Source organism: Quercus lobata, chromosome 8, assembly GCF_001633185.2.
Source record: "Quercus lobata isolate SW786 chromosome 8, ValleyOak3.0 Primary Assembly, whole genome shotgun sequence".
Lineage (NCBI taxonomy): Eukaryota > Viridiplantae > Streptophyta > Magnoliopsida > Fagales > Fagaceae > Quercus > Quercus lobata.
This window is the reverse complement of record NC_044911.1, coordinates 64,130,155-64,201,639: the sequence shown is the minus strand read 5'-3', so window position 1 is coordinate 64,201,639 and position 71,485 is coordinate 64,130,155. Positions and strand designations below refer to the sequence as shown.

The following is a 71,485-nucleotide window of genomic DNA, read 5'->3' as shown; positions in this document are numbered from 1 at the left end:
CTTAATCTAACATTTTCGAAGTTACAAGAAATTTGCTAATAAAAATAAGCCTTTACGTAAGATTTGGGTTAAAACGAACTAATTGTCATCTTATTAAGTCTTATTACAAAGAAAGAAGATGGTAGTTGCAAAGCAAAGACTCGTGACAAATGAGTCATAATTTGGATTAGAAATAAGGAACGACGAAAAGTAAAACAATTAACACACAAACTTGACTACTCTGAACTCTCCGACCAGGCAGAAAGGGAACAACATCAAGTCCGAGTATACCATCGCGTATTTTTAGTGTAATGATCACTCCACAAATATTTATATTTGTAGGGTGTACCCGTATAAAAGATAAAGACTGATATTCAAGTTTGCAAGGAAGAAATTTACATACATATATTTAAATTAGATTAAAATAAAATTTTATCTATTTGAATAAATCAGAATCCAAGTGTCATTGTATTAAATTTTACTTAAAAAAAAGGCTAACATAGAGTCCACTAATGTAAAGTGAGAAAATCAAGAGCCACGTATGCAAAGGGACACCATCTTTAAAACAAACAAAAGGGAAACCATCAAACACTTTTGTCTTCTATTTACCACCCTAATATCCGCCAAGTGTTTGGTATTTCCAACTCTAATGCTCAGGTTGTAACTATCCCAGATTTATTTTTATGATTCTAATTAATCAACTTTAATCCTAGTAGTAATAGGTATCACATCCTTTCCTTTTATAAAGGCCAAAGTTTGTCGATTTCTAATAATTGGAAACAGAAAACCGAAGCCACATGGACGGTGGATATGAACTTATTATAGCTAATTTTTGGGACTATAGAGACTGATAAAGCAGTAAAGCCTCTTGGTGGAAAAGGACTGATAAAGAGGGAACTCAATCTAACGTCCGATATCCAACCTGACCTGAGCACAGCGAGTTTTTAATTTCTAATTATTGGGTATTACTATTCGAAAATACTGTTTATCAAACTGTTATATTTATAATATTTTCACAACAAATCTTATATAGTAACAAATTATTATAAATTACCATCTTTTAATTTGAATCCACTATTAAAATTATTTTTTACTCAACCTGAGCTGAGCACAGTAAGTTTCTAATTTCTACTTATTGGGGCATTTGAAGAGAAAGGTCGCACGTATGGCGTATATGTTGTGATAATTGTGTGCTTTTAATGTGGGGACCATAGTGTCGTGCGGGGCAGGGGGCATACTGATTCATTGGTCAACAATCAAAACTCAACACTTGACCGTCAGATTGAAGATCTGTTTTTTTTTTTTTTTTCTTTTCTTTTTAATCTGATTGTGTCGTGCTCGCATGTCACAGAATTCATTACAGGCGCATGACATTTGATAATAGGTGAGAAGGATGACTACAATCACTCTGATTGATTAATTTTTTAATTTTTTTTTAAAATTTTCATTTATTTAATGAGTTTTTACTAACTTATGCCTTAGAGAGCACTTAATCAATAAATTATTTTAAGAAACTTTTTATTAAAAAAAGGTGACTAACTTTTTGGATAAGTTTTCAATTTTTTATTAAAAAAAAAAAAGAATGGTTAATGTAATTTTTTAAGAGCATACATTAATAAAACACATTAATAAATAAATAAATGAAACTATAAAAAAAAAAAAAAAAAAAAAAAAAAAAAAAAAAAACCAATCAATCATTGTAATCATAACTCTTTGAGTTTCAAAATTATTATATTAATTAATGACTCTGGTACAGAGTATAAACATTTAGTTTTCACTGTTCATTTTAAAATATTATTAAATATTTTTGGAATACAACTTTTTTTTTTTTTTTTTTTTTTTTTTTTTTTTTTTTTTATGAATAAGAATATACTAAAAAGTAACAAGAGAAGGCCATAGGCCCATAAGTCATAACCCATTTTCAACTTCTGGAACAAAAACTCGTGAAGGAAGAGAAGAGAAGAGATAAAGATGGAATACAATTAGTAGTTTACACAAATAAAAGCAAGCAACCTTAAAAAAAAAAAAAAAAAAAAAAAAAAAAATTAAGGTTTTCTCTTCTTTTTTTTGAAATCATTATTATTTTATGGGTCATGCTAACGAGTGCCCTTAGGGCACTGGTTAAGAATCTAGTTAAAAAAAATTTTTATAGGAAAAGAAAAAGAAGTAATTAATGTTTTGACAGCTTTTTTCATTTCCCATAAAAGTGATGTCAAAACTTTCTTTAATTAGATTCTTAACCAGTGTCCTAAGGGCACTTGTTAGTATTTCCCTTATTTTATTACGTAATTTGTTTTCAATGGTGTGAGTATGAAGTTCCATATTAGTTATGTACTCTTAAAAATATTCAAAAATTACTTGTTTACTTGATGTAATACAAACCTATACATTATTGTTTGTTGTCAATTGGAGTCTTTGTTTCACTTTTTCATTTTAGCTTTTAATATCAATCATTTTTATAATAGATCTCACTTCTTAGAAAGATAGTAGATATGTTAATAGTTTTTTTTTTTTTTTTAAATGTTCATAACGAAGTATCCCAATTCCGGAGTAAGTATGTTATTTTTATTTTTTATATCAGTTTGATTAGTGACTTGACCTACCAAGGGATGAAGTCACTGTAATCTACTCCCACATAAAAGGCAATTAAAATTATTAATGACTAGCTATTTAATTCTACCCTAAAGAGAGGTCAGGTCACCCTAAATTTTGATTAATTTACTTGTAAAAAAAGGGATAAGAATTAAAGTACGTATTTATTTTATAATTCTGAGTTTCTAACCTATTTCTTAATGTTTCGAGTGTCCTTTTCTCTCTTTTTTGGTTGTTGTTTTCCAACAATGGCGAGATTATGATCGGAAAGAATAAAAATATGCTCTGCTAGAGGAATATTCTTGAGTAAGATTATGACTTAAGAGAGAGGAATGTTGCCCTTAGTTCCTGCACAAGAATATTACTTGGCATCCTACATTTAGTAGGACCTCAACGAAATACTCTTCCATCCTCTTTAAATATTCCTCGAACAGTATCTAAAGCTTTTTATTTTTATTATTATTATTTGATAATTTGATAGATGTAATTGTTGTTAGATTTGAAACATGAATGTCTCTATTGAAAACATCATAAGGTATTAATCAATTAAACTAAAAGACTCGTAGACGGAAGTTTTTTAATCAAACAAAACAAAAAAAATTAAAAAACTGAGAGGAAAACAAAAAAAAAAAGATTGAAACTGCGAAAACAAAGAGTCCACGGGAACAATTTAGCATATAGGCTACTGTATATACCACATACAGTTCAGTAAAATTCCCTGACTAGTGAGCTCGAATATGATATGACTTGTCAATTTACTTTAAATCTGTCGTTTGTGATAAGAAGACCTAATTGCAAAAGAGCTGAGGATCAGTAGAAATACAATGAACAAAGGCTATGCTTATGCTGTTATGCATGCCCTATCTATAAACATGTGTTGAAACGTCATTTGAGATGGGCAGAGGGCCACTTGTTTTTATTCTGGAATCCACCAAGTTTTGTTTCCAAAGTTGGTATTTGGAGGGTCATGTTGTTGATAATCAAAAATCACCTATTCAGGAAAACCCACTTCAATAATTCATTTATTGCTGTTAAATCAACCATGTTTAAGTATGTATCTAATTGGCCTTAGTCCAATGATCCAATACACTGAATTTGTTGTAATGGTGTCACGTGTCCACTTTTTGTCACATATCATCATTTTAATGAATCCAGTACATTAGAAACACTAGACCCAAACTTTACGCCGAAACGATACAAAATCTCATGCTTTAATATTGCACATGATACAAGATTAATACTTGTCAATTTTAGAGATGTGTTATGTTTGTATTACATCCAGATCATTAGAGTATCAGACGTAAACCAAACCCAAAATTTATGATAAAAAATACTGTAATTGGGGAAAAGCTTTCAAATTATAACAAAAAATTTGAGGATAATGTGCTGTCTTCCATCCAAATTCATGCTAATCTTGTCATCACGTCATTGTCTATTTTATTTTCTTTCATTTTACATTTCTCTATCTTTTCAATTACGAAGAATAAGAGAGTATAATTTGAAGTGGTCAACACACAAGTTGTAGTTTAATACGCATCTTTGTACATATCTGAATCAACTTACTTACATCCTTACGTTTACATTATGTCCATTAATACATTGTTATGCACTTCTGCTAATATTTATGTTTGAAATTGGTGTCCTTATTCAGCAAAAAAATTGGTGTCCTTATCGTAAAAGCTTCCAAATTAGAGAAGCTATCAAATATGATATAGGTTAGGTAGCTTAACAACCAAAATACAAATTTCGGGGAAAGGTGGTAACCGTGAGGAAGATTGACCCGAACACCACGTCATTGGTCTTAACCTTGGTTTTAAAAGTTGGGTCAAACCGATAGATTTGATCAGTTCAACCATGACCTATTCAGTATATATAGACCAGATCGACCCGGTCTTTAAAAAACCCTCAAGACCAGTTAGCCTATTCATTAAACAAATAGATATTAGACCCATACAAAAGCTAGCAAATTCGTACATTTATGGTTGAAATTCTTGAAGAAAAATGATATTTGTAGAGGGGAAATATAGCTTTCTCTTTCATTTTTTGAATTTGAAACTTAAAAAGTCCTTTTCACAAGACGAGTTTCACATTGAAAAAAATATAATAACAATATATTTAAGGATTTCTTTACTCACAAATGAGTCAATTTTTTCCTATTTTTCTTTCATTCTTATAATTAGGACTTACAAGCATATGTCTCTTTCTGAAAATTTACATAATAATTACCAAGAAATTCTCAGTTCAAAATCAAGAAGTATCTCAAAATAATATTTTTTGAGCATCCCTACTTGAGTAGAAACCAGTGCTATGCTACCTAATAAATTTATTTGGCCCAACAATCCCAAAATAAAATATCAAACCTTAAAATTTTATATTATATATTTGTAATATTAAACAATTATAAATTAAATGGTAGTTAACAGAACCCCAATTAGTCTATGCAATTGGAGCTTATTGTCAAAAAAAAGAATCAATTTAGATAGTATTTTATGGCACCAGTGGCAACAAGACTAACACGAATACATGATACACCATGATTTTGAATCAAAAAAGAGATTTCAAGAAATAAAGAATCAAGAATCACTTCATTTTCCAATTTGTTTAGCGTGATTTTTAAAATCATGTTCTTATTGTCTTCAGTGAGTTATATTTAATAAAAACGATCGTTCAATTAATTTAACTCTAAAATGGCAATTTTTTCTACTGTACTAAGAAACCTTAAGTGCGAAGACTAAAACTTACGTAGGGAATATTGATGAGAAACTAGATCATATTAAATTTTTAATTTTTCTTTCTTTTTGGAGGAATAACTTCTTCTTCTTTTTTATTCTTGGGGACAAAATCACGTTCGTTTTCGTTAACTTTCATCACAATTGGCAATAAACTCCCCCACCCTCTTCTTCTTCTTCTTTTTTATTTTTTATTTTTTAAATTTCTTCTAGTATTGGATTCAGAAGCTTACGTTAATTCGATTCCCGGAAGCTTATTGATTAATAGGAATCTTTTAGATGCACAAGCTGAGGTAATATGTTAGCAGCACTTGAGAGATATTAGAATTTATTCTTTGACTTGTATACATTCTATGTTGTCATAAGATCTTGAATAGTGACTATACATTGTGTCTAGACTCTATAAGTGCTCAATGAATTGTCAAATAGGCATCAATCTAACACTAGTTAAGCATTGCCAGGGAAAAAATAATATCATATTAGTCTCTATGGCCGATACTGTTTTCCAATAATGATCACAATACAGCCATAGAATACTTTCAATTAAGATAGAACCATGTAAAATGCACTCATTGTTTAATTACGTCATGAACATGGAAATAATATTTGTGTGCTAGTGGAGACCGACAGATGATAGTTATGCACTTATTTATTTTTTGGTTTGTTTTTCGTTTTCAGATTTTGGGTATGGTTTTTACTTTTTTACCAATTAACTCTCAAAAAAATCTGTAAAAATGAAAGTTTTGCGCATTAAAAACAAACGTATTTTTGGGTATTTTTTTCAAACCCCTCACTTCACAGTTAAACCAAAAAAAAAAAAATATCAAAGATTGTGCTCCATATATCATATACCTTCATCTAGTGTACCTATCACTTGTGAAAGTTCCCTGATTCGTGACCCCCTATTTATTTTATATTGTTATTAAGATAAGAAGACCAACATGCAGTAGAATATCAGAGTATATAATAAGAGCTGAGGATTGGTATATGCCAATTTAGTTGAACCGACAAAATGTGACATATATATTATATACTCCTCTGCTATATGTGTTAAAATTAGACTTTGGTTGGAACTGTTGGAGGAATCCCTTTTTTGCTAAAAACGACTTCGAAATAGAATCCATCATATTTATAATAAAAAAAAAGTGGATTACTTTTTTTATTCGTCCAAAAAAAGGAAAAAGAAAAAAGAAAAAAGAAAAGCAGATTACTTTTTGCAATGGTCACGTTGATGGTTTGAAGTGCCAATCCAAAAACGATCTTTTTCAATTTTCATTGTGCGGTAAAATCAGCAATATCATGTCTACTATCTAAAACGACATGCGTGAAATTGATTGATAAATTGATAATTACATTCACATGCTCGAGTTAGGTATTTGTTGGGGGGAAAGATGGTAGATTATATTCATAATCTGTGCCAATTTGTATTTATCTAAATGTTTGTTTATCTACCTGACTGATTTTTTGTAGCATCTCCAATTAATTTCACCAACTGATTTTTTGTATAATTAGTTCTCACAATCTACATGTTGTATTTTGGAATTTATATGATTTCTTCTTTAATTGCTTTAAGAGCATTCGCATTAGCTCATTTAAAAATTACTTTATATTTTAGTATAAGAATCTATTTTTTTCTATTTTATATATTCACTTTTCAAATCACTCCACATTAAATTATCTATTTTACACTACATTTCATTAAAATATCATTTTTTTATTTTTTTAATTAATTCTCTTTCTTCACACATAACAACTACCATTCACTCTCTTCCTTCATTATCGAGATACATAAAAAAAGAATAAAAAACTAAATGCAAGATGAATAATGTCAATATAAATTTACACGGTTATTATTACAAACTTGTAAATCTATGCAATTATATACTGATTGATGTGGGTCATTTTTAAGTAAAATTATGTAAATTTTACATTTTTTTTCTATTATTCACCGCGACATAGTGATCTAAAAGTTAAGGATAAGACCATTTATTAACCATTCTATTCAGAATCAGTAAAAGCAGGAATTTTATGCGTGAGATATTACATTTCTAAGCATGACTTTCGCTCTACCCAGCCTTTCTCAAGGCTACTAATGATGCCAAAAATCACCAGTGAATTACACGATCCTTGCACGTTTGAAATAGCGACCCGCAAGAATATCTAACAGAGGGCACCGGTGTGGTGCCGGCCAAATACCCTCCGAATGTCAAGTTAGAACTATTCTTAACTCTAGAGTGCTAAAGAAGGGTAAATTATGCATACCTTGATTTGTGAGGGTATTGGGGTTTTTATAATAGTAGAATGTTGGTCTTTCTTCCTTGATGTAGAAGTCTTTTTCTTATAGGAATCCTCTTGAATAATCCCAAACGTGATGGGCAAAACATTTCCTTATAGAGAAGGTCTTTCGTTAACGCGCGTATTTTCCGGAATTCTTCTTGTACTAGGATTCCCATTTCCTTTGAGATTCTATCAGGATTCAAGCGTGTGTAACAAGTATTTTAAGTCAGGGTTCCTGCTACACCCTGGACTTATCCATTGTCGGCCCACGGGCAAGGATCCGTCAGGCCCAACATAATGAAGGTCCGTCTTGCCAATTTTTACCCCTTCAGCTACCTTTCTCATTATACTTTGAAGATAGTCATAACCCTCGCACCAGTCTTGACAAGTTAATAAAGCTTTTTTAGACTTTAAGGTGTCAATTGAGTATTGCTATGACTGATGCAGCAGGAGTGAATCACCAATGGATCGGAGTGACAACTTTCTATTTTACTGTTATAGATTTTTTTTTTTACTTTACAGAAACAAAATCTTGCTGAGTTTTGTAGGGCAGAGCTAGCCCACCACATCGGACAGAAACAAATTTCATTGAACACGTGTGCAATATAATGACCATTATTGAGAATTGAAATTAGGTGAATGCTATCAACAATGAACAATCTCTTTTACTTTAAGCTCTAAGAAATTAGGCATCATTTCTTTGTAGAATGGCAAAATTGTCCCATTTCACTTTATCAGTTCTATCCAACTTTGTTTCATAAAAATAAAAAATTAAAATTTAAAAAAAAAAAAAAAAAAAAAAAAAAAACCCCTTGAAGAGGAGGTAGGGTGGGAGAAGAGAACGCGTTTCACCTATTCCTCCTCATCCTAAAAGTGTGTGTATATCACATTTATAATTTACATTATACTATCCACTCTCAAAACACTTGTCTCTCTCAAACCTTTCAATATAGTTCCTCTAATTATTTTTTGTCATCTTTATGTCATTAATGTTGGAGTCATCTCATTAGAGATAGAAAAATTCCCCTTCACCCCGCATCAATTTATCTTACTCATGTCCTACAGAACTTTTTGCTGTCCTAAACAAATATTTTGTTGTGATTGTACTAAGAAAACCTGGAAAGGATTGGTTTAGATATTGGAATTATGAAGTTAATTGTTGTGACCACATCCTCCACTCAAAGACAAATATTTTGGCTAAAACAAGCTAGAAAAGGACAGTAGCTGGATTGAGCTCCTTCCTTCACGTTTTTCCCGTCTCTTAATAGGCTTCCTAGACCTATACAAAAATTGGCCCATAGGCTTGGTTCCGAATTGGGTCAATCAACCTTGTTGTGCAATCTGGATTATGGGCCTCCGAAGATCTTAATCGCTCTTGTTTTTCGCTCGGCCTTGTACCAGGTAAAATGTCACTGTCCCATACACTAGGCCCATATCCGGCCTAATTTAATTTAAACTAGATTGTTTCTGTACTCATGTACTATTATACTGTACTATCTATAAAACCAAACCCAAAAAACAAATGCAAACAAACAATAGAAGTAGGAGCTGATGACATCATTTTTTTTTTTAATGTGTTGCAAATATTATTTAGAGTTTGATGGTATTATCTTTTAATTTGTTAAAAATATCCTCATTAAATAATTATAATTGAAATGAACAAATTTTAAATATTAAATTAAGGAGTTAATGACTTTAAAATTCTCAAAATAAAACATAAACAAATCAGAAAAAGAAAAAAATAGAGGTATAGAAATAAGTATTTTTTCAATTAAACATGCAATGACAAGTGAATCAATTAGAGTTATAATCTATGTTTTTAATTTCATGTTGTACCTCGATATTTACCAAACATTTGTATAAAAATCGGTACACAACAACCCCTCCTCATTCATATCAACCTAAATACCATGCCACACTAGGGTGTTATGAATATTTCAACCTCTTTCACCACTGGCAACCACGGATTAGAGCAAATCACTGACTATAGAAGGGGCATGGATGAGAGAAAGAAACGAAAAAAAAAATTATAAGAAAAAAAAAAAAGAAGAAGGTGAAAGTACTATTTTGATCCTTATATTTTGTGATCACGATCAATTTGGTCCTTACTGTTAAGTATTAATGGAAAATCTCTAGGTGGCAAACGGAGTGAGTTGTTGGCACATTTAAAGTTGATATAGCTGTTAAAATAATATTAATAAATTGCCAAATTAGCATCTGCATTAAAAAAAAAAAATTAATTTATCAATTCTAAAGAAATTAAATAAAAACTAAAAACCCAAAAAAAAAAAAAAAGGTTCATATCTAGAAAATCCTAAACATGAACCTAGAAAAATCAAAACCCAAATCAACCTTTGAAACTCATATACCAAAATTTATTGGAATCATTGTAAACTTGTTTGAATCACTCGAACCAAGAGCCTTGGAAAATTTATCCAATGGACTTTGTGTCCCAAATGATCCCACCCCACCAATCTTTAGTGATGTACCGTTGATTGCTTCAAATGATTGACATGGTGGAATGTTTAAAATGGCTGGACATACAATCGAATAGAAGCATTGTATTTTTGTGCTTTGGAAGCTTACGATTGTTCTCAAAGGAGTAGTTGAAGTATTTAGCCGTAAGGTTAGAGAGAAGTGAGAAAAGGTTCTTGTGGGTAGTTTGGAGTCCACCTACATGGACCAAAGCAAAGAGTCTTCGCCACCACCTGACCCGGATTTAGATTCATTACTTCCTAATAGGTTCTTGGATCAAACCAAAGAGAAGGGACTCGTGTTTTTATTTATTTATTTATTTTTTTATGAAATGGATAAAGAGAGGGGACTTGTGGTTGACTATATGTTGATTTGAGTTTTAATTTTTCTGGCTTCATCATCATCTTTGTTCAAGATTTTCCATATTTGAACTCTAATTTATTTTTAGTTTTTAATTAATTAATTTATTTAAAATTAATAAATTAATTTTCTTAAATTCAGATGTTGATGTGGTAATTTATTATTATTATTTTAGCAGCCACATCAGTTTTAAGTGTGCCAACCATACACACCATTTGCCATCTAGACAATTTTCCATTAATAGTTAACAATGGGGACCAAATTAATTACAATTTGAAAATAACAAAGACAAAATTAACTGTTATCAAAATGTTGGAACCAAATTGACTATGACTTCAAAATATAAGGATCAAAAAAGTATTTTTGCCCAAAAAAATGAATAGAATAAAATTTTAAATGAAATAGTTATAGGAAATTGACTATGATATAGGTCTATTTGCAAATGAATAGTTTTTTTTTTTTTTTTTTAAGAGAAAATAAAAATGAGTAGTTACAAAAACAAAAGTGAGTTTTTTACACCAAATTTGATTAAAATTGCATTGAGCTTGATTCTATTGATCTTAGTTTACCCTTACCTTTAACTAAATGACAACTCATCGCTTAACTTCAAAAAACCACGTATTATGTTCTTTAAAAAATAAAAAATAAAAATACCATGTGGTAATGGTAAAAATTTTAAATATAAGGGTAGAAATTTCTCAAAAAAAATATAAGGGTAAAAATTCAGATTGAAAACAAATGCAAGGGGTCAACTAAAAAAGTAAAAAACAAAACAATCTAAAGAACTCAAAGAAAGTGCCAGACAGTATGCAAAAAATGTCTTTTTTGTTTTGCTTAAGAATTAAGATCTCAGAAACTCATACCTCAAACCCACACCCCGCCACCATGAAAACCAGATAACAGAGATAAGAATGTCAACTCAAAAGCCCCTAAAACAAAACTGATCTCAATTCTCACACATACTCCCTTAATATTTTTATATACTCTCTCACTCTTTTCTCTGTTTGTTTTTTATGGGAAAATCAATTCCTTCAACCACCAAGTTCCAGGAGTTCGCCAAAATTATCGCTTCGGATAAGCTCCCAAGGCCGAAACGCGCGAAACCCATATCGAGAATCCGAGTCTCGTCCCCGGAAACAGCGAAACCCGGGGCTGTCCGAGTCGACTCGGAGAGGAAGAAGATAATGGAGAGCTCTGAGACTCAGCAGAATCGGTTGCCACTGGCTCTGGTGGTATCGGACTGTGTAAAGCGGTGGTTCCAGGACACGCTCAAGGAGGCCAAGGCTGGTGATAGCGCCATGCAAGTCCTTGTGGGCCAGATGTACTCCAGTGGCTATGGTGTCCCCAAAGACCCTCATAAGGTCTTTACTTTTTTTTTTGGTTGGAATTTGCTTGGTTTTGATTATGGTAGCTGTTATTCAATGCAATTTGAATCCTATTCACCACATTGTTTTGGTTTGTGACATGGAAATTAGGAAGGTTATATAGAGAGTATTATGACTTGGGTTAGAATAGGAGGAAAATAATACATTTGACTGACACTGACTACTTTGTTGAGGATCTATAACTTATCCCAAATTTTGGTACTAAGTTTGGTTGTTGTTGTTGTTTGAAGTCAATGTAGTTACATTCCCTTTGTTGGTATTATAGAATGCTAGTAGTCAGAATAATTTCATGTTTGACTTCTTTTTATGTGGTTGTTGCTAAGGAAACTGAGGTAATGAAAATAGTTTTGAGATTTTGAATACTATCTACCGTATTGTGTTGGTTCTGGAAAAGGATGTTTTATTTGACTCATATAATGTTTACTTTTTTTTGTTGATGCTTGGGGTTCTTGTTATACAAAATTTTTGAACTACTAGTGGCCGATAATGAGCACTATCTTGATTCTATGAAGCTTTTTAGAATCATGGTGGATTGTTAGGGTTCTTTTGGTTTTATAATTTGTAATTGGAGCAGTGAAATATGGCTAATTTTACCTGTGATTATAAATTTTGCTTATAATATTATACTATTACTTTCATTGGTTGTCAAGTTGTGATTATTGAATGAGCCTGTGAACTCTAGCTCAAATGGTAGCTCCCCCTGCCCTTGTAAGAACAAGGTGGATGGTGAGGTTGTGCTTCAAGACCTATCAGGCGTGTATGTGTAATTACCAATAAAAAATTCTGATTAGTGAATAAATAAATTATGTATTTGTTGTTAAGGGACGCGGTTGGATTAGTAAAGCTTCAAAAAGCCGAGTTTCAGTTTGGAATGTAAGTGATAAACATCCAGGTACTCTCTCTCTCTCTCTTGTGCTTGGTCATTGTTGTGGTCTTGCTTCTTCTAATTGATGTGTATTTGGTTTCCTTTAGGTTACAATGCAAGTGACTCAGATTCGGATGAATCAAAGGGTAAAGCAAAATAAGGTCAACTGCAATTTGCTGTTAAATTTACTAATAAAAAAGTGAGTTCTATGCCTGGCATTCCTATTTGTTCATTGAAAATAGCTTCTTACTTAACTCTAGTTTCATTCTGTTTAATGCTTACTTTTAACCCAACTTCCAGCTGATTATACAACTGTGATTATCTATTGCACAAGAGAGCTGCATTCTTTTTTCTCACCTCTCTAATTGACGTCCTTAAATATTTTTCCTTCTTCATGTATCACTGGATATTTTGTTCTTGTATATCTACCTTTCTTATTATGCAAGGCCAACTTCAAGCTGTTAAAACCCAGTTTTATTTGCATTATCAAACAATATTATTGTTACTTTATAATTTTGTTAAATTCCTGTGTTAGGACCACGATGCTAACCACTACTCCTAAAACCAATTAGTATTAGGAGGAGACACTTTAGTCTTTAAAGGACACAAAGCCTTGCGTCTATACATGCTTTGGGTGGGCATAGAGGGCTTTGCAATGCTGGGCTGTCAATCACCAATGCCATGCTTGCACGTAACAGCAAATACAGGGTGCTGACCCCCATAAGGTGAACACCCCATAGGGTGATCGCTGACCCCCCATAAGGCCAACAATCACCCCCCAGCAACAACCGGGGGATTTGAACCTGCAACCTCACTTTGACACCACTTTTCAGGACTGCAATGCTAACCACTGTTCCCAAAACAAATTAGTGTTAGGAAGAGGCAAAGTTTTGTCTCTAAAGGGCACAAAGCCATGTCTGTACGTGTTGCGGGCAGGCACGAGGGGCTTAGTGTGTTGCACCAGAAGGCTGGGCTGTCAAGCACCTATGCCACACTTGCACGTGACAACAAATACAAGGTGCTGACCCTCCATAAGGTTAACAACCCTATAGGGTGATTGCGGACCCCTCATAAGGCCAACATCCTGCATGGTCATTGAAGTAACTTTTCTAAAAAGCATATTGTTATACTGAGCTAATTACAATTTTTATTTTCACAAAACTATCATTTGAGCAACGAAAAAAAATTTGTGTTAGGAACATAAATGCTGTTGACTTTTTCCTTTCTCATAATAATGATGAGAGAAATGAACAAAATTGCAGAGCATGCTACATTTCAGATAAAAGCCACTTATATCTAAAGGAAAACATTTCCAGCAACACATTACATTACTAATAGAGGGACAATTTTGGGATTTGGGAGGACAATTGAGGGTTCTAGGCACTGAAGGTTGGCTTATCAATTTTACATCCATTTTGCTTAGTTTCAGGTAAATGAAAAGGAAGGAATTATAAAAGATCAATTGTTCATAAAAAAATTAAAAAAAAGTACTAATATTATATACCTCATCTTTTGCAGTGAATTTGTGGGCTGTGATGAGTTCCAATTCTAACCATCTTTCAATGTCAATCAACTGGCTGGATTTGTTCTCTCTCTCTCTCTCTCTCTCTCTCTCTCTCTCTCTCTCTCTCTCTATTTTTTCCCTGTATTTACTTTCTCTAGGTACGTTCCTTCCATGTGTTGTTGTATTTATACCAAGAATTAAAGCCTTAAAGGTTGTGTAGATTTGTCTTTTCTTTTTCTTTTTACAAAAAAATTATGTTCTCATCACTCGTGGCATATTTTGTTGCGATGTTACAATTGATGAGGCTGAAACTGCTAGGATTAAGATGAAATTCTTGTCCTTTCTTCTGTTGATTCTAAATGTATCACTTGGTTTGTTGAGTGGTAATTTTGAATGGTCTTGCATTGTATAAATTTGTGTTTGATTCAACAAGAATTCGCTTAAATAACAGGCCTCTAATACTGTACAGTATACTAGCATACATATTCTCTTTTGCACAATAGTCATTTGATTTGTTTTGTTCAGGTAACACAACTTAGAACTTACAACCCACCTCTTACTTGGGTTTTTGATTCAAACATAACTTACAACAGCCTTTACTAAGATTAAATACATAATGGTTCATATGACTGGTACATAAAAATGAGGAGAGATGCTTTTGACATTTGGTGTCAAGTTGCTACGAACTCCTGGTCTTGGAAGTATGTCCTAATATATTGCATCGGTTTTGCCTTCTAGCCTCATATGGTTAAAAGCAGTCACCCATAACAAGTACCTCATACATTGGAGATAAATATTCATCCTTCCTTTCACAATGTGTGAATCTTATAGGATTGCAAGGTTCATACAATGATAGAGGAAGGAATCCGTTGCATGAGATAATTAGTCACAAGGAGGTCTCACTTTCCTTCCTATTTGGAAAATGTCATCTACCTTCGCTTTTGTCCTTTCTCTGTATTCTCTTTTGTCCTTTCTTCTTATTCTTCCTTCTCCACTCCCATGGCTTCTCAGGATTCGATGAAGCCCACAGGCCAACTCTTGTGGCTCGAGCCTCTTTTTCCCACTGGTATCATAATTCATAAACATAGAGATTTACAATTCTTGTCAGTAAGTCTTATCTTAACCTTTTTATTTTTATTGAAAACTCACAAACATAGTGCTAGATTAAAGAGGCTTAACATGGAGAAAGTACAAGAATGAAGTATAGGTAATTTCTTACTCTGGCAAGTTCTGGGCGTTGATCATAGGTTGCATAGTGCCATGCAAAACCTTTCTTGAGCATTAATTCCTGGCAGTGAGAAAAGAGGGGTAAGTTAGCTCAGTGTTAACAAGCGCAAAAGAAACCAATGTTCTGAGAAACAGTACCTGAACAAATTTGCCATCGCAATATATGTCAGCTACGCAGCGGCCATATTGATCATCCCCATAAACAAGGACTCGCAAGCACTTTCCTTGCACAATCTTTGTCAGCTCCTCCTTTGCTCCTTTCCCATATGGCATTGCATTCTCTGGTGCATCTATTCCCCTGTTCAGAAGCTATTAACAACTGACGCTATGTAAAAAAACTAATAAATAAATAATGAGATTAATTTTTCACTTTGTCCTCTTAAACTATGGGGTAATGTTTAATTCCAACCCCCCACCCCCCAGAGCAATAAGCTATACATTGAACAATCAACCCCTTAATTGATTGATAGGAGGATAAATGCCTCCCACTGTCAACAATTTCCATTAATTTCAAAATTTTAACTAAAATCTCACAAATCCATTATTGGAGAAATTCTCTATGAGGATATTGTTCGATTTCAAATGTTTTTTTGTTAAAAGTTCGAAATTGATGGAAATTATTAACCACGAGGGATATTTTGTCAATCACCAATTAATTAGTGGAGATTCGCTCGATTTCACAATTAGTGGGGGATTGAATTTGACCCCATGATTTAGGGGGGCAAATTGCAATTAACCAAAAAACTAAAAGATTAGCCACTTGAATCCTATGGTAATTTTACCTTAGTCGAATTCGATACATTCGAGCAAGGATTTCCTCATTGTTCTGAACATCGAGTACCCTAGTGGAAGAAAGCAATTACAAAACTATTATATTGAATCAAAATTGGAATCAAGGCCTATGCCCAATAGATGACTAACCGATATCCGGACTCAATAATTTTTTCATGAATTGCATCTGCTTTTGTATAATTTTCCTCAACACGCGCTTGTGATCTTTGGACAACTGCTTCTTGTACTTCTCTAGGAACACAAGATGACTCCCTTGGGTCTGTTGTACTGACATACACTGTCATCCCATCTCCATCTGCTATAGCACTTGAATCAACCTAGTTTCATTCCAATAATTCATTATCAATAAGTTTATAGACATAACGTCGTTTTTCACAACTATTGAGGTGGCAAGTTGTTAATGATGAACAATATAATGATGTCAATGATGGACACATGAGAAAGTCAATTACAATTTACAACTTGCCACCTCGGTAAGTAGTGAAAAATATTGTATCTATAGTGATTCATTATATTAAACCCAACTCTATGACTTGATTATGGTCACATACATTGAGTCTAAAAAGAGTGGTTCTTACTGGAAATGTCTGAAATTCATACTTTACTCCTTCAGGCAATGATGTTGGGGCCCCGGCCGCAAGTTGGACTAGGGTATGAGGAAGAGGAAGACCATAGAAGGCCAATAAACCCTACAAAATAGGCAATTTGAGAATGTTTGTTACTTTCTTCCATTACAGTTCTATGCATTATGCAACAAGTTATACATATATGTTGTGACAGGATCTTTTATAGTACCTCAACATCTGCCTTTTGGTGTCTCTTCAGTGTCTCAATGACAAGCCTAGCAGCTTCTTCAGGTGTTTTTGGAGGGGGTTTTGCTGCTCTCCATGCCTCTAATAGTTTTCTGTACCTTCATATATTGTCAAAATGTAACCTTTTTAGACAAAAAGCTATTCTATAGAGGCATAGAGCCTATTCATCACTCTCTTTTTTCCAATTTCTTGCTAAATATCTAATAATTTTACTCTATAAAAAGAAAATTGTTGACATAAATTGCATGCTAATTAATTACCAATTAGCTTGAGCCTTCTTAGACGAGACAACATGCTTGCTGAGTCCTTCCGGGACCTTAAAAAATTAATCAAAGCATTAACAGGATGGATATTTATATATATAACTTACACAAAGATACTTAATTAGCTCAAAATTTTAGCTTCATAATTACTTTGAATAAATCATTTTGCCAAAGTATTGATCATCACTTAATTCAAAAACATTTGGGTTGCAACTTCAGTTTTCAAAGAAACTGAAACCAGAAGAGAACATATGTACCTGGGAGGTGATCTCGAAGTGAAAGAGATCATGAGCTAGAGCAGTAACCAACGTTGACAGCCGACACACCTTTTGATATCCTTGTGATTCCAAGTCCTCATCTGTTGTGGGGTTGTACCATTGCCCACATAAGAACCTTAAGACGAACATTTTGGAATTTCAGAGAGAAGCTGATCCACACACAGTCACACTCACACTCACACAGAGAAGCTGATGATGATGAAGTTTAAAGACTTTCTTTTTTTGTTGACTAAGACTTAAAAAGAAAGAGGTTTTGGCTCGTGGTTTTCGCAAGGAAACTTTTGCTTAACAAAGAGGGAAAAGGGATAAGCAAACGAGTAATGATAAGACCACATAATTCCTCACAATTTTGTGTTACAACTCGTCACGTGGTGAGTTATAATTGACAAAAATGTGATGATAGGTCATGTGGAGACACCTTTGCCAATTATACAACTCGCCACATGGAGAGTTGTGATACAAAGTTATGAGAAATTATGTGTCTTAAACATTACTCGTTTGAGTAGAAAGAAAAGTCAGAATGAAACATGGCGCATCCTGATTTGTCAATTTTTTTTTTTACAAAGGCAGTAACATTTTACGATGAAGATCCATCGTCTCTTTTTCTTTTTCTTTTGAGAGAAAGTATCTGTGTAAACTTTGTTGAGGTGGTCGTACGATTTTTTTTTTTTTCAACAGTGTTACCTTTTAAGATGCGGGCCTAGGAAAATTATTAGGTCCCCATTAAGTTCTAAACTTTTTTCTTTTTTTTTCTTCTTCTAGTGGGTTTGAAAAAATTATTTTAAGGATTGGGTTCAAAAGTCCTGTGGAGGGATTTTTTTTAATGTGAGAGAGAAAATGACACCATCCAATCAAGGTTTTTTTTTTTTTTTTGAGAAAGAACCATCCAATGAAGGTGATAAAGAGCTTGTCCAGATGTGATTTTATCTAGGTGTGCTTTTATCTAGGTTACGCTACCTGGTAATTATATTATTAGCTATTTTATGCTCTTGCCGTATTCGCTTTTTATGTACATATTTTGGGTCTAAGAACATCCATATTAGTAGAAGCAAAAATTTACCAATTTATCACAAAAAGTTACTTTATCTATTTTACCATCTTATCTTACAAAACACCCAATATCAGCGATTTTATTTTAGCATTCAACATAATAAAATAATATAAATAACACAATAAAATAATATATCTAATACAATATACAACAACCACCACCACTAACACAATAAAATAATATATCTTTTAATAAAATTATTTTTTTTTAACCCTCAACGCTATAGTGCACAGCCATGTTTCACTGCGCACCATAGCACAACAACTAAATGATATGGTTATAACTCCACCAATGCACTAGCTTTTTATGCCACTTTTGTTATATTTAGTTGCTAAATTTAGCATTTTAACTATATGCCTCTACCAATACAAATGCTTTAAGCATTGTTTTCCACATGTTATTTTGAGGATGCTTTTGCTTTTAGTGGCTAGTGAAATTGGATTTAATAAAAAAAATCAATGTCATAATCTTTAAATATACTAGTCGCAAACGTACGCAATATGTTGAAAATTTTGACTTTTTACTTTTTTTGTTAAGTGAAAAATGAAAATAGTAGATAAAACTTATAAGTGTTAGTTTCAAATCCTGCTTAAAATGATATGATTATTTTCTAACAAAGTATAATTAATACAATATATTAGAGTTTCTAATTTAAGCTATTTATATTTGTTATTTAAAAGTATTTTAAATTTAGTACTTTTTTTTTTCAAGGAAACTTAATACATTTTACATTCAATTATTATATAAAGTGAGATATTTTGTAAATAATGGTCGGAATTTGTTTCTAGTGCTCCTTACAAATGGTTTATCCTCTATATATCTTGAATGGCCCGAAGTGGAATTAGATATAAGTATATGGTTTATAAGTCTTGAATGACCTAAAGAGGAAGTAGATATAGTAAATCCTTCACTTATATTGCGAAAATAAAAAATAAAAAAATACATGACTTTAATAAGAAAAATATAATTTTATTAAGAACTTACCAATATCACAATGAGAATGTTACATAATTAGTAATGAAGGTCGCGTTTGGGATTAGAGTTTAAAATTAGCTTATTTTACTATTTAGCTTATTTTTGCTACTATTCATGGGTCCCACTACATTTTTTGGTACTATTCATAGGTCCTACTATACTATTTCAATTAGTTTTTACCTTTATCTACAGTACTTTCAACAAAAAGTTTTCAGTTTCAAGCTTTCAGCTAAATAAGTTGTTCCCAAATAGATTCGAAATAGCTCCTCTTTCTACACAAACCTCTCCTCCCAAAACATTATCGAAGTGGTCTAAATGGACTAAACTGGACTAAGATGGACTAAAGTATGCCAAAAAGACTGAAGTGGACCAAAATGGACCGAAATGGATTGAATGGATGGAAATGGACCGAAGTTAATCAAAATAGACCGAAGTGAACCTAATAGACTGAAGTGTGGACCAAACTGAACTGAGATGGACCGAAAAGGACTAAATAGATTTAAGTGGACCAAAATGGATCGAGTGGACGGAAATGGACTGAAAGGACAGAAGTTGACCAAAATGGACCAAACTAAACTGAAGTGAACCAGAATGCTACTCTAAAATATATATATATATATATATATAAATATATATATATATATATATATATCTTTAATTATATATATTCTATTTATAGAAACATAGTATTAGGATTTTTTCACTTGCTTCTTTGAATTGATGCGTATTGGTTTCCTTTAGGCTGCAATGCAAGTGACTCAAATACGAATGAATCAAAGGGTAAATCAAAATAAGGACAAATGCGATTTGTTGTTGAATTTGCCAAAAAAAAGGTGAGTTCTATGTCTAGCATTCCCATTTGTTCTTTGAAAACAACTTATTTCTTAACTTTAGTTTCATTCTGTTTACGCTTTCTTATTAGTTATTACCTAACTTCATGCTGTTTATACAGTTGTGATTATCTATTACATAAGAGAGCTTCACTCAATTTTCTCACCTCTTTAATTGACGTCCTTAAATATTTTGCCCTCTTCATGTATCTCTGGATATTTTGTTTTGCTATATCTACTGTTTCTTTTTATGCAAGTTCCAACTTCAACTCTTCAAGTTGTTAAACTTTATATTCATTATCAAACAGTATTATTGCTACTCTATAATCTTGTTAAATTCCTGCATGATCCTTGTGCTTTTAATACATACATACATGCATACATACATACATACATACATATATATATATATAGTGATACTGAGCTAATTATGACTTTTGTTTGCACAAAACTGCCATTTGAGCTATTGCCAAAAAAAAAAAAAAAAACCATAAAGGCAAGACTTTTTCTTTGCTTATAATAATGACAAGAGAAATGAACAAGATTGCAAAGCATGTTGCAACTTAGATAAAAGAAACTTATATCTAAAGGAAAGCATATCCAGCAACATATTACATTACTAATTGAGGGACAATGTTTGGGACTTGGGAGGACAATTGGGGTTTCTAGCCTCTAAAGGTTGGCTTTTCAATTTTACATCCATTTTGCTTAATATGAGGGAAATGAAAATGAAGGAATTATAAATGATCAATTGTGCGCAATAATTATGTAATATATATACCTCGTCTTCTGCAGTGATTTCGTGGGTTGTGATGGGTTCTAACTCTAACTGTGTTTCAATGACAATTTATGGGCTGGATTTGTTGTTGTTTAGTTCTCTTTCTTTCCCTAATATTTTAGTTTTGCCAGTTCTCTTCTGTATTTACTTTCTCTAGGTACATTGCATCCATTTATTGTATTTATACCAAGAGTTAAAGGTCGAGTGGATTTTTCTTTCCTTTTCTTTTTACAAAAATTTCTATTCTCATCACTCATCGTATTTTGTCGTGATGTTGCAGTTGATGAGGCTGTAACTACTAGGCTTGTTCTTTCTTTTGTTGATTCCAAATGTGTCACTCGGTTTGTTAAGTTGTAATTATGAATGATCTTGCATTGTATAGATTTTCATTGGATTCAAGAAGAATTTGCTTAAATAACAAGCCTTGAATACTGTATAGCATACTAGCATACATACTCTATTTTGCACAATGAACATTTGATTTATTTTGATCATGTAATATAACTTACAAGTTACAACCCACCTCTCACTTGGATGTTTGATTCTATTAGTTTTTAGACCCTTAACACAAGTTGTTTAACCTAGTTATTTAGCCAAGTGATTACTTAGATAAATTATTCAGTTCTAGGTTAACACAATAATATCATATCATGCAAATAAATTAGAAATATAAAGTACACCACAATGTTTTTACAATAAAACTTAGACCACTAACATCCTATTGCTACCTCAAGTAGAAAACTTACTACCACAATCACGTGACAGCTTTGAGTCCACGGACTACTTCTTTCTTTGATTTGCAGCAATCACAAGTTCTCCTACTTGTGACTTTGAGACTCCACTCAAAGGTTTCAGATCTTCTTTAAAGTTCTTTATGCAGCAACTGAAGAGATCATCAAGTTCTTGAAGCGAATCTTGATCTTGACAATTCTATATGTATGTATGAAAGTAAACACATCTAGATCTCACGAAAGATTCAACACACAACTCTCCAAAATACTTCTAAAACATAGTTAGGGTTTTTCCTTTTATACTTGAAGTAAAACACTTAACCTTACACATCATATGGGCTTGAGCTGAATTGAAATTTCTACAGAAAATTAAATCTGCACGAGTTTCAATTGATTGAATCTAATTTTGGATCAATCAAGCCTTGCAGATTTTGTCCAATAAATCCAGCAATCACTCGATTCCGATTTTACATTAAATCACACTTTAAGCAAGTCTAAACCTAGACTCTATGTTTCGATTATGGTTTGCCAACACAATACACATTGAGGTTCTAATACATTAGTTCTTAAAGTCTTAGAACCTAACAGATTCAAATATGAGTTACAACAACCTTTACTAAGATTTTAAGTAAATAATGTTACAAATGATTGGTACATAAAAATGAGGACATATGCTTTTTGTATCGGTGTCAAGTTGCTACCAGCCCCTTGTCTTGGAAGTGCGTCCTGAGTATATGACATTGGTTTTGCCTTCTTGCCTCATCAATATCATATACTATATATAATAGCAGAAACTTTTCTATGCAATTAAGGCGGTTGCGACATGTAGAAAAAAAAAAGGCCCCTTCAAAATCTGCCGTGTTACCAGTCAAAAAATACCGAATAAAAAGCGAAACGTTGTGCCTTACTCCTTCACCATTGAAAGAAAAATGCTTTAGCGAAACGTAACATTTAAAAGAAAAAACTCTTAAGGGGACCATTAGCTACCAACTTCTATCAATAAACACTGCCTAAAACTCTCAGCCAATTAATAGAAATCCGAAACAACGTGATCCTAGGTAGTTGCGAAATTAACTACAATGGCCATCTTTTATTCAAAACCTCCCCCAATTTATATTTTCCTTTTGAATGATTTTTTTCCTTGCAAAAACAGTGATAGAAGTTCCGAATTAATGTTTTGCTCTTCTACAAGAATAATTTACTCAGGAAAGAAAGTCATTGGATTTAGTGTAGCAAGTGAAAAAGGTGAGAATATTTTCATGTGCTATTTTTTGAAGAGACCGAATAATTATAATTAAAAAAAAAAAAAGATGATGTGAAGGGAGTTCGCGGAGGCTCTCTGACGAGGAAGAAGTAAAGAACTGAAGAAGGGTATGAAGGAAAGGAAAAGTGATTTTATAGGAATAGTAGAGGTGAGATAAATCTCAATCACATATAGGATTGGGAATAGTAAGAGTAATTTAATAGGAACCTTCTTCAAATACACTGTACGAAAGCAAAAAAAAAAAAAAAAAACTTTACAAAATATCCAATATGTGTCTTTATTTACACTTAGACCATTTATTTGCTTTATTGTCAATAAGAATCTATTCACTCTATTTATTTATTCTTTCACTTAAAAAAATTAACAATCATTATATATTGGGTCCTAAAAATAAAACAGAATATTAAATTTATTAAGTTTACTTACATTTACTTTGCCTATACATCTATTTTCTTTTTCTTTTTCTTTTTTGGATCCATATGTGATTTACTAATTGCCAAATTTTGTAGAAGAAATTTCATACATTTTCAGCGAAAAGAAAATAATAAAAGCGTGAACATAAAACATTCAATGTGATTTTCTCTTTAATTAGATTGTGATAGAAATGGTTCTAGCCAACATGAGGAGGAGAGATATACTTGGTATATGGTAAGAGGTTATTACTTATGTGGGTGAGGTGTAATTAACATGTATTAAGGATTAGATTATATAGAGGATTGAAAGCTGTTATTATCAAGGGTGATACAAACCTAGCATCGACACTCCAAGTGAGTGATGACAGTTATTCTAAAATAATTATCGTCACTTCATTTTCATTTTGTTGGTTTCATAAAAAAAAAGTGAAAATTGTAACACCATATTAATAGAGCTTTTTTAAAATTTTAAGATATCATACCTATAAATTAGAGAGTTTTATTTGTTTTACCATAAATAACAAATAAGAGTATCCTAATTCAAAATAAATAAATAAAACTAACTAGCCCGCACGTTGTGCTGGTCATACACTAATATATATAAAAGTAGAGACCTCATATAGGAAAGTATGAGGTTTTGCCAAGTGACACTCTAATTTTGCATTTTGCCTCTTTAACCTTTTCTCATTAACCTTTTTTTTACTATTACTCAAAATATTGCGTTAACTTCTTTTTACTGTTCTCTAAAAGATGGGTTGCTATTGAAAATTAGACCAAATTATACAAAACCTTATGAAAAACCCAAGTCCACTTATTCCCTTACATATTATAACCCAAGCGTGATCCTTTCCCGTGTGTAGATGAAAGCCAAGACCCTAACTCACTTACAAACTCTCTTTCTCTTTCCAAACATATACATGAAACTTGAAAGCTAAGACCATAACTCACTTAGAAACTCTCTTCCTCTATACAAGCTTCCCTTTAGATTACACACACTCTTCAACTTCTTTGCAAACAACGGTTTGAAATCCGGATTTAGTGATCTCATTTGACCAAACCAATGCTCCTACTCATTTTTCAAGTGTAATTCAGCTCTTCTGTGCAAACTAATAGAGATGTATGGTCAAGGAAAATATACAATCACAAAATTTATAATAAAAAAATTTACAGTCTAACCTTAACAATCCCACCACTCTGTTTTCTCTTCCTCTTTCAAAACTTCTCTCTCTCTCTCATTTTGAGTCGTATATTAGGATTCCCCAAATTGAAGACAATATTCAATCTTACCAATGGATTACACATTGGAAGTATTGTCTTCTAAGATAACGAGTGCTTCTCTTGCTGTGTTAAAAGAAAATGTCAAATGATATGCAATATAGCATAGTCACCAATAGTCATATTACATTCAACTATATTCATATTAAATTTTGAGTTGTTTGCGATGCTATGGTACTAGATCCATCATAAGCATATAGATGATCATAAGTTCAGATATTTACAAACAATTGAGATATTGCGGTCATAGATTCTGACAGCATTTGTCCCTTCTAAAAATCTAAACAATTTATAGGATTCTAGTTACAAATATTTGGCATATAATCTATGATGCAAAAATAATTTTGGTATCCCATATAGTAGAAACTAGAGAGGACTATAAAAACTTTTAGTTAGATGCATACCATTTATTTTTTAAAGTCTTCCTGTAGTATTTATTGTTTCAGTTTGAGACCAATATTATTTAATTATATTTTTTATGAAAAGCTTGAGACCAACATACTTTAAGGCAAATTTTTCCTTTGCATTACACGGATTTCTGACCTGTATGGTTAAAAGCAGTCACCCATATGAAGTATCTTGGCATTGGAGATAAATAAACACCCTCCCTTTCACATGTGAATCCTACTTGATTGCACTGTTCATACATTGATAGAGGGAGGATGCATATGTCTGATTACATAAGATAATTATTGGTCACAAGATCACTCTTTGCTTCCTATCTGGAAAATGTCATCTACCTTCACGTTTGTCCTTTCTCCTTTCCCATGGCTTCTCAAGATTCGATGAAGCCCACAGGCCAACTTGCTTAGCTTGAGCCTCTTTTCCCACTGGTACATAATTCATAAACATAGAAATTACAATGCTAGTGAATAGGTCTATGCATCTTGGAAAACTCACTCTCACAGTGTTAACTAGAGAGATCAATTGTTCATAAAATAAAAAAAAAAATTAAATAAAAAGTACTAACATATGATATATACCTCATCTTTTGCAGTGAATTCGTGGGCTGTGATGAGTTCCAATTCTAACCATCTTTCAATGTCAATCAACCGGTTGGATTTGTTGCTATTTTGTTCTCTCTCTCTCTCTCTCTGCCCTGTATTTACTTTCTCTAGGTACGTTCCTTCCATGTGTTGTTGTATTTATACCAAGAATTAAAGCCTTAAAGGTTGTGTAGATTTGTCTTTTCTTTTTCTTTTTACAAAAAAATTACGTTCTCATCACTTGTGGCATATTTTCTTGCAACGTTACAGTTGATAAGGCTAAAACCAATAGGATTAAGATGAAAGTCTTGTCCTTTCTTCTGTTGATTCTAAATGTATCATTTGGTTTGTTGAGTGGTAATTTTGAAAGGTCTTGCATTGTATAAATTTGCATTGGATTCAACAAGAATTCGCTTAAACATTAGGCCTCTAATACTGTACAGTATACTAGCATACATATTCTCTTTGGCACAATGATCATTTGATTTGTTTTGTTCACGTAACACAACTTACAACTTACAACCCACCTCTCACTTGGGTTTTTGATTCAAACGTAAGTTAAAACAGCCTTTACTAAGATTAAATACATAATGGTTCATATGACTCGTACATAAAATGAGGAGAGATGCTTTTGACATTCGGTGTCAAGTTGCTACCAACCCTTGGTCTTGGAAGTACATCCTAATATGTTACATTGGTTTTGCCTTCTAGCCTCATATGGTTAAAAGCAGTCAACCACATAACAAGTACCACATACATCGGAGATAAATATTCACCCTTCCTTTCACATTGTGTGAATCCTATAGGATTGCAAGGTTCGTACAATGATAGAGGAAGGAATCTGATGCATGAGATAATTATTGGTCACAAGGAGATCTCACTTTCCTTTTTATTGGAAAATGTCATCTACCTTCGCATTTGTCCTTTCTCCTTATTGTTCTTTCTCCATTCCCATGGCTTCTCAGGATTCGATGAAGCCCACAGGCCAACTCTCTTGTCTCGGGCCTCTTTTTGCCACTGATATCATAATTAATAAACATAGAGATTTACAATTCTTGTCAGTAAGTCTTATCTTTGCCTTTGGTTTTTATTGAAAACTCACAAACTTATTGTTAGATTAAAGAGGCTTGACATGGAGAAAGTACAATAATAAAGTAAAGGTAATTTCTTACTCTTGCAAGTTCTGGGCGTTGGTCGTAGGCTTCATAGTGCCATGCAAAACCTTTCTTGAGCATTAATTCCTGGCAGGGTGAGAAAAGAGGGATAAGTTAGCTCAGTGTTAACCATTGGCGGCTCCACATGTAGTTCAAGGTGGTCACAGGACCACCCTGAACTGGCAAAATAATTAATTATTATATATAAATTCTAAAAATTTATAATTTTATTGTCCTTTAAAAAATATTTGTGACCACCCTAAAATTTTTTAGGCCCAATATAATTAATTTTTGGAAAAAATTTGGTAACAAACATTATTGTAGACTAAAACTATAACTGTATCCAATATTTTTTTATTAGATGTGAATTGTGAAAAATTCACCATTAGATTATATTTTCTTCTTATATCCTCCATACTTGCAAAATTTCAAGAAGATTAAAGATTAATAGTTATGTCATTAATCAAATCTTTAAATTTTGATAAATTTTGAGTTTTTGTAGTCTAAAATTACATAAAAATTTAAGTTTATGGATCAAATAATAAATAACATCCAATTGACATAAAATTTGACATGTGTCTTAAAAACATAAAGAACATGCAATTCAAAAGTTAAATTTTCAAAATATATAACCACGTTAATTTGTTTAGTAAGAGTTGTAGTCTTAGACTACAACTAAGTTTGTAGCCAAACTTTATCTTTAAATTTTGGCCCCTTTAACAATATACTAGTTCCTTACAAACAAAAAGAAAAATCCTAATAAATTTTTTATCTAACTAAATTTTTGAAAAAGATGTAACTACAACATTAATAATGAGACTATTATACAAAAATTTCAAAATAAGAAAATTCCTATAAGAAAATTGTCAAACTATACATCATGTGTGCGTGTTTTGGTTATATGAAGTTCTCTTTTGGGTAAAATATTATTTTCGTTCCTAAACTTTCACAAATATTTATTTTTCATCCCTAAACTTTTAAGAGTTCTTTTTTCATCCCTAAACTTTACAAAACGTTCTATTTTACATACTTCCATCTATGGATTTCCTAACGGAAAGCTGACTTGGTATTTGACTTAGAGAAAACCATTTTGTTTTAAAAATTATGGACAGGTGGCATACATTTATTGGCACATGTGAGAAACACATTCCCATTCCACAGGAAGATGAGTGTTTTTTAGTTCTCGTTTGGCAACAAAGAAAATGAAAGAAATTATGTATAGTAAGTTATTTCAGGTTTAGTTGAGTTCATCCACGGTTCAAAATCCAAAGAACTACGCTGTGAAAATTTTTTAGTTTCATGACTTTACTATGTCCTTTCATTTTCCTTTTACTGTTCTAGGCATTTTCAAGTTCACAAAAACTTAATTCTCAATAACAAGGAAGGGCTGAAGGCAGAGAATCTAGCCATATTTTGAAGATTCTCATGCCGGAAATCTTTCAGATTTGCTATATTTAATAAAATAGAGAGTTACAAACCAACATAGAGGAGAGAGAGAGAGAGAGTCAAGCTCAAATTGACGATTTTCAATTCTGAAGTTTAACATTGAAAATCTTCAAAGTAAAAAATGTAATTTAAAATGGCATGTGTGATTTGGTTGAGGACAAAACTCCATCACCAACCCAACCCCTACTCTCTCTCTCTCTCTCTCTACTGCTTTCAACGTTTCCTCCACCAGATTTCAAGATGTGTGCTATTGTGCCTTCAATCTCTACACGAAACCTATATAACCCAAATAGCCATTCACTTGTTTTGATTTTTTTTTCTACTTATTTTTGACATTTTCTTTGATTTCAATAAGGGGGTTTTCTGGGTTAGTGAACAGACTTAGTTAGAGAGAAAGAGAAAGAGATAGAACGACTAATTGGTAAAAAGAGAGTGTCGGTAATGGTGATGTTTAGTAACGAAGAACTAAAAGTAAGATGTGTGGGCATTATTGTTTTCCAAGTGTGCCAATATATGCATGCCACATGTCCATAATTTTTTCAATACAAAATGTTTTGGTTAAGTCCAATGCTACGTTAGCATTCCATTAGACCACGTAAGAACGGACATAAACATAATGACGTAATTTAGAATATTTTGTAAAATTTAGGGATGAAAAACAAACTTTTAAAAGTTTAAGGACGAAAAACAAACTTTTGTGAAAGTTTAGGGACGAAAATGATATTTTACCCTTCTCTTTTTATTAAATTTTGGTCAATAATGACCACCTCAAAAATATAGCCGCCACTGGTGTTAACAGGGGCAAAAGAAACCAATGTTGAGAGAAACAGTACCTGAACAAATTTGCCATTGCAATATATGTCAGCTACGTAGCGGCCATATTGATCTATCCCACAGACAAGGACTCTCAAGCACTTTCCCTGCACAATCTTTGTCAGCTCTTCCTTTGCTTCTTTCCCATATGGCATTTCATTCTCTGGTGCATCTATTCCCCTGTTCAGAAGCTATTAACAACTGATGCTATATAAAAAAAGTAAAAAACTAACATATAAATAAAAAAGATTAATTGATTGATACTAGGCTAAATGCCTCCCACCGTAAAAATTTTCCATTAATTTCAAAATTTTAACTAAAATCTCACAAATTCATTATTAAAGAAATTCTCTATGTGGACATTGTTTGATTTCAAATTTTTTTGTTAAAATTTTGAAATTGATGGAAATTATTAACTGCGAGGGATATTTTATCAATCACCAATTAATCATTGGAGACTTGTTCGATTTCACAGTTAATGGGGGATTGAATTTGACCCCATAATTTAGGGGGCCAAAATTGCAATTAACCAAAAAACTAAAATATTTTGCTACTTGAATCCTACTGTAATTTTACCTTAGTCGAATTCGATACTTTCGCGCAAGGGTTTCCTCATTGTTCTGATTGAGTATCCTAGTGGAAGAAAACAATAACAAAACTATAATATTGAATCAAAATTGGAATCAAGGCCTATGCCTAGTAGATGACTAACCGATATCCGAACTCAATAATTTTTTTGTGAATTGCATCTGCTTCTGTGTAATTTTTCTCAGCACGCGCTTGTGATCTTTGGACAGATGCTACTTGTACTTCTATAGGAACACAAGATGACTCCCTTGGGTCTGTTGTACTGACATACACTGTCATCCCATCTCCATCTGCTATAGCTCTTGGATCAACCTAGTTTCATTCCAATAATTCATTGTCAAAAAGTTTATAGACATAACGTTGTTCACAATTATTGAGGTGGCAAATTGTTAATGCTAGACAATATAATAATGTCACTATGTCAGTGATGGACACATGTGAAAGTTAATTACAATTTACAACTTGCCACATCGGTAAGTAGTGAAAAATATTGTATCAACAGTGATTCATTATATCAAACCCAGTTCTATGACTTGATTATGATCACATACATTGAGTCTGAAAAGAGTGTGGTTCTTACTAGAAATGTCTGAAATTCATACTCTACTCCTTCAGGCAATGATGTTGGGGCCTCAGCAGTAAGTTGGACTAGGGTATGAGGAAGAGGAAGACCATAGAAGGCCAATAAACCCTACAAAATAGGCAATTTGAGAATGTTTGTTACCTTCTTCCATTACAGTTCTATGCATTATGCAACAAGTTATACATATATGTTGTGACAGGATCTTTTATAGTACCTCAACATCTGCCTTTTGGTGTCTCTTCAGTGTCTCAATGACAAGCCTAGCAGCTTCTTCAGGTGTTTTTGGAGGGGGTTTTGCTGCTCTCCATGCCTCTAATAGTTTTCTGTACCTTCATATATTGTCAAAATGTAACCTTTTTAGACAAAAAGCTATGCTATAGAGCCTATTCATCACTCTCTTTTTTCCAATTTCTTGCTAAATATTTAATAATTTTACTCTATAAAAAGAAAATTGTTGAGATAAATTGCATGCTAATTAATTACCAATTAGCTTGAGCCTTCTTAGACGAGACAACATGCTTGCTGAGTCCTTCCGGGACCTAAAAACAATTTATAAGAAAATTTTAGATTAACAGGATGAATATACTAAACCAACACAAAGATACTTAATTAGCTCAAAATTTAGCTTCATAATTACTTAAAGAAATCATTCCCAAAATCTTTTTTTTTTTTTTTTTTGAAAGGAAAATCATTTCCAAAATATTGATCATCACTTAATTCAACATTGGGGTTACTATTTTAATTTTCAACACCCAAAAGTGTTGCTTCCTCCCTCACAGCAGCCACTCTCTCATGGCATTAGAGAGAATGGGGTGCAAAAACATGTTTTTGGGGGGCTTGAAATAGCATTTACCTTCACCATTTCTAGAAATTCCACCAAAATAAAAAATGATTAACATAATGTTAATGTCTTTGTAACATTGTCTAATTCTTCCAGTCCAGGAGAATCTAGGTTCGAACCCTTCTCACTAGTTGTAAGAAAAGTAAAAGACAACAAAGAAATTAAAACCAGATTAAGACCAAAAAAATAAAAAATAAAAACCTGGGAGGTGATCTCAAAGTGAAAGAAATCATGGGCTAGAGCAGAAACAACAACGGTGGCAGCCGACACATCATGATGTCCAAGTGATTCGGAGTCCCCAGCTGTTGTGGGCTTACAACATTGCCCATATAAGAACCTTAAGGCATTTCCTATTTTGGAATTTCCTCAATTTTCTGATCCACACAGACTCAGAGAGAGAAGCTAATGATGAATTATGATGAAGCAAATTAGAGGAAGACTTTTTTTGTTAACAAGAATTAAAAGAAAGAGGTTTTTGGGTCGTGATTTTCGCAAGGAATCTTTGGATTATTAACAAGAGGGAAAGGCAAATGAAATGAATAAGGAATCAGATTCACATGTGGCGAGTTCTGATTTAACATGGGATTTTACGTTTTACAATGAAGATCTATTTCTGTTGAGGTGCCCATGGGGTTTAAATTACTGGGCAACGGTGTTGCCGTACCTTTTAAGTTGAGTAACTAACACTTTTACTAGCTGTGCTTGTCCCACGCTCGATACAACAGCGTGAATACTAAACTTTTTTTTTTTTTACAAGATAGAAATTCTACTCTAGTCTTATTTAAGAGTATACGTGAGTGAAACTCCCTCTGGAAACTTGAACCCTAACCCTTACCCCCACACCCCACAAGCACTTATACTTAGAAATGGCAACAAGTCAAGTTCAGGCCGGATTTTTTCATACCCGAACCCGACCCACAGGTCTACCCCCAAAACTCAGAACTGGCCCATTTAATAAACGGGTTTTTTATGCGGGGCCCAAACCCGCCCCGCCCTGCCCAGCCCATGCCACTTTAGGGCCCAATCCGTGGCCTAATTAAAAAAAAAAAAAAAAAAAAAAAAAAAAAAAAGTTTTCCTAAAGCCCTAAACCTCCACAAACCTAGATCAAAAACCCAAAAAATAAACCCCAAGAGGCCAAGATCATGTTCATCAATCAAGATTAGAAACCCAAAACAAAAACCCTAAAATCATGTTCATCAACCTAGATCATAAATCCAAAAACAAAAACCCCAAGATCATGTTCTTCAATCAGACCAAAGTAGCCACCAAAACCCCAAACACAAACACAAAAATTTCAGATTTTTTATTTTCCCTTTCAAAATCACAAACACAAACACAAACACAAAAATTTGAGATTTATACTTTTCCCTTTCAAAATCACAAAGGCAAACACAAAAATCACAAAAAAAAAAAGAAAAAAAAAAAGAAAAAAAAGAAAGAGTGAAGACCATATCATTGAGAAATAGGAATGGCAACAAACCCAAACCCTAACAGGAACCTAAACCAGATTCACAAAAAAAATAAAAAAGGGGAACCCAAACCCTAACGAACCCAAATAGGAATGGCAGAAAAAAAAAAAGAGAGAAGGACATATGGAAGGCGTAGGGAGGAGGGAGAATGGGACTATGGGAGTGATTAAGGGGGGCAGTGGTGAGGCAATGAGGCCGTGAGTGTGGTTGTGTGGGTAGGTGAAAGTGACGGCTTAAAGAGTTGAGGGCGGCGATGGTGAGACTGTGGCTGTGGCTATTAGAGTGACTGGAGATTTGAGAGAGGGTGGGTGGCGGTTGTGTGACAAGAATGGGAGAATGAGATAAGGTTAAGCTATTGAATAAGTTTATCTATATATATATATGAGGGTGTTTTAGTAATTAGGATATAACCAGTTTGGGCCGAGTTTTTACCAAAACCCGGACTTGCTTCGGGTTTTTTTTTTTTAACCCAAACCTGACCCTATTCTTTATCGAGCCAAGTAAAACCCGACCCATTAGGATCAGGTTAGGCCGGGTATTTGCAGGTCAGGCAGAAATTGTCATCTCTACTTATATTTATGGAATGACCATTTTTTTAAAAGAATTTCAACCTATGGCGTCCGCTCCTGATGATAACTTTTTATCATTAGATCAAGACATTGATCGGTTTTTGGTGTAGGCAAGGATTAACATGTCGACATGCGAGTTTAGAAAAATTATTAGGTCGATTCATTAAGTCCTAAACCACTTTTAGTGTGTCCCACCCTCCCTTAAAAGTTAGCATGATTTTTGAGTAAAGTTGTGGTGTGCCTTTGTATTATAACCAATTTCTCTCTCCCTTGTGCATGTGTGTTTGTTTCTCAAAAAAAAAAAAACACTTTTAGTGCTACGTCTACAATATTTTCATAACAAATTATAGATAGTAAGTTGTTATTAGTTATAATTTAAACCTATCAATAAAATTACTTTTTTGACCACCAATAACAACTTGTAAAAATCAGTCATTTATGATTTGTTGTGAAAATATTGTAAATATAGCATTTCTCTTTTTTATTTAGTGGGTTTGAAAAAATTAATGAGTGATTGGTAGAGTTGGATCTTAGGAGTCATTCTTAGGTGTGAGATAGTGAGAGTGAGAGAGGATAGACCCCATCCAATCAATATGATAATTTATGCTTTTGTTTAGGGTATATTTTAACTGAGTTTAGAGGATGTTAATTAACCAATATGACAATCTATGCTATTATTTTGTGTATATTTTAGCTAAATTAACTTGTAACCCCATGCACATGCATAGATATACTTAAAAGATATATATTGAGATGCATAGTATGATTCTTAGAGTATTTGCAGCAATGTAGCTAAATAGCTATATTGCTATTTTAGCTACACCAAAACACAAAAAAGAGGTTGCAGCAAGGGAGCTATACTTAAAATCACTGTAGCTCAAAGCTAAAATGAAAAATAATTTTTTATTCTATGTTCACACTTCTTTTTTTATTTTTAATTCTTTCCTTCATTCTCCTTTCTCCGTCTCTCTTTCCTCACTGCCTCTCCATCTCTTCTTTCTTCCTCCAGACCCTTCTTTCTTCCTCCACAGATCCATCGCCGATCTACACGAGCCCAACCGCGACCGCGCGTCAAGAGAGGCCCAAGCCCCAAGCCGCCGACCCACGCCTCCGCCCACTTCTCTTCCGCCGATCAGACCCACGCCGACACTGTCCTCCCCAAGCCACAAGCCACCGCTGCCGCCCATCTCTCTATTCTCTTTACTGTGATTGAGTTTTATTTATTTATTTATGGGTTTAGTGGTTGTGGTGGTGGTGGTTGATTTTGGCTATGGTAGTGGTGGTGGATGATTTTGACAATGGGTTTGTGGATTTTGGTTGTGGTGGTGGTGGATGATTTTGGCTTTGACAGTGGGTTTTGTGGATTTTGGCTATGAGTTTTGTGGTTTTTGGTTATGGTTGTGGTTGTGGTTGTCATGATTGGTGGTTTGTGGTGACTGGTAGTGATGGGGTTGTGGTTTTGTTTTTTTTTTTTTTTTTCTATGTTGTGTTGTGGTTGCAGTAGAGTGGTGGTTGTGGCCGGTGGTGGTGGTGGTTGTGGTTTTGTTTTTTTTTTTTTTTTTCTATGTTGTGTTGTGGTTGCAGTAGAGTGGTGGTTGTGGCCGGTGGTGGTGGTGGTTATGGCTGTGGCTAATGGTAGAGGTGGTTGTGGTTGGTGCTATGGATGTTTTATGGATAATGGGATATATTATTTTATTGTAATGTTTATATTATTTTATTGTGTTGAAAGCTAAAATAGATCCACTGCTGCAACATGTGTATAGGTAAAATAGATAAAATAACTTTTAGTAGAGCTAAAAAGCTAAATTTTTAGCTCCACTACTGTGGATGCTCTTACATATATAATTTAAATATTATTGATAATTATTCTTATATATTTTTTAACTGTTTAAAATGTCTTGTAAGAAATGTAAATTGTTCATTTTTTTAAAAAAAATTTGGCAAAAACACCATTTTGGGGTCAATCAATTTGATCATGATATTTTGGTAGAAGTCAATTTGGTCCCTATTATTTTTTATTTGGAATCAAATTAATCTCTATAGTTAATTCACTAACAGAAAATGCTTATGTGACAAACGGTGTAACTACTAGCACAATTAAAGCTTACATGGCTTATATAATAATATTAAAAATTGACAACTCATCATTTTAATTAAGGCGTAAATGCACTTTTGGTCCCTACATTTTGGGTCAATTCACATTTTGGTCCCAAAATTGATTTCGTTCATATTGTCGTCCCTAAAAAAAAAAAAAAATTGATTCTATTTTGGTCCTTGCCATCAATATACTAACAGAAAATTCTACGTGGCTAACAGAGTGCCATGTATGCGCTGACGTAGCTAATAAAATAATAATAATAAAATCTTATTTGGCATTTCATTCTTATTGTCGTTCCCAAAAAAAGAAAATCGATTCTATTTTAGTCATTGCCGTCAATATACTAACAGAAAATTCTACGTGGCTAATAGAGTGCCACGCATGCGCTGACGTAGCTAATAAAATAATAATAATAAAATCTTATTTGGCATTTTTTAATACCAACTCAGCATTTTAATTTTTTTTTAAAAGCCATGTCAGAAAATTGAAAAAAAAAAAAAACCTTAAATCTAATTTTATTTATTATTATTTTACTTTCTTTATTTTTTTTCGTAAGAACATAAGTCTCTGGTGATAAACTGAACTTGTTCTTCATGTTCTCCCAACAACCAAATCTAATCTCCAGCAAACCCCAAATCCAAATCCAACAACCAAATCTAATCTTTATCAAATCCAAAGAAACCAAACCAAACCATAAATAAATCAAAGAAATAAACCCATAAACCAGTAACCAACTCAATCAGAAGCAAACCCACAAACCCAGAATTTCTCTTGAGAAACAAAACACACAAAAAACCCAGAACAAGAGCAAGCAAGATACCCAAATCTAAACCAAACAAACAACACCACATTCTCTCCAAAAAACAAAAACACAAACATACCAAGATCAATAGCAAGGATACCCAGATCTGAACAAACTCAATCATGCAAGTATCAAACACACCCAGATACCCACTCATGGGCACTGATTCTCTTCTTGCTGCATGCCACAGCCACCACTGGCAATGTTCACATTTTCCATATCCAAACACCATCCTCCACCGAAACCCATAAACCCAGAAAAATCATTAAACCCACATGGAAAAGAAAAACACATAAATTTAAAACAAACAACACCCAAATGGAAAAACAAACCCAGATTGAACCTCTGGTGACCGGAGCAGTGGAGCAAAGGACACTAAAAAAGAGGCCTTGCCAATTCAGTATGATGAGAAGCTCAAGGTTCGACCAAAGAGGCTTTGCCGATTTGTGAGTATCGAAGGATTAGAGAGAGTGAGATCGTGAGGATAGAGGTTTGGAGAAAAATCACCGCCGGTGGTGGCTCATGGTAGCCATGGAATAGCTCAGATAGAGAGAGGGAGGAGAAGAGAACTAGAGAATTTGATCTGATTTCCAGCTTAAAACCTAAATCTTTTGTATATTTGCGTTTGGTTAAGAAAACATAAAATGCATGAAAAAGTGAGACTTGAGAAATTAAAATTTTAATTTAAATCAAATTTGTATTTTCAGTTTAAATCAAAATTACATTTTTTGACGTGGTTTTTGAAAAAATAATTAAAATACTGACGTGGCACTAAAAAAATGCCAAATAAAATTTTTAATGATATTTTAATGCCACGTAAGTGCAAACATGGCACTCCGTTAGCCACGTAGGATTTTCTATTAGTGGGTTGACGGCAAAAACTAAAATAGAATCGATTTTTTTCTTTTAAGGACAAAAATAGGAACAAAATCAATTTTGGGATCAAAATGCAAATCGGCCCAAAACGTAGGGTCCAAAAGTACATTTACGCCTTTAATTAATAAAAATGCCAAGTAATAAACAAATACCAAAGATGAAAAAAAAATGAAAAATCTGCCAAAGACCGAAATAGAAAATTTAATTCCCTTTTATTTTCTTTCATTTTCTTGCAATCCAAATGCACACAAACATCGAAGATCTACAAAAGACCATCTATGTGTATTTGGAATTGTGAAAATTGAAAATCTAGAGGTGCCAATTTCTTGCCAGTGTCCTCACCATTGTCCCAAACCCTCTGCAAGCTACTGAGAGCGTTGAATAAGGTTTTAGGTCAATTGGCTTTCTGCTGCACCATGTAATCATAATACTCACTTCGTCAATGGGCTCAGTGCAAAACAACCAACAAAAGACCATGATAGGATTTCTATTTACTTTTTTAAAAATGAATGTTAGTCCTTTACCCCCCACCCCCCACCACCACCCCCCCCCCAAAAAAAAAAAAAAAAAAAAAAAAAAAAAAAAAAAAAATCGAAAACGTCAACTACCATCTCTGTTCTTTCTTGCGGTATCTCCCTCAGTCCCCCAATGAAAACTCAAAGCAAACAAGCCACGGCCCCACACTATACATGCTAGTACAAATCAACTCCATTTAGTCTATTTCCCTATTCTTCTTCTTTAACTGAAATCCCAAAATTCCAAAATTCAAATCCTCCGTTATAGTTGTACCATCAACTGAAATTTCCAAGCTTTGTATTCCACCTACTAGACTGGAAACTACAACTCCATCCACTGGTCTTTCATTTCATACTTTCAGTTTTCACATTCCAATAGAAGATTTTCGATGTTTGTGTGTGCTTGGATTGCAAGAAAATGAAAAAAAATAAAAGGGAATTATATTTTATGTTTCGGTCTTTGGCTGATTTTATTTTATTTTCTTTCATCTTTGGTGTTTGTTCTGGCATTTTTATTAATTAAAATGATGAGTTGTCAAATTTTAATATTCTATACTATTATTTAAGGGGTTTCCCCTATTTGGATTCCTCATTTTTTAGTTCAAAAATGCCCCGATACCCTTATGTTTAAGTAGAGATAAACTAAAGGACAATCCGGTAAAAATGCAACTCTAACTCTCACTAAAACATTGCCTAAAAAATAGCACCACTTTTCTGTTAATTTTCAAATTACATTATCCACTTATAAATTAGATTTTCAAAATAAAAATTATATATATAAAATAAAATAACACAGTTTTTTTATTAAAAAAAATAATAACACAGTTTTTTTTTATCAAAATAAATAAATAAATAACACAGTTTTTTTTTTTTTCTACAAAATAGGACTACTAAAAAAAAGCCTCATAAATAGGACCACTAAAAAAAAAAAAAGCCTCATCACATGTGCGAACCACGTGCGATGAGACTAATATTATATAAGCCATGTAAGCTTTAAATTTGGCAGCAATGCATACTGTTTGCCATGTAAGCATTTTACGTTAGTGAGTTAACGGTAGGGACTAATTTGACTCTAAATTAAAAATAACAGAAACCAAATTGATTGCTATCAAAATGTAGAAACCAAATTGATTGTGACCCCAAAATATAGGGACTAAAATGGTGTTTTCGCCAAAAAACTTTATGTTCATTTATTCTACACTCTTTGGTTTTTGTACACAATAACTCACTTGGATGGATATTTATGATGTGATCCCACATATGACTCCAAAATTAAGAAATAAAACTCTCTCTAGAACTAAATAATTTAGGACACATGGCGCAAAATTGGACTTCAATTGTAGAATCTAATTGTATTTTCTATAAATTTTGCTCATAAAATTTGAATAAACTATAGCCAAAAGCACTTATTAGCACCCTAAGATACAGTGTAAGTGGAAAGGAGAAACCTCATAAACCATAACACCCCCCCCCCCCCCCCCCACACACACACACAGACAGAAGAGAACCATACCTTAGATTAGATGTTAGTTATAGGTGCATTAAGATAACTACCAAAAAGGCCTTATAGTTCCAATAGCCAATATTTATTTATCCACACATGACAAACCGTGAGGATCCTAGACATAACTTTTGGCAACAAAATTAGAAACTTAAATCATAAGTTAAATCATGTTCCTAGTTATATTCATAAATCAAATCTCTTTATTATCTTCTCCAAAAAAAAAAAAAAAAATCTCTTAGTTAAAGTTAATATAACTACCTACCATCATCAAAAGTCAAAACAGACCTTTTGCAAACCCAACAATAATGAGCTCTAGGAGGCTTTTATGTAAAACACATGTCCCAGTGCCTCAATTTTGCACCCTATAAAAAATTAAGTATTTGGAAACACAAATTTACATCTAGAGAAATAGTAATGCGATCAATGGCCACAATGATAGACACTCTTATATATTGAGAAATAGTACATAGATAACTTATCCAAAGGAAAAAATAGTAATATATATATATATATATATATATAACAAAAGGGGGAATGCTTTACCGAGGTGAGTCTTTCTTGCACAAGCTCCTACACTCATACTTTCACATAAACCTTAAAACCGGGGGGGGGGGGGGGGGGGGGGGGGGGGAATATATAATAAAAAGTACATTGTACAAAAAAAAAAAAAAAAAAAATCTAAAATAAATAGATACAAAATTGAAGGGACAATTTTTTTTTTTTTTTTTTTTAATAAGGGACAAAACCACGTGCTAAATTATTGGCCCTTAGAGCATTCTTATCAAAGGTGCTAAAAATGCTAAATGCTATTTTTTAGCATTTTTAGCACCTCAAATGATAAAAACACACCTACATCAAATATGCTAAATCCTAAAAAATTTAGTATTGAGCTATAGTTGAATCTCATCTTTGACACCCTACTGTAGCAAGATGCTAGAGTTTTTTAATATTTTTTTTCCTTTTTCTCTATCTCACTCTCTCGTGTCATGCCTTTCTTCTCCACTGCTTTCCTCTCTCTCTCTTTCTCCTTCTCAGACCACCATACGCTCTCGTTTTCACCTTCTAGACTACCACCTCCACCACAAACCACAAATTCCTTTCCTAGGGTTTACTCTCCTTCCTCTTCTCCACCACCAACACCATCACCACCACAACCCAACACCTCCGGCTCACTCTTACTTTCAATCTCAGTCTCAAACTCTCTACGAGATGATGTCGGAGGAGCAACACCACGAATCGAAGCTCTCCAACAACAGACATTGCAAGCTCCACCTCCGCGTTTCGAAAATCCTCGACGAAACACAGACAAGGACGACGTCGTTTCGAGACTGAAATGGCACGGACGGTTTGGGGTTCAATTTCGGAATCGGATGTACTGTGATGACTTCAACTTGAAGAAGAGGTTGATGGGTGAAGACGTGTCCAAGATTTTGGCTTTGCTCAAGGTAAACAACCGTACAAACAAACGTGTCCAAGATGTGGTGGGTGGATGTGGAGGTTTTTTTCCTCTACTATTGTTTGTGGTTGCAGTGGATCTGGCTAGTGGCTGGTGGCGACAATGGTGGGTGGATGTGGTGGTTGTGGTATGGGTGGGTGGATGTGGTGGCCGGCGGTGCTGGGTTGAGAAAGAGAGAGACAGAGAGAGAGGAATAATAAAAAATGATAAAGAAAGAATATTTAAACGAAGCGTTAAAAAAAATAGAAGTTTTGATGAAAGGGATATTGTAAAGTGAAGTGTTATATGTTATAAAGTTTGTGTTTTAGATGCTAAATGCTAAAATTTTTAAGATGTTTAATGGGAATGCTATGTTATAAAGTTTTTAAGATTTTTGAAGAAGGGGCAACCATGTGCTAAATTATTGGCCCTTACCAATTACCAGATCATGTATATGCTATATATGACAACAACAAACAAAAATTATGACACTTCAAATAAATAATTAAGTTTTGACATCTTAAAATAAGGACAGATCAAATGCAACCAACCTGTCGAGTAATCTGTTCTCTTACAGAAGCGTGGTAGTCAGGAGAACGATACAGTTGATCAGATAAAGCACGAAACTGGGAAAATACAGAACTAATAAGATGTCTTTCAAGTATATAACATTAAGAAGTAATGCCAATAATTATTATCAAGCACAACAAATATAAATACATAACCATCCACTTTCACTAATAAATGATAATGTACAATTTTTGTATAACCTCAAGCAATTCACTTGCACTGTAGAGGGCATACATCAACAATCTGGACCTTTCTCACTCAGAAATCATGAATGATGAATTTGTTACAAACCCATGCGTAGAACTCACCCTTGAAGACCGGCTTGAAAGGAGAGGGTGCTCAAGAGCTTATAAACACATGGTTAGACTTGTACTTAATCCATGTGGGACACTAGGATCATAACAAAATTTTACACAAGGATTTAAAAAGAAACAAAGCTTCTTAAGTCAATGGATAATTATCAAATAATTTGAAGTCATTTAAATTATAGAAACAGAAATCAGCATGGCTGGACAATTTCATTTGCAACTCAAATGAGGCATTTATACAAATTAGAGAAGAAAAAGACCAAATGTTAGTAACTGCAGCTAATGACCATTAAAATTAAACAAGTACATACGTCAAGTATATCTGCATGTGACTTGGACACCAACTGTATCTGGCAAAGGAAACCACCCCAACCTATCATCTATTCAAATAAGGCATGTAAAAGGTAGTTATAGCAGAAGATCCAGATAAAGATTTCTTGCCTTCATTGGATGCCTATTACTTAACATAGCATATCAGCCGTCCCAGAATATTAGCAAATGACAACTCAAGGAATCTTCTGTACATGATTCATGAGGTCCATTAAGTTCCAACTTATTTTGGATTCACTTTGAAATTGGATTGAACTCACATAAATCATTTTCATGAAAAATAAGGCTAAATTTTTCCTGGTGCAATGAATTGCTTCTAAGGGCGGACTTCAAAGAGAATAAATATTATGACCAACAACTAACGCCCAAGAATGTACTGCAAGGTGATACTCATAACAAGCCCATAAAAAATGATAACTGAGATACAATGTGCAGGCATAAAATATTATAAATTAAAATTCTTTATCTTCACCCCCATCCCACCCAAAATAAATAAATAAGCAATAAACCAAAACTATTTTTTACTACCGAAAAATATCATAGAACCTATCATTTCCATTTCCAAGCATAAGCATTTATGCAAAAATATTTTTTTGTGTGTGCATGTGTTGTCGGGGGAGGGAGCCAACCTGGCAGTTACCATCTCCTTGAACCTTAAGCTCAACCAGCTCATATAACTGTAGTCTGAAAAGACCAAATATCTTAATATTAGATACATAGTAATTTGAATGAATTTTCAATTAATATAAATACCCAAAAAGAAAGGTCTCAGACTAAAGTAATAACTTATAAAAATGTAAGAACTTGACAAGAAAAATGCAATAAAAAAACTATGTCACCAAGGCCATCACAAAAACCTCATTCATAGCCAAATCAATAGAGTTCACATGTGAGAAACACATACAAAATGTAGATCTTGGACTTGTTAAAATAAAGATGACTCTAAGCTTATATTCATTACATTTATGCTATACTCAGAGATACTTTACCCTTCCAAACCCTGCTCTTTTTCCCCACCCCTCTTATAGATTCCAAAGCCACCCTAATGTAGGTTTTGGTTAGAGAAATTAAATATGCCACTGGCATTTAGATTCTCGAGATTGTGATGTTGGGGAACCTGAATGCCCAAGAAAGTACGTTGCCCACGTTTGGTTTGATTAGGAATCTATTAAGATTCTTGAGAATGTGAGATCACAGATTTGGTTTATTTCCAAAATTTTTATAAGAATGATTTATTCTTCCCAAATTATCCTTAGATTTATAAATACAATGTGTCACATGTGTATTACCCATCACTTTTACATGGCTTATACAAGAAATATAATAAGAATAATAATATGAACCATGAATTAACTCAAATCTCCTAAAATAATAATAAGAATTATTTCTTTTTTTTTTTAATGGTTTTCAAGGAAATCATTCCCTATCAATCAAAATTATTTGCTTTCTTAAAAGAGAAAAAAAAAATCCAAATAGGAGATAAAAAATTTTAATAGAAAAAAATTAAAGGTGAATATAACCATAACATCAACCAAAAAAAAAAAAAAAATTGAATATGTAGCATGGGAATGTGTTACCCACCTTTCTAAAGGGTATCCACAAACCCCCAAAATGGAAATCCAGATGCTTGTAGGTATCCAGATTACCTAGAACTACTTGTAACCAAACATGGGAATGCTTGGAAATCCTAAAAGATTACCCCGGACCAAACAACTAGTACATGTCAAACAATAACCCTTATTTTGATATGTAATATGATAATCACTTTCTCCACAAAGTTCCACAACATGAACTTCAAAATCCTGTCCATCTTAAAATTTCAAAATGACCCCTAAACCTGCTCATTACAAATTCAATCCTGATATAATAATTTCAAATTTTAGTGCCCTATTTAGTATTTATGCTCTTTGTTCATAATTCAAGTTCCCCTTCATTCTGTGCAAGTGGAAAATTTCAGTTCTCAGTACATAAATCTAACATGTTAAGACTGGCAGCTCAAGGATCATTCAAGTGTTTCTGATGAATTATGAAGGCTGTTTTAATAGTTGTAATATTTTCAGTAATTATTCTTTTTAGTAATATAATTTATAAGCATATAACAACCTGGACAGCTCAAAACTCAAAAAAATACTAAGCATAGAAAGACGAAAAAATGACACAATACCTCTCTAGCAGCCTTTGATGATCTGATATTTCTTCATCAACTGTGGGTATTTTCTCAATAGTTTTAGGAACATGCTGCAAAAGTAAATGAGAGAAAGCATCAATTGCAGTACAATTTAAATGTCAATAGCCACAGCTTGGACAAGAAACTAAGAAAGTGGATCTATCTGCTCAAAAGTAACCATATTTGATTTAAAGAAATTAAAGTCAAATGGAGGTTGTAATGAAACTAGGCTGTAATTTAAAAGGATTTGACTCAGGAGATTTAGGACAAGTATATACATCCATTCTATTCCCAATAGCACCCCTAAAAAAACTAGGGGATGATCTATGTCGCTGATCCACTTTAAGCTGAACTGCTACTCTCCTTGATGTTACAATAATACAAGTTATTCCTAAATCATTTATGGAATCTAATTTACAATGGCATCATGTTCAATATGTGTGAATATTGAAAGCCAAGAATATCACAGCTTAGGAGAGGTTTGAAAATCAAAAGCAACTAAACACCCACAATAGAATAAATTCACACCCATTCTCACTGTGACTTTAATTAAGCACCCTGGATACAAAAGCTTCATTTTCTTGAAAATGATAAATATCACTCTCTCTCTCGCTCTCATACTTTTTAAAAGGACACACCACTAAACGTAAGACATGCCAGACAATTCCACTTCTAGCCATTCAATCCTCCTATTGTAACATATTGCAGATTCCACACAAATAATGAAAAGGAGGATGACAATGATAATCAATAACTTGAAAATATATGTTGCCAGACAGGTGAACAGAACAACAAAAATACTATACTTACAGGAATAGGAACCATCTGATTCAATCGTTTGCCTACTTCACCATCAAGACTGGACTCATCAGCTATGTTGAATATATGTAACAAATCATCCACATAAGATGGTTTTTCTCCTCCTGGGATAGAGCATGAAGCCAACATTTTAATTTCAGGTTGTACATCATTTTCCACTCTGTTATGATCACTCGCCTCCTCTATTATGATTCTGTAGGGAACTGCATTCTTTATCTGTATGCCAGGTTCATTTGCTGCTTGCTGATCATTGTCATGCCCTACATATTTGTTGGCAATCTATCAAATAAGAAAAACAGAAAATAACACCAAAAATGAACAATAATCACAAAGCCAGCCAGCACCTAAATTTCCATTACCATAACTATAGTGTCTACCCGAAGAACCAAGCCAATTCTGTGCAAGAACAGATTCTTGCAAATGCTCTGGCCCACCATTAAATACTCCGGAAGCTTCTAAACAATCAATCCGCCAAATTTCTTCTTGAAGTGCACGTGCTACAGCCTCATCATTCTCCACATTATCCTTCTCACATATACTTACAGGAATAGGAACCATCTGATTCAATCGTTTGCCTACTTCACCATCAAGACTGGACTCATCAGCTATGTTGTATATATGTAACAAATCATCCACATAAGATGGTTTTTCTCCTCCTGGGATAGAGCATGAAGCCAACATTTTAATTTCAGGTTGTACATCATTTTCCACTCTGTTATGATCACTCGCCTCCTTTATTATGATTCCACAGGGAACTGCATTCTCCATCTGTATGCCAGGTTCATTTGCTGCTTGCTGATCATTGCCATGCCCTACGTATTTGTTGGCAATCTATCAAATAAGCAAAACAGAAAATAACACCAAAAATGAACGATAATCACAAAGGCAGCCAGCACCTAAATTTCCACTACCATGAATATAGTGTCTACCCGAAGGACCAAGCCAATTCTGTGCAAGAACAGATTCTTGCAAATGCTCTGGCCCACCATTAAATACTCCGGAAGCTTCTAAACAATCAATCCGCCAAATTTCTTCTTGAAGTGCACGTGCTACAGCCTCATCATTCTCCACATTATCCTTCTCACATATACTTACAGGAATAGGAACCATCTGATTCAATCGTTTGCCTACTTCACCATCAAGACTGGACTCATCAGCTATGTTGTATATATGTAACAAATCATCCACATAAGATGGTTTTTCTCCTCCTGGGATAGAGCATGAAGCCAACATTTTAATTTCAGGTTGTACATCATTTTCCACTCTGTTATGATCACTCGCCTCCTTTATTATGATTCCACAGGGAACTGCATTCTCCATCTGTATGCCAGGTTCATTTGCTGCTTGCTGATCATTGCCATGCCCTACGTATTTGTTGGCAATCTATCAAATAAGCAAAACAGAAAATAACACCAAAAATGAACGATAATCACAAAGGCAGCCAGCACCTAAATTTCCACTACCATGAATATAGTGTCTACCCGAAGGACCAAGCCAATTCTGTGCAAGAACAGATTCTTGCAAATGCTCTGGCCCACCATTAAATACTCCGGAAGCTTCTAAACAATCAATCCGCCAAATTTCTTCTTGAAGTGCACGTGCTACAGCCTCATCATTCTCCACATTATCCTTCTCACAATAACCTTCTCTAACAAACTTGACTCGACTCAAATCTTGGTCATATCGAGTCACACCCACTACCAGAAGCATTAATCGTAAGAGTGCAAACATTCTAGCAATGATGGAGACCCACTGAGTAACATCAGGATCATAATCATAATGTTGCCATTTGCACGCATAACTATAGGTTGCTTCCTTTATCTCTATGCCAAAAGATTTTGATATCTGGGTGAGACACATTAAATTAGTCACAGTAAAAATGAAACATCCAAACTAAAAATTTCATAACAGGCATAACCCAATTAAAAGAATCTCAAATATTAACAAAACTAGCCAAAGTTCAATGTAACAGTTCCTGATACACCTAATACATAACATTACCTTCAACCCTCAGGAAAAAAAAAAAAGTGCCAGATATGAGAAATACAGTTAATCCACAATCAAATTATTTCTATAAAATTTTAATGCATAACCCACAAATATGAAACAATACCCTGAAATGTAAACTTTCAAATATGTGCAAAAGTGAAAACTTTCAATCAAGCTACTGAATTAGAAACCAAAAAGCCAAACTACTTGAATTAATTTATCATTAAACCTTTCAACTCTAAATTCAATAACTAAATAACAATAAACAAAACAAAGACAACAAATTCAACTAAAAAAATTCACCCTCAAATTGCAAGAACGCCAAAAAAAAAAAAAAAAACCCTAATCCTTATAAATTCCACAGTTTCAAAAAGTTCCAAACTTTTTCTTAAAATTCAAACAAACCCCATTAAAAAAAAAATTGAATAAATTAAATAAAAATAAAAATAAAGGAATTTGTGGTAGAAGTAATGTAAAAGCAGAGACAAAGTACGAAACTTTACGTACCTGCGTGAGTCTGAGAATCAGAGGAATAAGTTGTGCGAGCGAACGAAGCTAAGTTTTTTTTTTTTTTTTTTTTTTTTTTTTTTTTTTTTTTTTTTTTTTTTTGGTTTTGGGTTTTGGTTTGCTTGAGGATATGAGAAGTGGAGAGTGGGGTACACCTGCCAAAGAGGAACATTTTGGAATTTCAGAGAGAAGCTGATCCACACACAGTCACACAGAAAAGCTTAAAGGAAGACCTTCTTCTTTGTTGACAAAGACTTAAAAAGAAAAAGGTGTTGGCTCGTGGTATCTTTGGTTTAACAAAGAGAGTAAAGGGGTAGGCAAACCACGAAAAAGGAAGCAGAATGACACGTGGTGCGTTCTGATTTGTCATGGTTTTTTTTGGTTTTCAAAGGCAGTAACTTTTTACGATGAAGATCATCTATCTGTGTAAACCTTGTTGAGGTGTACGATTAATTTTTTTTGTTCAACAGTGTTACCGCCGCACCTTTTAAGATGCGGGCCTAGGAAAATCATTTGGTCCATTAATAAGTTCTAAACTTTTTTTTTTTTCTTTTTCTAGTGGGTTTGAAAAAATTATTTTAAGGACTGGATTCAAAAGTCCTGTGGTGGGTTTATAATGTGAGAGAGAAAATGACAACATCCAACCAAGGTGATAAGAGCTTGTCCAAGACTCCAAATGTGCTTTTATCTAGGTTAAGCTAACTGCTAATTATTAATAGCTATTTTATGCTCTTGCCATATTCGCTTTTGTATGTACTTTTTTTTGGTCTATCCACGTTGGTGGATGCAAAAATTTAGCAGTTTAATATTACAAAAAGTTACTTTATCTATTTTACCATTTTATTTTGTAAAATACTCAACATCAGCGGTTTTATTTTAGTATTCAATACAATAAAATTATATAAACAACACAATAAAATAATATATTTAATACAATAAACAACAACCACCACCACTAACATAATAAAATAATTGTATCAAAAAAACACAATAAAATAATATATCTTTTAATATTTTTTTTTTTTTTTTTTTTACCTTCAACGCTACATTGCACAGCCATCTTTGGCTGTGCGGCTGTGCACTGCAGCACAACAACTAAATGATATGTGTTAGGGTACCTTTTTTATTACACCTAATTTTTGTTTAAAGTACCACCTATTTACTTTCAAATACACGCACCCTATTATATTTAAAGCCCAAAAATACTTATGGTTGGCAATATTTGAAAAGTTCATGCTTTAAGTCTATGGCAAAACAATTTTATTGATGGAATTCAAATCCATAATCAAAGTCCATGATTTAAACCCATGGCAATTTATTCATCCAAAGCCCAATTCTCATTGACAACATCAAAGCTCAATTCTCATTGGCAATATCAAAGCTTAATTCTTATTAGCAAAATCAAAACTCAATTCTCATTGGTAATATCAAAGCCCAATTCTTATTGGCAACATCAAAACCCAATTTTCATTGGCACTACTTTATCAAAAAGAAAAAGAGCTCAAGATTATCAACGCTTGGCAAAGAAAAAATATCATGGTAAAATGTTATTGTGGCAAAAAAGAACCATGACAATCATCTTATGAAAAAAACTCATTGAGAGCTATCTTAAGGATTATGTTCTCGTATTATAAACCCATGAAATACATGAACATCATTTGTATTACGACATCCATAATATATACCTTCAACACTCGTGGTAAAACATTCAAACCCACAAGCTCATCATTTAAATTATTAGAAACCATGAACATTGCAATATGGAATTCATCATAGTAAGTGTTATTTACAAAAGTATTTAAAACTTGTCCTATTATTTCAAACAAATACAACTAAATGCCTTTAGGCCCATTGGAAGTATCTATGAGAAAGCCCAAACTATTCACTAACAAAAGTCCATGAGGGATAAAAACCCATGGCAAACATGTGTTATGACTATTTTCTAGGATGCACACAACCTGGCCCAAAGGGACCAGCCCATGTAAGCCAACCCAAACCAAAAAAACACCAGCAGGAGGCAAAGGATTGAGAGTGGGCAACCAACCCTTGTTCACCCCTAGCCAAAAAGAGCAAATAGAAACTCATACAAGAAGAACTAAGCCTTTGAGAATGGACTAAAGGCTGTCCCATCAGTTTTCTGCCACCCTCCACCTAACATGAACAGTGTCCAATGGCTGTCATATCAGCTGAAGTCTAAAGAATGATGGAACTCCATCATCTTCCCCAAGACTACACCTTCAGCGAAAGGGGAGTTGAAACCAAATCATCCAAACTCTAACAAATTAATGCTAAAAATGTTAATCAAGTTTAAGACGTGATTCATGTGCTAAGCTCATGAATCCTAAAGGGGAAAAATTGGGAACATGTGGTTTGAAAGGCATAAAGGGATTTCTAGCGGAACTTCCTGAAGTAGACTAAAACTTGACACCTAGCTTGGGGGTGTTAAATCTTACTTCTCAGGGGTCCGAATCTCAGTTGCAGTATTAGGATTCGTTCTTGATACAGGCATCAATCACAATAATTAAGCTCAGCCCCAAATCCTAGCATTTAATGCAAAAACACTCTAAAATCCCATCATTACCCAAAGAAGCAAGGCAACCCCTAAAATGGATTTTCCTACTTCTGATAAAAAACCCCAAGAAAGCCTAACCTTGATTCAACACCTCTGAGTAGTCATACGTTTTTGAATCCTTGTCAATTAATGCTTCCCTAAGCTCCATTATAAAAACACAAGCAACTAACCAGAAAGATAACCTAGCTACCCCTCTGAGACTTTGAGATTCGTTGGCCATTTTTGCTGGTGGTTTAGCTCTCTTTTAGCTCACCACCTATCACCTTTAACATACACTTATCTAATCCCAGATATTCTTCTCATCCTTTACACTATCACATACTAGTCACAAATAACCCACTACTCACAAAAAGCTTCAATCTCATCATCAATCCTATCTCACTCACTCAAAAACAACCCATATTCAGCTCATCCATGCCTTATAAACACATATTCACCGAAGTCTTAGTTTGATATACTCGCTGCACTGAGCTGGGATCTCTCTCTCCCTTCACACCATGCCAATTAATCCTCCCTTTTTTCTTCCTAGGGAACCTTTAACTTTTACTTTTTACTTTACAGTTGAAGGATATGATGTATTTATAACAATTGAACTCTTCCCTCATATTGATGTAATAATGGCTGAAAGCACAATAAATTCCTCTTGAATGAGACACATAAGGACCTAAAAATTGCTTAAATTTGTCTAATCATTGATTGCTGGACCATGTAATTTCATCCCTACTGTTGGACAATTTATCTTTTGGACTTAGATGTAACTTCACCTTGCTTGGATAGGCTTGTCATCATACCGAAAGCCTTTGGGTGCCATCTCAAGAGCCCAAAGTCGAGTTTCAGTTTGGTTTCGCGACATTTTATTCAGAGGCATCAATTTCCTCCTCAACAATATGGTTATAGCTCCACCAGTGCACTAGCTTTTTATGCCACTTTTGTTATATCTAGTTGCTATATTTAGCATTTTAACTATATGCTTCTACCAATACAGATGCTTTAAGCATTGTTTTCCTCATGTTATTTTTAGGATGCTTTTGCTTTTAGTGGTTAATGAAATTTGGATTTAATAAAAAAAAAAATCAACGTCATAATATTTAAATATACTAGTCACAAACCTACACGATATGTTGAAAATTTTGACTTTTGACTTTTTTTGTTAAGTGAAAAATGAAAATAGTAGATAAGACTTATAAGTGTTAGTTTCAATTCCTGCTTAAAATGATATGGTTATTTTCTAACAAAATATAGTTAATATAATATATTAGAGTTTCTAAATTAAGCTATTTATACTTGTTATTTAAAAGTATTTTAAATTTAGTACGTTTTTTTTTCAAGAAAACTTAATACATTATACATTCAATTATTATATAAAGTGAGAGATTTTGTAAATAATGGTCAGAATTTGTTTCTAGTGCTCCTTACAAATGGTTTATCCTCTATATATCTTGAATGGCCCGAAGTGGAATTAGATATAAGCAAATGGTTTATAAGTCTTGAATGACCTAAAGAGAAAGTAGATATAGTAAATTCATAACTTATTTTGAAAAAAAAAAAAAAAAAAAAAGACTTTAATAAGAAAAATGTAATTTTATTAAGAATTTACCAATATCACAATGAGAATGTTACAAAATTAGTAATGAAGCTTGCGTTTGGGATTAGAGTTTAAAATAAGCTTATTTTACTATTTAGCTTATTTTTGCTATTATTCATGGGTCTCACTACACTTTGGACCTATTCATGAGTCTCACTGTAATATTTCAGCTAGCTTTTACTTTTATCGACAGTACTTTCAACAAAAAGTTTTCAGTTTCAGCTAAATAAGTTGTTCCCAAACGAACTCGAAGTAGCTCCTCTTTTTTTCAAACCTCTCCTCCCAAAACATTATCGAAGTGGTCTGAATGGACTGAACTGGACTAAGATAGATTGAAGTATGCCAAAAAGACTGAAGTAGACCAAAATGGACCAAAATGGATTGAATGGATGGAAATGGACCGAAGTTAATCAAAATGGACTGAAGTGAACCTAATAGACTGAAGTGGACCAAACTCAATTGAGATGGATTGAAAAGGACCAAATAGATTTAAATGGACCAAAATGGAATGAGTGGATGGAAATGGACTGAAAGGACCGAAGTTGACCAAAATGGACCAAACTAAACTGAAGTGGACCAGAATGCTACTCTAAAAAAATATATATCTTTAATTATATATATTTTATTTATAGAAACACAGTATTAGGATTTTTTTCACTTGTTTCTTTGAATTGATGTGTATTGGTCCTTTAAGCTACAATGCAAGTGACTCAAATACGAATGAATCAAAGGGTAAATCAAAATAAGGTCAGATGCGATTTGTTGTTGAATTTGCCAATAAAAAAGTGAGTTCTATGTCTAGCATTCCCATTTGTTCATTGAAAACAGCTTATTTCTTAATTCTAGTTTCATTTTATTTACGCTTTCTTATTAGTTATTACCCAACTTCAAGTTGTTTATACAATTGTGATTATTGTTAGGATATATGTGAATCTTGTTAAGGACATATGTCATTTAGAATTGGCTCATCCTTTGATAAAACACACTTTACTTGTAATTTGGTAGATCTAGGATGTATTTAATACTTCAAGGAACAAGAGTTCAAGTTCAAGTATTGAAGCCATGCAAATCTGTCCAAGAATCAAGTGAAAAAGTTCTGTGTTTTAAAACTCGACAGATGTATCTATAGAGATTTAAAAAGTGAAGCTCGAGGGATAAGCTCGACAACTGTATTTATTGAGAATTACAAAAATCAGTTTTTCAAATCTAATTTCACGCATATCCATGTGAATGTGTTTAGATTTTCTTTTCTCACAACCCTAAACATTTATTAGGATTATTTTTAAGGCCGTCATAAGGTGATTGCACTTGTTATTGCAAGCATATTATGACTGGAGACATATGTCCTAGTTCATTTTTCTCTTAAAGAAGCTGCTGCGTTTATACGCCGTAGAGTTTTGTGACCAAGGAGCTTCTTGATCTTCATCGTGTGGATGAACTGAAAAACTTTGCAGCTAACATCCTTCTCAAATTGGTGTGTCAATCACGTATTGGGAGTCGTGCATTAAAAAAGAGAAATTGTCACTTCATTACAAGTCCAATTATGTATTAGGGTAAAGGTTTAACTGTAGGTTGATATAAGGTACTAGGATTCATTTACTTGTAACCGTTTGTTTTGATAATAGTAGATTCTTGGAAATGGTGATTTTAAATTCATCCAGTGGGGTTTTTGCATTAGAGGTTTTCCCCATTCATAAACAAATTACCGTGTCAAATTTATTTTCCGCTAAATTTAGTTATTTGGTGATTTGTTTGTGCTATCACACGTTATTGCATGTTAATTGACTTAATTAATTAACTTAGCTAATTAATTAGTTAATTTACCATAAAGGGTCAATACATTCTTGGCCCATCAATTATCTATTACATAAGAGAGCTTCATTCATTTTTCTCACCTCTTTAATTGACGTCCTTAAATATTTTGCCCTCTTCATGTATTTCTGGATATTTTGTTTTGCTATATCTATTGTTTCTTTTTATGCAAGGCCAACTTCAACTCTTCAAGATGTTAAACTTTATATTCATTATCAAACAGTATTATTGCTATTCTATAATCTTGTTAAATTCCTGCATGATCCTTGTGCTTTTAATACATACATACATAAATACATACATACATACATACATACATACATATACATACATATAGTGATATTGAGCTAATTATGAGTTTTTTTTGCACAAAACTGCCATTTGAGCTATTGCAAAAAAAAAAAGTAAGAAGCCTAAAGGCTGGACTTTTTCTTTGCTCGTAATAATGACAAGAGAAATGAACAAGATTGCAAAGCATGCTGCAATTTAGATAAAAACCACTTATATCTAAAGGAAAGCATATCCAGCAACATATTGCATTACTAATTGAGGGACAATGTTTGGGACTTGGGAGGACAATTGGGGGTTCTAGCCTCTAAAGGTTGGCTTTTCAATTTTACATCCATTTTGCTTAATATGAGGGAAATGAAAAAGAAGGAATTATAAATGATCGATTGTGCACAATAATTATGTAATATATATACCTTGTCTTTTGCAGTGAATTCGTGGGCTATGATAAGTTCCAACTCTATCTGTGTTTCAATGACAATCTATGGGCTGGATTTGTTATTCTTTAGTTCTCTTTCTTTCTCTATTATTTTAGTTTTGCCAGTTCTCTTCTGTATTTACTCTCTAGGTACATTGCATCCATGTATTGTATTTATACCAAGAGTTAAAGGTTGAGTGGATTTTTCTTTCCTTTTCTTTTTACAAAAATTTATGTTCTCATCACTCATGGTATTTTGTCATGATGTTACAGTTGATGAGGTTGTAACTGCTAGGCTTGTTCTTTCTTTTGTTGATTCCAAATGTGTCACTTGGTTTGTTGAGTTGTAATTATGAATGATCTTGCATTGTATAGATTTTCATTGGATTCAAGAAGAATTTGCTTAAATAACAAGCCTTAAATACTAGACAGAATACTCGCATACATACTCTATTTTGCACAATGAACATTTGATTTATTTTGATCATGTAATATAACTTACAAGTTACAATCCACCTCTCACTTGGGTGTTTGATTCAAATATAAGTTACAACAGCCTTTACTAAGATTTTAAGTAAATAATGTTACAAATGATTGGTACATAAAAATGAGGACAGATGCTTTTTGTATAGGTGTCAAGTTGCTACCAACCCCTTGTCTTGGAAGTGCGTCCTGATTATATGACATTGGTTTTGCCTTCTTGCCTCATATGGTTAAAAGCAGTCACCCATATGAAATATCTTGGCATTGGAGATAAATAAACATCCTCCCTTTCACATGTGAATCCTACTTGATTGCATGATTCATACATTGATAGAGGGAGGATGCATATGTCTGATTGTATAAGATAATTATTGGTCACAAGGTCACTCTTTACTTCCTATCTGGAAAATTGCATCTACCTTCATATTTGTCCTTTCTCCATTCCCATGGCTTCTCAGGATTCGATGAAGCCCACAGGCCAACTTGCTTAGCTCGAGCCTCTTTTTCCCATTGGTACAAAATTCATAAACATAGAAATTACAATGCTTGTGAATAGGTCAATGTGCCTTGGAAAATTCACTCTCACAGTGTTAACTAGAGAGATCAATTTTTGATGAACTAGCAATTTTATTAAACCAGCAACAAAACTACACAGACAAGGATAGAGCCTCGGCTCTAATAACAGAAACAAAGCAAGGAGGCCCCAACCCCACATCAAAAGAGCCAAAGTAGTTGTTTGACAAAGACCACTTGGCTAATACATGAGCAGCAACATTTGCTTCTCTAGCCACCCAACTAAATCTACAATTAGAGAAATTCAACTAGAGAGATCAATTGTTCATAAAAAAAAGTACTAATATATAATATATACCTCATCTTTTGTAGTGAATTCGTGGGCAGTGATGAGTTCCAATTCTAACCATCTTTCAATGTCAATCAACCGGTTGGATTTGTTGCTATTTTGTTCTCTCTCTCTCTCTCTCTCTCTCTCTCTCTCTCTCTCGTTTTGCCCTGTATTTACTTTCTCTGGGTACGTTCCTTCCATGTGTTATTGTATTTATACCAAGAATTAAAGCCTTCAAGGTTGTGTAGATTTGTCTTTTCTTTTTCTTTTTACAAAAAAATTATGTTCTCATCACTCATGGCATATTTTGTTGCAATGTTACAATTGATGAGGCTGAAACTAATAGGATTAAGATGAAAGTCTTGTCCTTTCTTCTGTTGATTCTAAATGTATCATTTGATTTGTTGAGTGGTAATTTTGAATGGTCTTGCATTGTATAAATTTGCATTGGATTCAACAAGAATTCACTTAAATATCAGGCCTCTAATACTGTACAATATACTAGCATACATATTCTCTTTTGCACAGTGATCATTTGATTTGTTTTGTTTAGGTAACACAACTTACAACTTACAACCCACCTCTCACTTGGGTTTTTGATTCAAACATAAGTTACAACAGTCTTTACTAAGATTAAATACATATTGGTTCATATGACTGGTACATAAAAATGAGGAGAGATGCTTTTGACATTCGGTGTCAAGTTGCTACCAACCCCTGGTCTTGGAAGTACGTCCTAATATGTTACATTGATTTTGTCTTCTAGCTTCATATGGTTAAAAGCAGTCACCCATAACAAGTACCTCATACATCGGAGATATATATTCATCCTTCCTTTCACATTGTGTGAATCCTATAGGATTGCAAGGTTCATACAACGATAGAGGAAGAAATCCGATGCATGAGATAATTATTGGTCACAAGGACATCTCACTTTCCTTTTTATTTGGAAATTGTCATCTACCTTCGCATTTGTCCTTTGTCTTTATTGTTCTTTTTTTTCCATTCCCATGGCTTCTCAGGATTCGATGAAGCCCACAGGCCAACTCTCTTGTCTCGAGCCTCTTTTTCCCACTGATATCATAATTAATAAACATAGAGATTTACAATTCTTGTCAGTTAAGTCTTATCTTTACCTTTGATTTTTATTGAAAACTCACAAACATATTGTTAGATTAAAGAGGCTTAACATGGAGAAAGTACAATAATAAAGTAAAGGTAATTTCTTACTCTTGCGAGTTCTGGGCGTTGGTCGTAGGCTACATAGTGCCATGCAAAACCTTTCTTGAGCATTAATTCCTGGCAATGTGAGAAAAGAGGGATAAGTTAGCTCAGTCTTAACCATTGGCAGATCCACGTGTAGTTCAGGGTGGTCACAGGACCACCCTGACTTGGCAAAATAAATAATTATTATAAATAAATTTTAAAAATTTATAATTTTATTATTCTTTAAAAAAAATTTATGACCAGCCTAAAATTTTTTAGGCCCAACATAATTAATTTTTCGACAAAATTTGGCAACAAACTTTATTGTAAACTAAAACTATAACTCTACCCAATATTTTTTTTATTAGATGTGAATTGTGAAAAATTCACCATTGGATTATATTTTCTTCTTATACAGTGGTGGCTCTAGAAATTTTTTTCAGAGTGTTTCTCACCAAGCATAAATTACACAATCTAATAAAAAGAAAATTTTGTATATTAACAACAACAACAATCAAAAAACACGCAAATACATAAAGTTTACAATTGCCTTCTACGTGGTTTTCTTATCAAATATTTGTCCATAATTCTAGCAAAAGAATAAACAATAAACTATAAGTTCATTTGAAATATTAATAAAATTATTAATTATTGTTGTTTAGTTGTTTCATTAATTTGTTTGTCTTCTATAAACTATAATTTGTTATATTGTTGTTTCATTAATTATAAAATTATTAATTATTATTTAACCTAACAAAATTTAATTTGTTTGTCTTTTATAATGTATTGTTTTATTATTGTTTAGCCTAATATAATTTAGTTGTTTAATTTGTTTATTAATTGTCATCTATAATTTGTTATGTGTATAATTAATATGTATAATGTAATTAAAAGTTTAGTGGGCCAATTAAGTGATTAACCCAAGCCTTAAATTATACCCATGTCATAACCCAAACCATAAGCCAAGGCCCACCCTTTAATTTTATTTTATTTTTAATAACTTTTTTTCCCTTTTCCTTTGTTTTCTCCGTCAGGTCATATTTTAACTTATGTGTCAATTTTGCTTGAACCTTTTTTCTCTCCTTCATGCGTGCTTTACATCTTATCTCTATCCTGTCTCTTCTAGATTTTTCTTCAGATCTACTTTCCTCTTTTCTTTCTTCGTCCTCAAGCATCATTTTACGCCGCCACCATGCTTCTTTCAACAAGCATCGTTCATCCCTAATAGAACCTCCATGCTCCTCTCTCAAGCTGCCTCTACCCAACACAACGTCTCCTCACCTCCATTACTGATCTATATCTACTTTGTTTGGATTATAGGTTTATATTTTCATTGTTTTGTATGGGAAATCAAGAGTTTTGTTTCAGCCCGAAATCCCTTTTTGGTTGAGGGTGTTCCTAATTTTTTTTTAAAGGGTAAACAAATAAAAAAAAATTTAATTATTATATAATTTTTTTTTCCAGGTCAGGGTGTTCCCAGGGTGGGAACACCCTGACCTGAATGTGGCGCCGCCACTGTTCTTATATCCTCCATACTTGCAAAATTTTAAAAAGATAAAAAATTAATAGTTATGTCATCAATCAAATCTTTAAATTTTGAGTTTTTGTAGTCTAAAATTAAATAAAAATTTAAGTTTATAGATCAAATAATAAATAACATCCGATTAATATAAAATTTGACTTATGTCTTAAAAACATAAAGAACATGAAATTCAACGGTTAAATTTTCAAAATATATGACCACGTTAATTTGTTTGGTCTACAACTAAGTTTGTAGCAAAACTTTATCTTTAAATTTTGGCCCCTTTAACAATATACTAGGTCCTTACAAACAAAAAGAAAAATCCTAATAAATTTTGTATTTAACTAAATTTTTGAAAGAGATAACTACAACGTTAATAATGAGACTATCATACAAAGATTTCAAAATAAGAAAATTGTCAAACTGTACATATATGTGTGTGTGTGTTTTGGTTAATATATGAAGTTCACTTTTGGGTAAAATATTATTTTCATCCCTAAACTTTTAAGAGTTATTTTTTCACCCCTATATTTTGCAAAATGTTGTATTTTATATCCTTCCGTCTATGGATTGAAAGCTGACTTGGTATTTGACTTAGAACATTTTGTAAAATTTAGGGATGAAAAACAAATTTTTAAAAATTTAGGGACGAAAAACAAACTTTTGTGAAAGTTTAGAGACAAAAATTATATTTTACCCTTCTCTTTTTATTAAATTTTGGTCAATAATGACCATCTTAAAAATATTCATAGACCTGTCACTGGTGTTACAGGGCAAAAGAAAGCAATGTTGAGAGAAACAGTACCTGAACAAATATGCCATTGCAATATATGTCAGCTACGTAGCGGCCATATTGATCTACCCCATAGACAAGGACTCTCAAGCACTTTCCCTGCACAATCTTTGTCAGCTCTTCCTTTGCTTCTTTCCCATATGGCATTTCATTCTCTGGTGCATCTATTCCCCTGTTCAGAAGCTATTAACTACTGATGCTATATAAAAAAAAGTTAAAAACTAACAAATAAATAAAAAAGATTAATTGATAGATACTAGGCTAAATGCCTCCCACCGTAAAAAATTTCCATTAATTTCAAAATTTTAACTAAAATCTCACAAATTCATTATTAAAGAAATTCTCTTTGTGGACATTGTTTGATTTCAAAATTTTTTGTTAAAATTTTGAAATTGTTGGAAACAATTAACTGCGAGGGATATTTTATCAATCACCAATTAATCATTGGAGACTTGCTCGATTTCACAGTTAAGGGGGATTGAATTTGACCCCATAATTTAGGGGGGCAAATTGCAATTAGCCAAAAAACTAAAAGATTTAGCTACTTGAATCCTACTGTAATTTTACCTTAGTCGAATTCGATACTTTCGAGCAAGGGTTTCCTCATTGTTCTGATTGAGTATCCTAGTGGAAGAAAACAATAACAAAACTATAATATTGAATCAAAATTGGAATCAAGGCCTATGCCTAGTAGATGACTAACCGATATCCGAACTCAATAATTTTTTTGTGAATTGCATCTGCTTCTGTGTAATTTTTCTCAGCACGCGCTTGTGATCTTTGGACAGCTGCTACTTGTACTTCTATAGGAACACAAGATGACTCCCTTGGGTCTGTTGTACTGACATACACTGTCATCCCATCTCCATCTGCTATAGCTCTTGGATCAACCTAGTTTCATTCCAATAATTCATTGTCAAAAAGTTTATAGACATAACGTTGTTCACAACTATTGAGGTGGCAAATTGTTAATGCTAGACAATATAATAATGTCACTATGTCAGTGATGGACACATGTGAAAGTTAATTACAATTTACAACTTGCCACCTCGGTAAGTAGTGAAAAATATTGTATCAACAGTGATTCATTATATCAAACCCAGTTCTATGACTTGATTATGATCACATACATTGAGTCTGAAAAGAGTGTGGTTCTTACTGGAAATGTCTGAAATTCATACTCTACTCCTTCAGGTAATGATGTTGGGGCCTCAGCAGTATGTTGGACCAGGGTATGAGGAAGAGGAAGACCATAGAAGGCCAATAAACCCTACAAAATAGGCAATTTGAGAATGTTTGTTACTTTCTTCCATTACAGTTCTATGCATTATGCAACAAGTTATACATATATGTTGTGACAGGATCTTTTATAGTACCTCAACATCTGCCTTTTGGTGTCTCTTCAGAGTCTCAATGACAAGCCTAGCAGCTTCTTCAGGTGTTTTTGGAGGGGGTTTTGCTGCTCTCCATGCCTCTAATAGTTTTCTGTACCTTCATATATTGTCAAAATGTAACCTTTTTTAGACAAAAAGCTATGCTATAGAGCCTATTCATCACTCTCTTTTTTCCAATTTCTTGCTAAATATCTAATAATTTTACTCTATAAAAAGAAAATTGTTGAGATAAATTGCATGCTAATTAATTACCAATTAGCTTGAGCCTTCTTAGACGAGACAACATGCTTGCTGAGTCCTTCCGGGACCTTAAAACATTAATCAAATCATTAACAGGATAGATATTTATATATATAACTTACACAAAGATACTTAATTAGCTCAAAATTTTAGCTTCATAATTACTTTGATCACTTAGTTAAAAAACATTTGGGTTACTATTTCAATTTTCAAAGAAATTGAGACCAGAAGAGAACATATGTACCTGGGAGGTGATCTCAAAGTGAAAGAGATCATGAGCTAGAGCAGCAACACCAACGTTGACAGCCGACACACCATGATATCCTTGTGATTCCAAGTCCTCATCTTTTGTGGGCTTGCACCATTGCCCACATAAGAACCTTAAGACGTTTCCCATTTTGGAATTTCAGAGAGAAGCTGATCCACACACAGTCACACAGAGAAGCTGAAGACGATGAAGTACTTTTAAAGTTTAAAGGAAGACTTTTTTTTTTGGTTAGCAAAGACTTAAAAAGAAAGAGGTTTTGGCTCGTGGTTTTCGCAAGGAATCTTTGGTTTAACAAAGGGGAAAAAGGGGTAGGCAAACTATTGAAAATGGAATCATAGTGACACGTGGCTCGTTCTGATTTGTCTTTCTTTTTTTTCTGAGGCAGTAACTTTTTACTATGAAGATCCATCGTCTACCTGTGTAATTTTTTTTTTTTCTAAGGCAGTAACTTTTTACGATGAAGATCCATCGTCGATCTGTGTAAACTTTGTTGAGGTGTGGTCGTACCATCAAATTTATTGTTCAACAGTGTTACCGTACCTTTTAAGATGTGGGCCTAGGAAAATTATCAGGTCCACTCTGCTCTAAACTTTATTTTGTGTTTTCCTAGTGGGTTTGAAAAAATTATTTTAAGGATTGGGTTCAAAAGTCCCGTGGTGGGATTTTTTTTTTTTTTTTGATGTGATAAAGAAAATGACACCATCCAAATGTGCTTTTATCCAGGTTACGCTAGCTGCTAATTATTATTAGCTATTTTATGCTTTTGTCGTATTAGCTTTTGTATGCATGGTTCATATCGTTTATTGAATCGTAAAAAAAAAAGAAATTTAGGTTTTTAATGTCAAACCGAGGTCAAATGGTAATGATATTATAATTAATTTAATAATTATTTAAAATATAAATAATTATATTAAATTAGTAAAAATAAAAAATTAACTAAAATATAAATAAATATATTCTTATTTTGACTTACAATTTTAGAGTTATTGTTTTGTATATATAGTCTTAAAATTATAAGTTCATATTCCAATCTCTAAGCCTAAATATCAATTCAATAATAATAATAATAATAATAGTAACAATAATTTGATAGACTCATCCCTACATGCTAAAGATACTTTGCGTGTCCTACTCTTCCCTACTCCTAGGTTGCATTATCACTCTAGCTTATCAACACCACCACAAATTTGACAAACAAAACATCACTCTCCACCACATATTTCAAAACCACCAAATTATCTAATTGACCAAAATCAAAAGAGAACAGAAACTAGAAAAAGCAAATCTAACATTTGCAAGAATTAGCACACGGATGCAGTTTCTTCATCCATTTGCAAGAATTAGCACACGTTTTCTCTTCACCTTCCAAATCAATTTCAACCTCCAAAGCAACGACAAGGTACTGAAATCATCTATCTTCAAATCATCTCTAGAAGTTCCAGAGACACAAGCCTTGAAGAAAAGAGTTTCAAATGGCAGCCAAACTTTAGCTTCGTCTACAAAGACCTGAATTTCTGCTTTCTTTTCTTCGTCGTCATCTACTTCTTTGTGTGTGTGTGTGTGTTTTTTAATTCTTACAAATCAATGGTTCCAGATCTGAAAAAAGAGGAACCGTGCTAATCGTAGAAACCGGCCACGATTCTCAAAACCATATAGTTCGACCATGATTCGAACGATTTCATGCTTTTATCTTATAGAGGAGTTCTTAGGGTTAAAAGAATCGCAATAGTGAGAGGTTCACAGTTAATTGGGTCGGACCGTACAGTCCAGTCCGGGTCTGAGAACCATGTTTGTATGTACTTATTTTGGGTCTTGTTATAAGCATTGTTTTTCTCATGTTATTTTCAAGATGCTTTTGCTTTAGGAGGTTAATGAAATCGGATTTAATAAAAAAATCAATGTCATAATCTTGAAATATATTAGTCTCAAGCCTATGCGATATGTTGAAAATTTTGACTTTTTACTTTTTTGTTAAGTGAAAAATGAAAATAGTAGATGAGACTTATAAGTGTTAAGCTGTGTTTGGATTGCGCTGATTCCAACGCGTTTGCGTTTTTCATCCTTTTTTTTTTTTTTCACGCGTTTTTTAGACTTGCGTTACTGTTTATGCACTGTTCAATGAACAGTAATCGAAAATTTTGACTTTTCAAACTTTTTCAGCCAATCAGTGCACATCGTGTACTATTTACGGACCCACAAATTTCACTTTTCAGTAACTTTTTCATTAAAAATTGGTCCTACTGTACTATTCACACATTTAAAAATTATTTTGCTACAGTATTTTTCAGTTTTCAATTTCAGTTTTTAGTTTTTAGCTGTATCCAAACGGACCCTTAGTCTCAAATCCTTCTTAAAATAATATGATTATTTTTTAACAAAGTATAGTTGATACAATATATTAGAGTTTCTAAATTAAGCTATTTATGTTTGTTATTTGAAAGTGTTTTAAATTTAGTACAGTTTTTTTCAAGGAAACTTAATACATTTTACATTCAATTATTATATAAGGTGATATATTTTGTAAATAATGGTCGAAATTTGTTTCTAGTACTCCTTACAAATGGTTTATCCTCTATATTTCTTGAATGGCGTAAAGAGGAAGTAGATATAAGTAAATGGTTTATAAGTCTTGAATGACCTAAAGAGAAAGAAGATATAGTAAATCCATCACTTATATTGCAAAAAAAAAAAAAAAAATACAAGACTTTAATAAGAAAAATGTAATTTTATCAAGAACTTACCAATATCACAATGAGAATGTAACATAATTGTTAATGAAGTAGCTCCTCTTTCTACACAAACCTCTCCTCCCAAAACATTATCTTTTTTTTTTTGCTGGATAATTTGTTATTGCAGGGGATTGAACCCCCAAGTTAGCGGACACATAAGGTACCAGGTACCACTCAAGCAACTAGGCCTGGTGGTTCCCAAAACATTATCGAAGTGGTCCGAAATCCGAATGGATTGAAGTAGACCAAAATGGACCGAAATGAATTGAATGGACGGAAATGGACCGAAGTTAACCAAAATGGATCGAAGTGGACTAGAATGGACTAAAATAAACCTAATAGACTGAAGTGGACCGAAATAGACTAAGATGGATAAGTGGACCACAATGGATCAAGTGGACGGAAATGGACTGAAAGGACCGAAGTTGACCAAAATGTACTAAAGTGGACCAGAATGCTACTTTGAAAAAAAAAAAAATAATAAAAACTTTAATTATATATATTTTATTTATAGAAATATAGTATTAGGATTTTTTCACTTGCTTCTTCGAATAGATTCGTATTGGTTTTATTTAGGTTACAATGCAAGTGACTCAGATATGGATGAATCGAAGGGTAAATCAAAATAAGGTCAGGTGTGATTTGTTGTTGAATTTGCCAATAAAAAATTGAGTTCTATGTCTAGCATTCCTATTTGTTCATTGAAAACAAATTATTTCTTAACTCTAGTTTCATTCTGTTTAATGCTTAGTTATTAGTTATTACCCAACTTCAAGCTGTTTATACAATTGTGATTATCTATTACATGAGAGAGCTGCATTCATTTTTCTCACCTCTTTAATTGACGTCCTTAAATATTTTGCCCTCTTCATGTATCTCTGGATATTTTGTTCTACTATATCTACTGTTTCTTTTTATGCGAGGGTCAACTTCAACTCTTCAAGCTGTTAAACTTTATATTCATTATCAAACAGTATTATTGCTACTCTATAATCTTGTTAAACTCCTGCATGATCCTTGTGCTTTTAATATATATATATATATATATATATAGTGATACTAAGCTTATTATGACTTTTATTCGCACAAAACTTCCATTTGAGCTATTAAAAAAAAAATTATGTAAGAAACATAAAGGCTGGATTTTTTCTTTGCTCATAATAATGACAAGAGAAATGAACAAGATTGCAAAGCATGCTGCAATTTAGATAAAAGCCACTTATATCTAAAGGAAAGCATATCCAGCAACATTTTGCATTACTAATTGAGGGACAATATTTGGGGCTTGGGAGGACAATTGGGAGTTCTAGTCTCTAAAGGTTGGCTTTTCAATTTTACATCCATTTTGCTTAATATCAAGGAAATGAAAAGGAAGGAATTATAAATGACCGATTGTGCCCAATTATTATGTAATATATATACCTCGTCTTCTGCAGTGAATTTATGGGCTGTGATGAGTTCCAACTCTAACTGCGTTTCAATGACAATCTATAGGATGGATTTGTTGTTGTTTTGTTCTCTTTCTTTCTCTCCTATTTTAGTTTCACCGGTTCTCTTCTGTATTTACTTTCTCTAGGTACATTGCATCCATGTGTTGTACTTATACCAAGAGTTAAAGGTTGAGCAGATTTTTCTTTCCTTTTTTTTTTACAAAAATTTATGTTCTCATCACTCATGGCATATTTTGTTGCGATGTTACATTTGATGAGGCTGTAACTGCTAGGCTTGTTCTTTCTTTTGTCGATTCCAAATGTGTCACTTGGTTTTTTGAGTCGTAATTATGAATAATCTTTCTTGCATTGTATAGATTTGCATTGGATTCAAGACTGTGCAGTATACTAGCATACATACTCTGTTTTGCACAATGAAATTTTGTTTTATTTTGATCGTGTAATATAACTTACAAGTTACAATCCGCCTCTCACTTGGGTGTTTGATTCAAATATAAGTTACAACAGCCTTTGCTAAGATTAAGAAAAATAATGTTACAAATGATTGGTACATAAAAATGAGGACAGATGCTTTTTGTATTAGTGTCAAGTTGCTACCAACCCCTGGTCTTGGAAGTACGTCCTGATTATATGACATTGCTTTTGCCTTCTTGCCTCATTTGGTTTAAAGTAGTCACCCACGTGAAGTATCTTTGCATTGGAGATAAATAAAAACCCTCCCTTTCACATGTGAATCATACTTGATTGCAAAGTTCATACATTGATAGAGGGAGGATGCATATGTCTGATTGCATAAGATAATTATTGGCCACAAGGTCACTCTTTACTTCCTATTTGGAAAATGTCATCTACCTTGGCGTTTATCCTTTCTCCATTCCCATGGCTTCTCAGGATTTGATGAAGCCCACAGGCCAACTCGCTTAGCTTGAGCCTCTTTTTCCCACTGGTACATAATTCATAAACAAAGAAATTACAATGCTTGTGGATAGGTTTACGTGTTCTGGAAAACTCACTCTCGGTGTTAGTGAGAGAGACTGCTTAACATGGAGAAAGCACAAGACTGAAGAAGAGAAAATTTCTTACTGTTGCAAGTTCTGGGCGTTGGTCATAGGCTGTGTAGTGCCATGCAAACCCTTTCTTGAGCATTAATTCCTGGCAGTGTGAGAAAAGAGAAATAAGTTAGCTTAGTGTTAACAGGTCCAAAAAAAACCAATGTTGTGAGAATTAGTACCTGAACAAATTTGCCATTGCAATATATGTCACCTACGCAGCGGCCATAACGATCTTCCCCATAAACAAGGACTCTCAAACACTTTCCCTGCACAATCTTTGTCAGCTCCTCCTTTGCTTCTTTCCCATATGGCATTGAACTCTCTGGTGCATCTATTCCCCTGTTCAGAAACTAACAACTCCTAAGGTTGAAAAAATAATAGTAACAATAATAATAATTGCACTTTATCCTCTAAGGTTATGTTCAATCCCCCACTAAACTAGAATCAAACAATCAACCCTCTAATTGATTGATAGTAGGCAAAATTCCTCCTGCTGTAAAAAATTTTCATCAATTTCAAAATTTTAACCAAAATTTCACGAAGTCATAATGGGAGAAATTCTCTACATGGACATTACTTGATTCCAATTTTTTTGTTGTTTACAATATTGAAATTGATCGAAATTGTTAATGGCAGGGGATATTTTTCCAGCCACCAATCAATTAACGGAGACTTGCTCGATTTCATAGTTTAGTGGGGGATTGAATTTGACTGCATAATTTAAGGGGGACAAATTGCAAATAACCAAAAAAATAAAAGATTTAGTTACTTGAATCCTACGAGCCAGATAATTTTACCTTAGTCGAATTCGATACTTTCGAGCAAGAATTTCCTCATTGTTCTGAAAATTGAGTGCCCTATAGGAAGAAAACAATTAAAAAAATATATAATATTGAATCAAAACTGGAATCAAGGCCTAGTTGAAGACCAACCGATATCCAGAATCAATGATTTTTTTGTGAATTGCATCTGCTTCTGCATAATTTTTCTCAGCACGCGCTTGTGATCTTTGGACAGCTGCTACTTGTACTTCTATAGGAACACAAGATGACTCCCTTGGGTCTGTTGTACTGACATACACTGTCACTGTATCTCCATCAGCCACAGCTTTTGCATCAACCTAGTTTCATTCTAACGATTCATTAACAATAGACAAAACGTTTTTCATAATTTTTTTCACAACTGCTAAGGTGGCAAATTGTTAATAGTAGATAATAAGATGATGTCTATGATGGACATGTGAAAATCAATAACAACTTGCCACTTCAGTAGGGAAAACTGTTATCTCTGCAGTGATTCATTATATCAAACCCAGCTCTTTGACTGAATTAAGGTAACATACATTGAGTCTAAAAAGAATGGAGTTCTTACTGGCAATGTCTGAAATTCATACTTTACTCCTGCAGGCAATGATGTTGGGGCCCCAGCACTAAGTTTGACTAGGGTATGAGGAAGAGGGAGACCATAGAAGGCCAACAAACCCTACAAAATAGGCAATTAGAGAATGTTTGTAATTTTCTTCCATTATTATTCTATGCATTATGCAACAAATTCTACATATATGTTGTGACAGATCTTTTATTGTACCTCAACATCTGCTTTTTGGTGTCTCTTCAGAGTCTGAATGACAAGCCTAGAAGCTTCTTCAGGTGTTTTTGGAGGAGGTTTAGCTGCTCTCCATGCCTCTAATATTTTTCTGTACCTTCATATATTGTCAAAATGTAACCTTTTTAGACAAAAAGCTCTGCTATAGAGCCTATTCATCACTCTTTTTTTTCCAATTTCTTGCTAAATATCTAGTAATTTTACTCTATAAAAAGAAAATTGTTGAGATAGATTGCATGCTAATTAATTACCAATTAGCTTGAGCCTTCTTAGACGAGACAACATGCTTGCTGAGTCCTTCCGGGACCTAAAAAAAATTATAAGAAAATTTTAGATTAACAGGATGAATATACTAAACCAACACAAAGATACTTAATTAGCTCAAAATTTAGCTTCATAATTACTTGAAGAAATCATTCCCAAAATATTAATCATCACTTAATTCAACATTGGGGTTACTATTTTAATTTTCAACACTCAAAAAGTGTTTGCTTCCTCTCCCTCCCAGAGCAGCCACTCTCTCATGGCATTAGAGAGAATGGGGTGCAAAAAAACGTTTTTGGGGGGGCTTGAAATAGCATTTGCCTACACCATTTCTAGAAATTCCACCAAAATAAAAAAAAAGACTTAACATAATGTTAATGTCTCTGTAACATTTTCTAATTCTTCCAGTCCAGGAGAATCTAGGTTCGAATCCTTCTCACTAGTTGTAAGAAAAGTAAAAGACAACAAAGAAATTAAAACCAGATTAAGACATAAAAAAAATAAAAAATAAAAACCTGGGAGGTGATCTCAAAGTGAAAGAGATCATGGGCTAGAGCAGAAACACCAACGGTGACAGCCGACACACCATGATGTCCAAGTGATTCGGAGTCCTCAGCTGTTGTGGGCTTACAACATTGCGCATATAAGAACCTTAAGGCGTTTCCCATTTTGAAATTTCCTCAATTTTCTGAGCCACACAGACTCACAGAGAGAAGATAATGATGAATTATGATGAAGCAAAGTAAGACTTTTTTTGTTAACAAGAATTAAAAGAAAGAGGTTTTTGGGTCGTGAATTTCGCAAAGGAATCTTTGGATTATTAACAAGAGAGGAAGGCGAACGAAACGAATGAGGAATCAGATTGAGACGTGGCGAGTTCTGATTTGACATGGGTTTTTACATTTTTACGATGAAGATCTATTTCTGTTGAGGTGCCGTAAGTTTAAATTATTGGTCAACGGTGTTGCCGTACCTTTTAAGTTGAGTAACGAACACTTTTACTAGCTTTGCTTGTCCCACGCTCGATACAAGAGCGTGACTACTAACCCAATTTTTTAACATGCCCACATGCGGGTTTAGAAAAATTATTAAGGGTCCGTTTGGATTGAATTTATTGTTGTTGAAACTGAAAACTGAAAATTGAAAATACTATAGCAAAATAATTTTTAAATGTGTAAATAGTACCGTGTCACCCATTTTTAATTTTTTTTGTACGTAAACAGTGCTGTGAACAGTAATGAACAGTAATTTTTGTCCCCTGCACAATGAACCCATGTGAGGGTACTATTCACGCGCAGGAAAAAAAAAATGCAAAACATGAAACGTGAACGCAGGTTTCAGCTGAAACCAAACGGGCACTAGGTCCATTCATTGAGTCCTGAACCACGTTTAGTATCTCCACCCACTCTTAAAAATTACTATCTTTTTTTAGTTGAGTTGTGGTGTGTTTTTATATTAGAACTTTTTTCTTTCTCGCTTGTGTGTGTTTATATCTTAAAAAAAAAAAAAAACATTTTTAGTGTTACGTCTACAATATTTTCATAAAAAATTATAGATAGTAAATTGTTATTAGTTGTAATTTAAATCTATTACTGAAATTACTTTTTTTTACTACCAATAAAAACTTGTAAAAATCTGTTATTTATGATTTCTTGTGAAAATATTGCAGATATAATATTTCTTTTTTATTTATTTATTTAGTGGGTTTGAAAAAATGATTGAATGGTTGGTAGAGTTGGATCTTAGGAGTCATTCTTAGGTGTGAGACACTGAGTGAGAGAGAATAGACACCATCCAATCAATATGATAATTTATGCTTTTGTTTAGGGTATATTTTAACTGAATTAGGAGAGATGTTAATTAATCAATATGATAATCTATGCTATTGTTTAGTGTATAGTTTAGTTAAATTAAGAGATATGTTAATTAAGTTATTTATGTCCTTACTAAATCTATTGTTGTAGTATATGGGTATTTTGGCTTTTGTAATAACTAATAAGCAATCTCTTAGTCTCATTCTCTTGGCGTTTTTAAGTAATTAAGGAGAATGCTACTGTTTTTATTAATTAATGAAATTAAGTTTTCTTAACTGATTGGTGTCTTGGTCTAATGATAAAAATCTATCATCAAGAATGGACGTTATAAATTCAAACTCTCTAAAAAAAGTTTTCTCAAAAATCAACATGATAACATATATATATATATATATATTCAACAAAAATATTGTATGGATTAGGATTCTTTCTAGTTTTTTTTTTACAAAATTTAATTACAAAATTGGTACAATTTTACTCAATATCTTTTTATTGGAAATAAATTTTGATAAATCCACAATTGGATTACATTTTCTTCTTATATCCTCCATACTTATAAAATTTATAGAAAATTAAATATTAATAGCTATGTCATCAATAAATTGTTTAAATTTCAAGTTTTTTGTAGTTTAAAATTATACATAAAATATAATCTTATAGATTATGTAAGGACACGATTTGTAACGACCCAACATGATACTGGGTTCGCACGTAAATAGGCCCAAACAATATGATTTGTAGAGCGTGGGTGTAAAGAATTAGGTTAACTTTTGTATAATAAAAAGATTCACCCTCATGTATATTGAAAGCCTAGAATTGGCACAACGATCGTTTTGTTTGGTAATCGGTACAGTTCTTTTTCTCTTTGTCCTTCTTCTTTTGTTTTTGTTTTTCTCTCTTTTCTCTTCTGTTTTTGATCTCTCTTTTGCATGTTCTTCTTTCAGTTTATATACCACTCTTGGTGATCCATCCTCACCACACACGTGTAGGTTGGGTTCGGAGGATTTCTTTCTGTCCCATCTAGCACCTCCTGGAACTTCCTATGGGCAGCTGTAAGGTTGTCTCCTTATTGTTCAGGTATCACCTCCACATTAATGCAGCCAGAGAGTTGGTTGAGAGGTCATTAATGCGGTGGCAACTGTAATTATAGATATTTGTTTGTCTTATCTCTTTTACCCTTGGTTAGTTATTCTATCTTTAGTGGTGACATAGTTTTGAGGTCTGGTTGCAACAAGATCGCGTCCTGATCGTCCTCGGATGCATACTGCCGAGGAGTATGGCGTCCTTGGACGGATACAGAACTCTACCCTCGTGATATTGATTACCACCCCCCTTCGGCAATTGCCTTATGACCTGACATCGCCTCCTCGGATGGATATGCATCCTCAGATGGGCCACAGGCCCAACGATCCTGACTTTAATGGGTCTGTTGATTGACAGGCCCCCACAGATTATATACTAAATAATTCTGATTGTCATAAAATTTGACATGTATATTAAGAGCGTAAAGAATATGTAATCTAACAATTAGATTTTCGAAATATGTAGTAATGGTAATGATATTAAGTAAGATTGTAGGCTTGTAGTCTTAGGCTATAACTAATTTTATAACTAAACTTTGTCCTATTTTTTTAAAATAGAGGATATTTACAATATAAAAAAATTCTCATGAATATCAAAACACGTGGTTTTATAGGGTGTTAACTGTTAAGTTATTTAAAATTAGATATGATTCTTTATTGGGCGGGGTGTGGTAGGATTTTAAATGTTTGACACAATAATTTTTAGATCTATGAAAGATTATATCTTCATTACAAATTAAAAGTTTCCTATTTCAATTTTTTTTTTTAATTTTAAATTCTAATATGAGAGAGAGACATATGAAATCCCAATCTCCGTTGCAAAAGAGTCAAAATTACG

General features: G+C 33.1%; 5 protein-coding genes across 16 annotated transcripts; 1 reads left to right on the top strand and 4 right to left on the bottom strand.

The window, feature by feature from the left end:
* The first annotated feature begins 11,182 nt into the window (after nt 1–11,182).
* LOC115955244 lies at nt 11,183–14,568 on the top strand. Of its 2 annotated transcripts, XR_004084070.1 has the most exons (5): nt 11,183–11,773; nt 12,620–12,689; nt 12,770–12,861; nt 13,925–14,091; nt 14,181–14,568. XR_004084070.1 is itself a non-coding variant. In XM_031073319.1 (4 exons), exons 1-3 carry the CDS (start codon nt 11,426–11,428, stop codon nt 12,820–12,822), a joined length of 471 nt encoding a protein of 156 aa, XP_030929179.1. In that variant the 5' UTR covers nt 11,184–11,425; the 3' UTR covers nt 12,823–12,861; nt 14,181–14,568. The 2 variants fall into 2 exon arrangements, 1 of the variants encoding a protein (XP_030929179.1); XM_031073319.1 differs by lacking the exon at nt 13,925–14,091 and having other exon boundaries at nt 11,184–11,773.
* On the bottom strand, nt 14,262–17,797 carry LOC115955243 (staphylococcal-like nuclease CAN2). Of its 2 annotated transcripts, XM_031073317.1 has the most exons (9): nt 17,518–17,797; nt 17,258–17,313; nt 16,981–17,095; nt 16,764–16,874; nt 16,315–16,502; nt 16,176–16,235; nt 15,532–15,691; nt 15,386–15,454; nt 14,262–15,229 (listed from the first exon to the last, which is right to left on the bottom strand). In XM_031073317.1, the coding sequence occupies exons 1-9, from the start codon at nt 17,665–17,667 to the stop codon at nt 15,092–15,094; spliced, it is 1,047 nt and encodes a 348-aa protein (XP_030929177.1). In that variant the 5' UTR covers nt 17,668–17,797; the 3' UTR covers nt 14,262–15,091. The 2 variants fall into 2 exon arrangements, with proteins under 2 accessions (XP_030929177.1, XP_030929178.1); XM_031073318.1 differs by lacking the exon at nt 16,176–16,235 and having other exon boundaries at nt 17,518–17,796.
* Nucleotides 17,798–26,239: 8,442 nt separating this feature from the next.
* Nucleotides 26,240–46,459, bottom strand: LOC115955241. 9 transcript variants are annotated; one of them, XM_031073307.1, is made up of 15 exons: nt 46,178–46,459; nt 45,626–46,093; nt 45,089–45,541; nt 44,721–44,989; nt 43,908–43,981; nt 42,373–42,427; nt 41,087–41,161; nt 30,909–30,964; nt 30,640–30,754; nt 30,423–30,533; nt 29,967–30,154; nt 29,831–29,887; nt 29,275–29,434; nt 27,014–27,082; nt 26,240–26,858 (listed from the first exon to the last, which is right to left on the bottom strand). In XM_031073307.1, the coding sequence occupies exons 1-15, from the start codon at nt 46,437–46,439 to the stop codon at nt 26,748–26,750; spliced, it is 2,523 nt and encodes an 840-aa protein (XP_030929167.1). In that variant the 5' UTR covers nt 46,440–46,459; the 3' UTR covers nt 26,240–26,747. The 9 variants fall into 9 exon arrangements, with proteins under 9 accessions (XP_030929167.1, XP_030929168.1, XP_030929171.1 ...); XM_031073308.1 differs by having other exon boundaries at nt 45,641–46,093; XM_031073311.1 differs by having other exon boundaries at nt 45,659–46,093.
* Nucleotides 46,460–55,695: 9,236 nt separating this feature from the next.
* LOC115955238 (staphylococcal-like nuclease CAN2) lies at nt 55,696–60,922 on the bottom strand. Of its 2 annotated transcripts, XM_031073304.1 has the most exons (9): nt 60,627–60,922; nt 60,395–60,450; nt 60,125–60,239; nt 59,908–60,018; nt 59,452–59,639; nt 59,316–59,372; nt 58,761–58,920; nt 56,458–56,526; nt 55,696–56,301 (listed from the first exon to the last, which is right to left on the bottom strand). In XM_031073304.1, the coding sequence occupies exons 1-9, from the start codon at nt 60,777–60,779 to the stop codon at nt 56,188–56,190; spliced, it is 1,023 nt and encodes a 340-aa protein (XP_030929164.1). In that variant the 5' UTR covers nt 60,780–60,922; the 3' UTR covers nt 55,696–56,187. The 2 variants fall into 2 exon arrangements, with proteins under 2 accessions (XP_030929164.1, XP_030929165.1); XM_031073305.1 differs by lacking the exon at nt 59,316–59,372.
* A 4,312-nt stretch (nt 60,923–65,234) lies between these two features.
* On the bottom strand, nt 65,235–68,651 carry LOC115955239 (staphylococcal-like nuclease CAN2). Its single transcript, XM_031073306.1, has 9 exons — nt 68,267–68,651; nt 67,739–67,794; nt 67,470–67,584; nt 67,254–67,364; nt 66,815–67,002; nt 66,680–66,739; nt 66,062–66,221; nt 65,914–65,982; nt 65,235–65,773 (listed from the first exon to the last, which is right to left on the bottom strand). The coding sequence occupies exons 1-9, from the start codon at nt 68,417–68,419 to the stop codon at nt 65,675–65,677; spliced, it is 1,011 nt and encodes a 336-aa protein (XP_030929166.1). The 5' UTR covers nt 68,420–68,651; the 3' UTR covers nt 65,235–65,674.
* Between the last annotated feature and the right edge of the window lie 2,834 nt (nt 68,652–71,485).

What these genes read in the sequence shown, in the direction of transcription:
- LOC115955238 (XM_031073304.1), bottom strand. Translation starts at nt 60,779, where the DNA reads ATGGGAAACGTCTTAAGGTTCTTATGTGGGCAATGGTGCAAGCCCACA. An exon ending in GCAATGGCATATTTGTTCAG is followed by an intron (nt 56,527 to 58,760) that starts GTACTGTTTCTC and finishes TCACATTGCCAG; the next exon opens with GAATTAATGCTCAAGAAAGG. An exon ending in AACGCCCAGAACTCGCAAGA is followed by an intron (nt 56,302 to 56,457) that starts GTAAGAAATTAC and finishes TTATGATATCAG; the next exon opens with TGGGAAAAAGAGGCTCGAGA.
- LOC115955243 (XM_031073317.1), bottom strand. Translation starts at nt 17,667, where the DNA reads ATGTTCGTCTTAAGGTTCTTATGTGGGCAATGGTACAACCCCACAACA. An exon ending in ATGTATCGAATTCGACTAAG is followed by an intron (nt 15,692 to 16,175) that starts GTAAAATTACCA and finishes GCTTCTGAACAG; the next exon opens with GGGAATAGATGCACCAGAGA. An exon ending in AACGCCCAGAACTTGCCAGA is followed by an intron (nt 15,230 to 15,385) that starts GTAAGAAATTAC and finishes TTATGATACCAG; the next exon opens with TGGGAAAAAGAGGCTCGAGC.
- LOC115955244 (XM_031073319.1), top strand. Translation starts at nt 11,426, where the DNA reads ATGGGAAAATCAATTCCTTCAACCACCAAGTTCCAGGAGTTCGCCAAA. An exon ending in TCCCCAAAGACCCTCATAAG is followed by an intron (nt 11,774 to 12,619) that starts GTCTTTACTTTT and finishes TTTGTTGTTAAG; the next exon opens with GGACGCGGTTGGATTAGTAA. An exon ending in TGTAAGTGATAAACATCCAG is followed by an intron (nt 12,690 to 12,769) that starts GTACTCTCTCTC and finishes GGTTTCCTTTAG; the next exon opens with GTTACAATGCAAGTGACTCA.
- LOC115955239 (XM_031073306.1), bottom strand. Translation starts at nt 68,419, where the DNA reads ATGGGAAACGCCTTAAGGTTCTTATATGCGCAATGTTGTAAGCCCACA. An exon ending in ACCAAAAAGCAGATGTTGAG is followed by an intron (nt 67,365 to 67,469) that starts GTACAATAAAAG and finishes CCTATTTTGTAG; the next exon opens with GGTTTGTTGGCCTTCTATGG. An exon ending in ATGAATTTCAGACATTGCCA is followed by an intron (nt 67,003 to 67,253) that starts GTAAGAACTCCA and finishes GAATGAAACTAG; the next exon opens with GTTGATGCAAAAGCTGTGGC.
- LOC115955241 (XM_031073307.1), bottom strand. Translation starts at nt 46,439, where the DNA reads ATGCTTCTGGTAGTGGGTGTGACTCGATATGACCAAGATTTGAGTCGA. An exon ending in ATCAGATGGTTCCTATTCCT is followed by an intron (nt 43,982 to 44,720) that starts GTAAGTATAGTA and finishes TTACTTTTGCAG; the next exon opens with CATGTTCCTAAAACTATTGA. An exon ending in AAGTATCGAATTCGACTAAG is followed by an intron (nt 29,435 to 29,830) that starts GTAAAATTACAG and finishes GCTTCTGAACAG; the next exon opens with GGGAATAGATGCACCAGAGA.